The sequence below is a fragment of the Balaenoptera borealis genome (genome assembly GCF_965194805.1).
Source record: "Balaenoptera borealis genome assembly, chromosome: X".
In the NCBI taxonomy this organism is placed as follows: domain Eukaryota; kingdom Metazoa; phylum Chordata; class Mammalia; order Artiodactyla; family Balaenopteridae; genus Balaenoptera; species Balaenoptera borealis.
The window spans coordinates 112,435,907-112,504,118 of record NC_138881.1 but is presented as its reverse complement, the minus strand read 5'-3'; the positions used below and the strand labels follow the sequence as shown (position 1 = coordinate 112,504,118).

At 37.1% G+C, this 68,212-nt stretch overlaps 1 protein-coding gene across 7 annotated transcripts; it reads right to left on the bottom strand.

Annotated features, from left to right (window-relative positions):
• Positions 1-13,388: 13,388 nt before the first annotated feature.
• On the bottom strand, positions 13,389-67,783 carry PHF6 (PHD finger protein 6). 7 transcript variants are annotated; one of them, XM_082377945.1, is made up of 11 exons: positions 67,589-67,777; positions 63,457-63,640; positions 63,119-63,220; positions 49,799-49,932; positions 49,481-49,524; positions 29,747-29,916; positions 29,432-29,575; positions 27,962-28,066; positions 25,334-25,467; positions 16,849-16,978; positions 13,389-16,519 (listed from the first exon to the last, which is right to left on the bottom strand). In XM_082377945.1, the coding sequence occupies exons 2-10, from the start codon at positions 63,592-63,594 to the stop codon at positions 16,849-16,851; spliced, it is 1,101 nt and encodes a 366-aa protein (XP_082234071.1). In that variant the 5' UTR covers positions 63,595-63,640; positions 67,589-67,777; the 3' UTR covers positions 13,389-16,519. The 7 variants fall into 7 exon arrangements, with proteins under 7 accessions (XP_082234071.1, XP_082234072.1, XP_082234073.1 ...); XM_082377946.1 differs by having other exon boundaries at positions 13,389-15,838; XM_082377947.1 differs by having other exon boundaries at positions 13,389-14,018.
• Positions 67,784-68,212: the final 429 nt, after the last annotated feature.

The following is a 68,212-nucleotide window of genomic DNA, read 5'->3' as shown; positions in this document are numbered from 1 at the left end:
CTAGAATGAAGACTCAACCCATTAACTTATGAAGAGAGGGAAGGAATCAGGCCTGAATCACATCAGTTCCTTCCACCCACATCTACACTGCTTCTTCCCCTTTATCCTCCAGGCCCAGAGGTGATGAGTCTCTCCATATTTGCTCTACTTTCTCACTTCCCATCTCCTCTCAACAAACTTTCATTGTCCTCTGTCTTCTGCACCCATCATTGGACTGAAACAGCTTTGACAAAGAACACCATTGACTGCTATCTTGCCAAATCCAATGGACACTATCTTTGGCCTTGTATAACTGTCCTTTACATTGCATTTGATACTATTTATCACTTTGTTCTTGAATGTCTCTGCCATCTCTTTGGCTTCTGGAACACCACCTTCCTGATTCTCCTGCTGCCCTATTTCTTCTTGCTTTCTCTCTCAAAGTTTCCAGTATACCCTTCCCGTGTTAACATCCAATACAACCACACCCAGTACAATGATCAAAATCAGGAAACTCACATTGCTACAACAGTGTTAACTAATCTAGAACCCTTATTTAAATTTCACCAATTGTCTCATTAATATCCCTTTCCTGGACCAGGGCTGAATCCAGGAATGCATGTTGCATATCCTTAAGTCTCCTTCATTCTGGAACAGTTCCTCAGTCTTTGTGATCTTGACTTTTTTTTTTTTAATTGGAGTATAGTTGCTTTACAATGTTGTGTTAGTTTCTACTGTACAGCAAAGTGAATCAGCTATGTGTATACATATATCCCCTCTTTTTTGGATTTCCTTCCCATTTAGGTCACCGCAGACCACTGAGTAGAGTTTCCTGTGCTATACAGTAGATTCTCATTAGTTATGTATTTTATACATAGGATCAATAGTGTATATACGATCTTGACAATTTTGAAGGGCACTGGCGAGTTATTATTCTGTACAATTTCCCTCAATTTGGGTTTGTCCAATGGTACGACCTCATTAAATTTCAGGCATTCCATTTTGGGTCAGAGATACAACAGTTGTGATGGTGTGTCCTTCACAGTGCTTCGTATTTGGAGGCACATGCTACCAATCTGTCCCATTACTGATGTTCATTTGCATCACTCAGTTAAGGCAGTGTCTGCCAGGTTTCTTCACTATAAAGATACTATTTTCCCCTTTGTAACTAATAAAGGTTATGAGGAATGATACTGAGACTATGTAAATATTGTTCCTCATCAAACTTTCACCAATTTTAGCATCCACTGATGATTCTTGCCTGAAGTAATTATTACTGGGGTGTTTGTCAAATGTTGATTTTCCTATTAACATCATTCCTTCTTAGTTTATTAGCTGAAATGCTATTATAATGGAGAGCGTTCCCTTCTCCCCAGTCATTATTTATTAAATTATTTATATCATCATGGACTCACGGGTTCCAATTTTATCTTATAGGTAATGATCCATTAATAGCATTACTTTGTTGCCCAAATTGCCCAAGATCTGGCTGTTGGGAGTCCCTCTATGTTGGCTCCTGTGTCTTGATATTTCCCCACCATTCTTTGACCACTTTTTTTTTTTTTTTTTTTGCCGCGCCATGCGGCATGCGGGATCCTTAGTTCCCCCTACCAGGGGATCAAACCCGTGTCCCCTGCATTGGGAGCATGGAGTCTTAACCACTGGACTGCCAGGGAAGTCCTGGGCACTTTCTTAATTTCTGGCACCGCATGATATTCTAGGCTCATCTTGTACTTTCCCTGCCCTAGCCTTGGAATCAGCCATTTCCCCCAAAAGCCCTGGTTCCTTTCATTGGAGAGTGGCATTAGAAACCAAGCTCTGGGCACTAGGTTATAATTTAAGTCATGATGATAAAAACCAAGAGTCTTATAATAAGCTTTTAAAGAGTAATTTATATTTATTTATTTGTTTGTTTGTTTGTTTTGGCCGTGCCACGCGGCTCACAGGGTCTTAGTTCCCCGACCAGGGATTGAACCCAGGCCCTCGTCAGTGAGAGCGTGGAGTCCTAACCACTGGACCACCCGGGAAGTCCCAAGAGTAATTATATTTTAACAACTAAGGTTTAAAATGTAATGCCATCTATCAGTATTTAGTATGTGTATGTATACTTAAATTTGTATATTTAAATATTGAAATATGTACATTTTGAGGTATGTTAAATTCTTTTTTGAAAAGAGAACCTTATATAAAATAGAATTAGTAGCTCACAAAAATAAAAAGGACTACCCATTGAGTATACAGTTTGTTCTCAAGGTGAGGCAATAAAAGAATTACTTTAAAAAGAAAATATTTATTTATTTGGCTGCACCAGGTCTTAGTTGTAGCATGTGGGATCTAGTTCCCTGACCAGGGATCGAACCCAGGCCCCCTGCATTGGGAGCGTGGAGTCTTAACCACTGGACCACCAGGGAAGTCCCAAGAATTACTTTCTAAATGAAGGCAGAGTTGTTGCCTCACCCAACATAAATGTGTACTCTTAAAAGGCCTACCTTCATGCTTATGTGCTGCATTTGAGTGTTTCTGCTATCGACAATTGTAGAAAAATCAGCAAATAAGACAGAAAGAATAATAAAGGGTTCCTTACTTCTAGAGAAGTTAAAATCCCTAAGGTTATGTTACCTGCTATTGTGGTTTTCAGAAAGCACTGTTGCTCCGGTTATTAATACAGCTAAGGCTGTGGCTTCTTGGGGTTCTCAGGTATCTGTATGCTGACATGACATCTCTTTCTAATGCTGCTCTTTTCCAGGACCGGGTCCAAAATTCAGAATACTCAAATGGACAGGGTATTGTACACCAAACCATCTTTAGCACCCTCCTAGGTGGCTGCTAGCACCAAAGGCTTACTCCCTCATCTCCTGACCCGTGGTATCAGGATGGAGGGGTGTGTGTTAGAAATAATTAGGTATAATAGATATGCTTCATATATTTTTAATGAGCTCAACAGTAAACTGTCTTATATAGTTCAGGCTTCCAACACAGGGAAAGTTGTAAGTCAAAGACAGAAGCTCAGGTTACTTTAGGTTAATTTTGTATAGGCCAAATACTACTATAGGAAATTGTGTACCTTTTCAAGCTGGGTAGTAACAAGGTGACAGATAACAAACTGACTTCTGAAGAAGATTTTGTGGCTGAGTTTAAAATAGCTCTGTTGTTTGAAAGTGGTTATATAGCACACACTGTACTGGGACAGATTTTAAAACCCTGAAGAGTTATCAAGGCCTTCTCTGTTCATAATGTTTTTGCCTCAGGGTTATCATACACTAAGTTAATAAAAAGTTACAAGTAGGTCCATTCACTTGTGTACTATTCTCTAATAAGGCACTCCAGTTTCCTCCATTCTGATACTGTTGGTTACTCTAAAAAATGAAACAGAACCATTCCATCTTTCAGCACTTGGTTTCTGCTCTCCCTTCACGCTTACTTAAAGGGCCCTGCTATAAATTCGATAGAGCTGTGCCATCTGATAGAGCAGCCACTAACCACATGTGGCTATTTAAATCTAAGTTTAAATGAATTAAAATTAAATAAAGTAAATAATTTGGTTCCTCAGTCCTACTTAGCCACATTTCAAATGTTCAACAGCCAGACACAGAACGTTTCTACCACTGTAGAAAGTTCTGTAGGACAGCTCTGGGCTAGAGTGAGTCTCCTGGAAGGAATGATAAAGAACAGTCTCAGAGCCTCGGGAGGAAGGAAGCAGGCTTCTCAGTGTAAGCTGATACTGCTACCAGGTGCATAAAACTGACAGACTGTTCCAGTGCACCTAAGACTCAGGATTCCCAGGACTATTTTGGTGCAAGGGCATTTGACTTCACAAAAGTAGACGACTACTCCAAGTGGAAATCCAAACAGGACTGAGTAAAACTGATGAGAAATCTAGTTGCGGTTGTCTTAGAATCTTATCAGAATTGCTTTTAATGCTCTATTTTCCGACAGGCATAGACAAAGGCCCCATTCTTTCTTTTTTGCTCCACTTCCAACCCTCAGTTTAGCAGGCTGTGTCAATGCCCTTGGAATGAACACATTTGCTTAAAAATTCACTATCAGTGGACTTGCAACTGAAACTTATATTTCTAAAAGAAAAGCATAACTCTTTCCCTGACTGATAACGTTATTTCAATTCTCTGATTTGTGGAGGGGGCGCTCTTAAAGAAAAACTCACAAGGGAGGAATCGATGCAGGAGAGGGAGAGAGGTGAGCAAGGACACAGAGCCCTGGACTGACCTGCTGCAGTAGTCCTGCCTTCAGGCCCGGGGGACAAGGATTTTGTATCCTAGTATCATTGACTACCTGGGAAGAGGGGGAGTGTAGCCTCCCAGGCTCCCACCAGGCAAGGGCAAGAAACCATAGGTCCCAGGTAAGGTGCACTCGAAGCTAATGTGGGATGGGGGCACAGCTGGTAAAGGGACCTGGCCAGGGCACCAACAGCAACTACCACATCTGGAGGAAAGAGTATAAACTGTATTTGGATCAGGTGGCCTAGAGAGGACTCCTCTCCTTTCCCATTCAGGAATCAGGGAATTGGGAATCAGGGTGATTCCCAACCTTTTCTACTGAAGTACACCCAAAATAGAGGAAATTGGTCTTTTGAGCTGTTTTCACCCTTCAGCTGGTCCACAGGCTATGCGAAATAGCTACCAGTGGAAATGACATATCATGGGATTTTCTTTGGAAACACCTTCCTAATACAGGAAACTAGTTTAAAGGAATAGTATCAGCATGGATAAAAAATAATGCTAATAATGACTTTGTTACTACATAATTAAGACTATGCCAAATTTCCACCATTTATTAGAAATTTAAAAAGCAATTGACTAGGCAACAAATTCATTGTTGCCTAATCGATTGCTTTTTTAAATAACTCATTTTCACTGGCAGCTATTTCATAATAATTTGCTTAGCTGAATCCAGGTAAAATTCTGCAATTTACATGAATATATAAAAATGTTTCTACTCAACTTTGTGTGTGGACTTTTAAAGGCATGCTATCCGACAAATGGTTGTAATAATTATTTAGCAATTGTATTTTATCTGTACTATTTTGATCGTATATCCTAATATTCTTAAGTGTGTTTGGAGAGTTTAAATTAGCATTAAACTAGATTAATAAGCATCTGATTTTATACAGTCTACCAGAATTGCCTGTAATATATACCTGTATAACATATAATATAGAGATAATTATATATAAAGTGAACTATGACCTTTAAGATGATTTCAAACAAAACCTCAAGAACTTCTGTTTGCTTCTCCCTCCTCAAATCTGTGGAAATTTAGATAAGAATAACAAACACTTAGCACTTACCACTGGAGAAATTTAAACACTGGAGGGGTTCAATAATAGTACTGTGATTGTTATTTCTTAAAAGTCTTTGTTTTTTAGAGAAATATATATATTTCTGTGGGAGAGGAATAGGTAGGGGTATATATGAAACAAGATTGGAAATCAGTTAATAATTGTTGAAACTGGCTAATGTGTTCACAGTAAAAGCCTTCTGCAGGGCATTTAGTAATATGAATTAATGGACTTTTAAAAATGTGCACAGAACTTTGACTTGGGAATTTGTTTAGAAATTTATCTTAAGGAGATAATCAGACAAAGGCAGAAAGCTATATGTTTAAGAATGTTCATCTCAGCATTATTTTTAAATACTTGTTACTTTGTATCCTATAAGAAAAAAAGAAATACTACTTCAACAAAATGAAAAAGGAATCTAAGATAGATGAAGAAATGAGATACAAAGCACAACAGTTGCAGCTGAAGGGTGAAAACAGCTCAAAAGACCAATTTCCTCTATTTTGGGTGTACTTCAGTAGAAAAGGTTGGGAATCACCCTGATTCCCAATTCCCTGATTCCTGAATGGGAAAGGAGAGGGGTCCTCTCTAGGCCACCTGATCCAAATACAGTTTATACTCTTTCCTCCAGATGTGGTTCCCTAGTGAAATATCCTGATGGCTCACCAAGGCTTACTACTATTTCCTTCTTCAGGCTCCCTTAACAAGAGCTGCTGTTTCTGCTGGTGTGTTTAACTTTAAAAAAAAATTCAAAATTACAGATAAGTCACAAGAATAATACAAAGAACTCCTGTATATCCTTCACCAAGATTTACCAACTTGTGACATTTTACCCTATTTGCTTTATGTCTTTTTATACATACACATAGGTACACACACACACACACACACAATTTTTTTGAACCAGTTAAAATGCAGACATGACACACCTTTACTCCTAAGCATTTCAGTATGTATTTTCTAAGAACAAGGATATTCTCTTATATAACAACAATGATCACAATCAGGAAATTAACATTGATACAGTATCATCTAATATTCAGTCCATATTTACATTTAGTTAAAAGTCCCCAAAATGTCCTTCATAGCACGAATTCTTTTTCTGAACCAGGATCCAACTCAAGATCGCACGTTACTTTTAGTTGTCATGTCTCTTTGGTCACATTTAATTTGGAACAGCTCCTCTGCCTTTGTTTTTCAAGACGTTGACTTTTTTGAAGAGTGTGGGCCAGCTGTTCTGTAGAACATTCTTCAATCTGGAGTTCTCTGCTGTTTCTTCATGATTAGATCAGCACTGTTTGCACTAGCAAAATAATGGCCACAAAAAAACCTGCAAACAACTTAACTGTCTGATGATAGGGAAATGGTTAAATAAGCTGTGATCCAGCCACAAAATGTACTATTATGCAACCAGTAAGAATGATAGAGTGTATTTACTGACCTGTGAAGAAATTTCCCATTTTTAAATGAAAAAAGCAGAATACAACTCAGTAGGTATAATATGAGCCCATTTTATAAAATTACATATATGCATAGAAACATTGAAGATTTTACAAAAAATATAATGGTGACCTATGGTCCACAAGATTATGAGGGATTAAACATTTTTTTTTTTAGTTATCTGTATTTTCTAATTTAGGCATGATGAGCATCAGGTGAATAGTGAAAGTTTTTTTTTTTAAACTTTAAAAAGTAATGGGATAGCTTCACTTTTATATCTGAAGGATCACTGTGTGGAAAGGGAATAGCTATTACTTTTCTGTACTGTTATCTACCATGAACCAGCTGATTTCACTTAAAATCACTTTATCTTATTTGCTCTTTAAGACAACCCAGTGGTTTAAGGGATATATGTATATACATAAATAACAGGGATACTATTTTGACAGATGGGGTGGGGCTGAGGCTGAGAGAAGGGGAGGGTACCTTGCTCAGAGTTACCGCTTACTAGTGGTAAAACTAGGACTCAAACCCAGGTCTTCAGACCATAAAGCTCTTAATTTATCCACCTCCCTCTGCTCCTGTGTGGCCCCTTTTCAGGTGTCTGCTGCCTGATTCTATCTGCATAACAGGCTTAGAATTTTCACAGTTCCCCAGCTTTTGTCTCACCATTGTACCTCTGGTGATTTTCATAGGTTTTATAAGTAGGCAAATACCTTAACTTTGATTTTTTCTACTAAACAAGAATTATATATGTGTATCTATGAACATAAATGCATTTTGCTTTCTGATGTGCTTCAAGCTTTGAGTTGCCTTTACCACGTGGCATTTTTCACAAGCAAGTTGGCTAATCAACTTCATTACCTCTTGATACCCATGGCCTCAACATCTTCCTTCTCTCAACTTTCCCTTCTACCCTTTTACCTCCCAGGTGCCTACAGTTCACCCCACTCTGTATGTGTAGGTCCTTTGCCAAGGAAAGACCAGATTGTGATTTTGCATAGGTACCTATTAAATCTCCGCTAGTGGGGAGGGGCTAGGTAGACAGTCCATGTACAGTCCCAGCCACTGGAAGGCCTTTTCAATCTTGCTCCTGTCATCTTATGAGTTACTCTTATCTTTGGGTCATCTGCAAAAGCAGACTGGCAGAGAACCATGTGATGGTGCTTGGACTGTCAGGGACATTAAACAGAGTCAAGAAGTCAAGTAAGGTAAGAACTCAAAAGCGCCCGCTGGCTTTAGCAACAGTCACTGGTGAACTTTGCTTGAGTGGTTTTAGTGTAGCTGAGAGAAATGGAGATGTGTAGACAGAAGCGAGTACAGTGAGCTAAGGAATGGATAATAAAGATATGGAAGTGGAGACATCAAGTGGGGACTTGACTTTCAAGAAAATTATATGAGAAGAGGAGAGAAATAGGGCAAAACTAGAAGGGAGCACAGGGATGGAGATCTTCAGTCTGGGTTCCCTCCTTTAATCCTCACAGGTCTATGCATGGAGTAGTATTTTCACCTGCATTTAAAAGATGAGATAATGGAGGTACAGAGAGAGTCAGCAACCTAGTCAAGGTTACACGGGATCTGAGCCAAGGCCACCAAAATGTAGAGTCCATATGTAAGTAAAAAGGATTGCAGACTGATATGGAGAATTTGAGACTAAACACCAAAATTGTGGTGGCATCGGTCTGCATTGTGATGTCCTCTAGCAGATCATCTTCCCCGGATGTAAGACTGGGGTGAACTCTAGGCAGAGGGGAGGCAAAAAGGTGGAAGAGAATTACAAGAAGTGGGAAGTTGAGGCCAGTGGTGTCAAAGGGTAATGGAGGTGATTAAACATCTTATCCAAACTGAGTAGTTAAGGAAGCAAGACCAAAAACTGCCCAATAAAGAAAACCAAGGAACTAAGAGTCTGGTGAGCACGGGCACAGAGTGGAAGAAGTTAGGAGTCTTGGCAAAAAGTTAAAAAGAAAAACATACAAACAAAACCCAGCAGAATCCAAACTAGTTTATCAGCAGTAAGAATAGAGAGGATGGATCCAAAAGACAGAATGACAGATTCTAAGGAAGTAGATGTGGAAATCAAAGTAGATGAACTGTAGCACTATCAGGACAACTTGGTTTGAGACTCATGCTTGAGTAGCCAGCAGATTGAGTAAAAGTGTCCAGGAGAATAGCACAGAGGCTCATCTGAGACTCAGCACGGAGCTTCCGCGGGTGGAGCAGACTGTGGCTAGGGACTGGAGGTCATCGGCACAACACACACAGGTGACAGCTGGAGCAGCAGACTGTGGTGACAAGCGAGAACAGCACAAGAGGGCAAAGACCAGGACACCAGGGAACACTTAGATCAGGGTAGGGAAAAGAGTCAGGAAAGGAGTGGTCTCAAAGGGGTGGTATAGATCATGGAAATTAAGGTAAGAGAGTTTCCAGGAGGGCATCAAAGGAAAAAAAGAATAAAGATATGAATGTTCTAAATGTTTTGTGTCAATCTTTCTAGGAAGTGGCCTACAAATAGTTGGCTGCATTTCCAAGTTTCATGGAATGGAGTGACCTCAGTTATTAAATGCAGTAAAGGCTACCTAAATCTCCTACCTTGCCTCTTTCCCAGGGAGAAAGAAAACCTGTCAAGCCTTTTTCCTAAGCGACATACGTTTTCTTTAACCCCTCTTCCTGTACCCCCACCCCCAGCATACTGGATAGCTGCCCTAGGCTGTTTGGGCACATGGGATGAGCTGAAGTGCTTAAGAACAGCTCTTCTAAGGGAGGTCCGGAAAGACTGTTGTATTTGAGGATAATGCCAAAATTCCAGCTCTCTGATCTTCAAACTTTCAGACACTGCTTATCTTTTGTGCTTGCTCTCTAACCAAGAACATATGAGACCAGGGTCCAAAGAATTATTGTTTCCTGGTAATACTAAATCAATACTAAATATAGAACATAAGCCTATTGGGCTTAAGGATCAGGAACATTTGAAACTAAGCCTTTGTGTTAAGTTGTCTGGCTAACCTCTGAAGTGAAAGTAACACCAGTCTCCATGATTGCTGCAGTTCAAAGTTACAGAAAGAACTCTCTAGTGTAGTCATCCTGTTTTGTCGCCCCTCCTTAAAGACTTAATTATTTTATAAGCATATGAAAAAAAAAAGGAGGAGGAAGGAAACATGACCAAAGGTCAGGTTATTGGTAAAATATTTAAAAATTATTTTTGTGATATTATACATCTGACTTAAATCTTTTTAAGTAAAATAGTTGTTTGGCTAATGTCATAAATACCCAGTTAGCACAAAATGTGATTTTGAGAATTAGAAAAAAACTAACGGCATCATATGGCATCAATTCATCCTGACTACATTCAATTTATTCTTTATTTAGGAACTTTCTTGATAACCAAATATTCATGTTATTTTTACTCTTATTTCTTACTTTATTTTCAGACATGCAGGTAACTAACTGTTGCTTGAAATTCTTAAATGAAAAAAACGATTTTCTAGCAAATAAGCTAAAAGCATGATATGAATATCAAGTCAGTTTTTCTAGTTAGTCTTCGATTTTATTCATACAAGGACAAAACAACTAGTTGAAAAGGTCAAGTGATTCTATCTTATTTTTACATAATTGACCAGTTGTTAGAGTCATGATTTGGGGAGTAGGAACCATCAAGACAGATAAAGGTCATAGGAATTCTTCAACCAAACAGTACACAACCCCTTCAAGTACACTAAACTGAGCCATATTCGACCCTGGACACAAAGAGAAGCAGATCCATCTGGCAACAATGAACAGCTACGAGCAAGCTGTTACTTTTCAGAAAGCAGAAGGAAGAAAAATGATTCACCAATTACTACTGTTAATAATACATACAAAACAAAACCTTTTGACTTAATCTTTTCACAAATGAAATATAGTGTCCAGTTTCCCAAAGATAATTCATATTCCGCTTTGAGATATAGTCTATCTGGTCTTTACAACAAAATCAAAACCCCATAGAATTTTCTGTACAGCATGTATGATTTTATTTTATTTTTTAAAAAAGGTACCACACCTCTTCTCATTAAAAAGCACTTCTTTGGAGTAGCAGAGCAAGGAAGCTTAATCCCTACAGGTGGACTTTTAAATTGGTACAAATTTTCTGGATGGCAATTTTTATCAAAACTCTAAATGTACATACCCTTAACTTAGCAGTTCCACTTCTGGAAATTTAGCCTAAGAAATTACTTGCTTAAGAACATGAAGATGCACGTGAGACTGGACAGAACCATACTCTACAATGCCATGGAGCTGCTAAACAGCATGTGAGAAATCTAGTTGTGCTGGCACCTTGTAATGTTGTTCAAGTGAAAAAGACAAGGTGCAGAACTGTAGGTACAGCATGAGCCTATTTATGCTAAAAAAAAAAAAAAAGCATCTAAGTTGTATCTGTACACAAGCATTCGGCAGAATACACATCAAATACTGGGGAGTAGGCTTGTGGAAAAGGGGGGATTTTCACATTTGGCTTGATATATCTTATATTTTAATTTTGTACAATGACTACGTATGTTTTTAATTGAGGTAAAGTTCACATAACATAAAATTCACCTTTTTTTTTGGCCGCGCGGTGTGGCATGCAGTGGCAGCGCGGAACCTTAACCACTGGACCACCAGGGGATTCCCTAAAATTCACGCTTTTAAAGCATATAATTTATGGTTTTTAGTATAGTCACAAAGTTATATAACCATCACCACTATCTAATTTTCATCACCCCCAAAAGAAATTCCATGCCAGTTACTCTCATCCTCCCCTCCCCCCAGCTCCTGGCACCCACTAATCTGTATTCTGTCTCTTATGAATCTGCCTCTCCTGGACATTTCATATAAATGGAATCCTACAATATGTGACACTTTGTGCTGCCTTCTTAGCCCCTTCTTAGCTAGCTTCATCCATGTTGTAGCATGTATCAGTACTTCATTTCTTTTTATGGGTATATATATATGACTTTTATAAATAAAAAAATCTGGTGGTGGGGTGGTGGTGGTGGGATGAATTGGGAGATTGGGATTGACATGTATACACTAATATGTATAAAACAGATAACTAATGAGAACCTGCTGTATAAAAAATAAAATAAAATTCAAAAAAAATCTGTAAATAGCTGTGATTTTAAAGCTACTCAAACAGAAAAACCTTACCCTTTTGTACAAATGACTTTATAGAAAATCAACAGTCTAAATCCAATGTCCACATTAAAGTACAGTTTATTTCTATCTCCCTGCTCCTAACACTCCCTTGAATATCTACTCTCTAGGTCCCATTTAAAAGGTTGCCCCTTCATTCACACAGCAGATCTAGTTAGCTCTTTGCCCAGCTGTACCTTCCCTATCTCCCCACCGCTACCCTCACCCCCAACATAAAAACACATTTATAGCCTATAGAGGTATAGGCAAAGGTAGAATTTGGATGTTTATGGATCTGCTATCTTTTGACAAGGACCCAGGGCTGGTTGACTAACTTCAGTACACTGACCCCACGGACAACATGTCTGCTACAGTTTAACAAGGTAAAATACTGTCATTAACTTTCATGGTAACTGGTATTTTATAGCTTTCATCTTCTGAATAAAAATCAAGAATGCATTTTTGCCTTGTCCTTAATGTCCCAGTTACCTCATTATCTGAACAAGGCAAAATTATGTAACACTGGTTGATACATAAAGCAGCACTGTCTCAGGGACTGGGTTTTTCCCTTAAAAACATGGACTGGCCATTTGCTGGCCATAGAATTTTCATAGGAAATTCTAGCACGTTTATGCTTTGGAATGACCTCAGCAACTGCTGATGACTGCAGCTGAAAAAAGAAAACAAACAAAAAAACGCCCCAACCCCAAACCCCAGCTGTCAACGTTTCAATTAGGTAAAGAAAACCACATAATTCTCTTTATATTTTTAGGGGGTAATTAAAATGAAACTAAGTAATGGATTTTCAACACACACACACACACACACACACACACACACACACACATACACACACTCGCCAAGCATGTGTGTAGCAGTTGCAATAAAGCACACTCTCCTATAGTTCCAGCATTAATCAGAACCTCTTACTTGATTTCTTTTTCCTTTTGAGTAGGAATGCAGGAACCCAGGTTAGGAATTGTATGTATGGAATGAGCAAATTCTACCAATTAAAACTTTGATTTCTGCCCTGGATAGGACGACCTCAATGCATGAGCACTACTGCTAGAAGTAAGCTGTCCAGAGTAAAGGGAGTACATTTAAATCTTTAAGGTGGAATCCCTTTATGACAAGGATATTAATCCTGCACCCTTATTAGCAAGCAGATAAATTGTACTAGGAGTTTTGGTTTATTTTTAAAATCACCTTCTAACTAGGTTCCAGAGGACCCGATTTAAGTTGTAGGTATCTTTATCATGGAATGATAAAAGAACCAAGACGTAGTGCAGTTCTATCATACTTTTGCAAGATTGCTGATTCTCTCCCTGATAAAGCCTTATGTGTGAAACTTTGAACCAAACTCAAATTCACATTTTTCTCTCTCATACTTGTTTAACGACAAATTTATTAAACAAACTAGGTATTTCACCTTGAAATAAAAGCAAGACTAAAAGGAACACAGTACTACTGCTGTTACAAATAAGCTTCATCATACCCTTCCACAAAAAAGACATAAATACAAACATGAAAGTCATAATTCATTTATTGAATGAATAGTATATGCAAGAATACCAATAAAAGGAAACTAATACTACAAACTACAATTCTGAAAATAAAGCCAATATAACAGGAACAAAATATACATAACATGAGAGGAATGTTTGATTTTGACCCATAATGCATTCCTTATCTTTACAATTAATCTAAATGTCTGTTAGAACAAAACTGTATACCTTGGTCTAACTTTAGTGCTTTTTAAAAAAGCAACAACATTCTAGAACACTTTTCTTTTGCTTTGAGATATTTGAGTCACACATTTGTTCAAGTACATAGATTCTGATTCAACAGTAGATCTACATATCTTGTTATTCTCTTAATATCTTGAGTAGCATGTACTCCTGAGCAAGTACTATCTGAAATTCTAAAATTCATGATCCTTGAAATAAAATGTATTTCAGTTGTGGGTATTTAATAAACTGAGATGAAAGTAAAACTCACCCCTCCCATCCCCCCTCCCCCCAGGAACAAAGAGCTCTTATTAAAGTATAGAAACTCAAGTCTATCTTTCTACTCTAAAGAACATTTCTTACTAACATTTCTGGTAAGGCAATAAATGCTCCAGAATAATCTTCAATATACGCTTGCAAAGATTACACTGTTTAATATCGATAACGAAAACAAAACAAAAAAGGGAAAAAAGAAAAAAGGAGAAAAGACGCTTCAAAATTTCAAGCTAAAATACGCATAAAAGACAGTATTTTTTGAAATGATGTAAATGTTATATACTTATCAAATAATGTCATGCTTATTAAAACTACAGTTAAGGACTTAGGAGATGAACAGTAAATACACTGCTGAGGTCCATTTTTCTAAATAGTCATACCACGATGTAATTACTACCCAGAACATGATGATGCTACTCGGGAACATAAGTACTGTACAATTTTTACATTGTAAGGCACTTTTACTCAGCATGTGACGAAAACATGATAGAGAATCAAAATATTGGAGGTTTACAACCAAAGGTGATTTTTCATGTGACTTCAATTTACATTTCAATTTTTAATGAAAGACTATTTAGCCAATCACACCACAGTGAGAAAAATAGGTAGCCAGCCACTTATCTAGCCAACCAAATGGTAAAGTGCTATTCTGGTTGCTAGTGGCAGAGAAAGGGTTGAAGAAACCCACACAGTTTATTACATAACAAATTCATTAACTGACAGCTATTGTATTTGAAGTCCATTACATGATTATTGACTGGCCATTATTACCCCCGGCACCTTCCATTTTTCCTAAAAACATCATTACAGTAGTTGTCCAAAAATGAAGGTGCTCTATTATTCCATGGGTAAGTCTATGGCACACAATGTAAAAATGATCTAGACACAGTGATTCAAAGATTTAACATAATGGGTTTCAAGCTGCTGTAAGGAAATAAAGTACAGATCCTTTGGGAAAAGTCACATAGCTTGGTAAACAAACATCTAGATCTGTCGTTGCACTTCAAGTCATGGTGAATTTTGAAAATTCATCACATACACACACACAAAATCCAATGGTATATTTAGAGCAAAAGGAGAAAAACATATAGGGCAATCCACTACTAAAGCTAGTTTCCTTCTAAAAATAATAAAAGATGGTTAAAATAAAGCAATCATCGAGTCCCTTGATTTAAGTAAATGTGTGAATACACACTTGACAAATGTGACTTTAAGGGACTAGCAGTTAAAAAAAATCAGTCGTTAAGCACAGTGTAATTTTCCACCTGTTACATTTTTAAAATGCTTTTCCATAAGCTGAAGAATATCTCAATGTACAGTCAAGTTAACATGTTATTTCTTGTTGGCTAATTTGCTTTAATGTGGTAGGTTAACTAATAATTCAGAAATCAGAATCCCTACCCTTGATATTGAGGTGCTATGGTAATATTCGGCAGAACACAACTAAAATTTTTTGGTTTTGCCATAAAGAAATATATAAATGTGCTTCAGCAGGTAAGTGGAAGAAAATATCACTAGCTAGAAATGCCAGTGTGAAAATCCTTTCTAAAAAGCTGGGTTCTTAGGCTTTGAGGAACAATTCTGATGATCAATAAAACAACACTGAACCCTACCAGAAGAAAAATAGGGCACAGAAGCCTATTTTATAGATAAGCAAAGCAATGAATGAAAACATTAAAAATATTAAATAAAGTTTCTAAAATAGTGGTCACAAAATTAAAAATAAATACTGTTTTATGCAAAGACTGTTTTTTTTTTTTTTTTACTTCTACAGCACATGAGATCTCCTTACGTACTTTGGGCCAATATATGAAGTGTTCCACAACAACACGGCACTTGAGAGGAACGGGTTTCAGACACGGTGGCTGAAGTCCTTAGTAAATGGTAACGCTTTAAAGGTTAAAGAGGCTTAATTTGCTGTTGCCAAATGTTAGTTTAAACTTGAAAGGATCCAATCATTTTGCTAGAAGCTCTTTGTATGACATGAAAAGAGAAGAGGGTTACTGTCAAGAGAATTTTGCCATAAGCACTGGAGCTCAGAGCTTATAATCACCGGTTGCCTGAGTCCATGCTGGTCAGTGAGAACAACTTTAACAGGAACCAAATGAAAAGCTTTAGCACACTTCTTGGAAGAGATTTTTAGCATGTGCTGTCGAAGCCAAGAGAAAAAGAAGGTTCTCTTCATTTCTAGCCTCCATTACTTGAGTGTGGAAAAAAAATTCACAAATTCCCATGTGCTGCCACCAGAGGCGTGTTTGCACTGTAAAGTGAAATTTGCTTATGCTTTCCCTTGAGTATGAATCCACTAAACAAACTTAGACACTCTAAACAGTAGAACTTTGTTCAGTCCAGAAATATAGCTTACTTCATTTCAATGTCTGCTTTAACTGTTGACACTATACACAGGGTTAATAGTGTTTCAATTGCTTCCCAGAAACTGCAAACTACAGCTACGTAATATCAACATGTCAAACTCTGCCATCTAGTGAAGGCTCATAAAACAAACATGATGTTTTTAGGCAGTTCAATGAAGGATCTAAGAGTTGGGCAGTAAAAAGTTACAAACCCTTTTTGATTTTAGAAAACAGTGAAAAAAGAATAGTAGTTATGGATGTCTTATTCATTCCCAGTTTTCTAACTCTGTCCCATGAACCTGTTTAAAAGATGATAAAAAAATGTAAAATATGATGCTTGAGGGGAACACAATAATATAATGTTATTGAGGAGCAAGAATATCTTATTGGTTTGACATTACAACTACATTTATTGATAAAGTGGATAGCTTGTGTTTACTGTTACGAAATCAGCTAGTTAAAAGAAAAAAAACTATGCAAGCCTACACATCCTCAGCATTCTAGTAGCATGCTTAACTAAACATAATAGCATTAAAAAAAATCATACTGCACATTATTACCTCAATACGTATTTATCAGTGTGTATACTGTATCCTGACAACAGAGCCAACATAATTAACTTTCATACCTAGTTTCCATTAAGTTGCTGCTGAGTTAGTTGTTGCTGATCAATTTCTACTTTTCCCCGGCTTTTACTCTCTCGTTCCTCATCTTCTTCATCTCTCTCATCATTTCCACTATGATTTTTACAATATAGTCTACAATGATGAAAGATAAAAATCTCAAAATGTTTTGTCATTGTTGATGAGAATATATTTATGTCATTAGTGGATGAGGTCCATGCCCATTTAAAATCTGGGTTTCCTCATCCACACTAAAAAAACACCCCACAATTAGCTATAGGTCCATGTCTGTCTAAAAGATAGAAAGGAAAGCACTCTATTAATGAAATAATAAAAGTTCATCTGAAATAAAACCACATATGTCCAAATATAAGGCAATTCCTCACTTTGCCCAATGAGACTAAAAAAAGTTTTTGGCTAACATGAAAATATCAACTTTTAGGTATATATATGAAATAATGAAATTCTATAATGTTTCATATACATAATTTCAAAGCACATTTTAGGAAATAATATAAATTGTATATATGCTGCTGCTTTCTGCTCACATTTCATGAAACAATTTTACTCAAACTCCTCAAGTACCTTTCCATCATTAGTGTCCTGGCCTTTACTAGAACACCTTTATGAGTCACCTAACAGTTTTCCAGGTATTGCATTTAGCTATGTTTCTCATGATGTAGACTGGCTCCTTCAATTTCTTTTTTTTCCCATGACACTGACTTTCTGGGAAGAGTCAGACCATATGCCTCGTCAACTACACCACATTCTGGATTTATCTAACTGTGGTAATGTTTTCATTTTGTTTTTTTTTAAGAGTCTTTTTTACACTTTTTTTTTCATTTTTTGGCCGCTCTGCACGGCTTGTGCACGGCTTGCACGGCTTGTGGGATCTTAGTTCACTGACCAGGGACTGAACCCAGGCCACGGCAGTGAAAGTGCCGAGATCTAACCACTGGACCGCCAGGGAAGTCCCTGCGGTAATGTTTTATTTGGTTTTCTCTCACCCTTTATTTCCTGTAAACTAGAAACAAGGTCTAAGGGCTTGGTTAAGTTTAGGTTCAACTTTCCTTTGTTAGTCCAGGATACTTTGTAGGTAATCCTGCATACCTCAGGATGCATGCAATTTCAGAATGTCCTGCTATGAGTGGGCTGTTTTCACTTGCTTAAGGTGGTAGAAATGGCCAGATTTCTCTATCCTAAGGGTAAGTATTCCCTCTTTGAAATTAACAAACCATCTCTGGAGGGATACTTTGACATCACACTGTTCCGACAACCTTTTACTTGGGTATATACACTATATACTTGAAATTCACTGTTTTTAATGAAAATAGCAATGCAGGAGATTTTGAACAAAGGTTTAGGCCACTTTACTGTATACACAACAATATATTTTTTATAGTTAACCACCCCTACAATAATCAAAGAAGGGTGGGAGCTGATCTGAGCTCAGTTTTAGGTCAATTATACACAAGATGACAAGATGGAACAATGCTTAAAAAATGTTCAGTGGATGCCCTCTTGTGGTCAGCAACGGATAAAAGATGATCACATAGGAATTCATCTGCCACAAATGATGTAAGACTAGGTTTAACATGAAAAGTTTCTGACAAGTGAGTAGAATAAACGGTAGGGGTGGGGCTGGGGGGGGCAGCAATAACAACTGACTTCTGACCTAGTTTTGCTCATCATTTTTTATTCTTAAAACATTTTCAAAGAACTATGGAGAATTTCTACTCTTCAAACACTGCATGTTAGGAATCAGTTTTTAAATCATGAGCTCAAGTATCAAATATCACTTCTATATAGTGCACCTATGAAGTATCTTCCCCCAAATATAACCTGGATCTAATTAAGCCTTTGAGCCAACTTATAAATTACAGGATATACAGAGGGGTAGAGAAATAAGGTAAATGACATCAGGAAAAAGCAAATTGGTAAATCTAGAATATGGGACTTTTACAGGACAACTTATCAGGGTTCTTTAACAGGTAGGAGGAAAAGGCAAGGGTGGAGTGGGGACTGCTCTATATTGAGAGAGACTTAAGAGACATCCATTAAATGCAATGTAAGGACCTTGCATGTATTGAGGTTTGAACAAATCAAGTCTAAAAAGACATCTTCAAGACAATTGGGGAAATGCGAAAGTGAACCGGGTATAAGATGATACTAAGAACTTACTGTTAATTTTATAAGATGTGATGATAGCATAGTGATATTAAAGTATGTAAGGATAAAATGACAGGAGATCTGGGATTCTGCTTTAACATACCTCAGAAAGAAAAAAAATGTAGATGAAACAACCGTGGCAATAAGTTGGTACCTGCTGAGACTGGGGTTGTTATACTCTTCTATTTTTGTGGACTTTTAGAAATTTTTATAACAGAGTTTTATCTAAAAGGATGAGCCCTTTCTTGTTAGAACAAATTTTAATCTTTTTATGGTATTATTTTTCACTCAAGGACTATTTCCCATAGGCCTATTATGTGTCTTTCACCTGTCTGGACACCAAAGCCGCAGGTGCTGACCAGTCAAACAAGATCTCTGCTGTCACAGAACTTACTGTTTTATGGTAAAACAGAAATACAATAAAGACAATAAAACAGGATAAACAGATCACTATATAATCTTCCCTCGCCTTTTTAATATGAATATATTCAGGATCCAGAAAGGGCTGGTAAAGAAAGAAAGCAAGTCACATGTAGGAGGGAAGGAAGCCACTTCATTCAGAAATATTCCTCCTTGCATTTCCTCCCATTTGTCCATTCTTCTCTCCCCAAACTGCCTGCTTACGGACTCGTTTGAACTCCATGGTCTCTATGAAAAAATCTGGAATCCACTTCTAAGCAGATTTAAGAAACAAATTTCAATGTGAAAAAGTAAAAAGAGCATTTCAAATCATCATGGATCCCAGTCCAAATACTTTTGTTTAGAGATGATCACTGCAACATGGTTTTCTAACAGCTAAATAATAAAAGCCATCTAAATGTCTAAAAAGGGAACTGATTAAACAAACTAATACACCCATAACACTGGAATACTATGCAACCATTAAAATGGTGATGTACAACTGTTTAACATCACAGAAAAAAAATGCCTCTACTAAAGATATAGTAAGTGGAAAACAGGTTATAAAAGAGTATATATAAGAAAGTTTTGTTTTTATAAATATACACATATACACAATCACACAAATGTCTAGAAGAAAATATTCCAAAAGATTTAAAGTTATTATCTCTGGTGGTAGAATTAAAGTTGACATTTAGTTTTATTTTTCTTATCTACATTTTCCATCTTTTCCTGAAATGAAAACGGATAACTATTGTGAAAAGAATATATAAATAAAGTCAAAATTTAAACACAATAATTCTCCACATATCTGATTCTAAATATTTTAAGTGGGCCTGTTATTTTAAAATATTATTGGCTACTTTTAAAATAATGGATTGCTCATGAACCATATAAAGGAGAATATAAAATTGCCTCTTCTCCACCCCTATGCAACGAATGAGAGATGACAACTATTAAGTTTGCTGACTATGCTCCTAGAAAATTTTCTATGTATAAAAAAATACACATATCTTGTACATGTGTGTACACATGTACTTTTTATATGCTAAAATAGAATTATGCAACTTTTTCCCCTGACTCAATCATTGAAATACCTCTCCACAACTCTACACATGGGTCTACTTTATTCTTTAATTTCTGCATAGTATTCCACTAGATGCATGTATGTACTAAAATTTATTTACTAAGTCTCCTGATAGAATTCTGATTTGATTATTTTCTTTCTTTCCTTCTTTCTCGCTCCCCTTCCTTCCTTCCTTCCTCCCTTCCTTTCTTTCTCCCTCCCTCCCTCCCTGCCTTCCTTCCTTTCTTTCTCTCTTTCTCCCTCCCTCCCTCCCTCTCTCCCTCTTTCTTTCTTTGCTATTGTGGGTGAAAAGTTAAAAATCTTTTCCCATTCCACATGAGAATTTCACCTTTGGTTAACTCTTTAGCTCTCTTCCTCTAGCAACTTAACAAAAATTAGTGTGTCAACTATTTTACTAAGCTATGTTACCCCCCAGTTGGTAGACTGTATCTGGACTGGGAAAAATATGCATATTCTGATAAGAAGTCTTACCTTTGGTCCTCTTTCAGTGTGATGTAACCTGAAAATTATGTATGCCTATATGACTGTATTGTTAAGAGGTACTAACTCCAATGGGGTATGAGGCTTTTCCCCAATGTGGATCATATCTTATTGGACCTGAGCTGTACTGCTACAATGACTGCTGCAAGGACTCTCAGAGAAGACGAATATTTGATGCCACCCTGCTGGCAAGCTGTAGTTCCTGTCTATATCCTTCCTGAGTAGACTGATGCCATCTGGGGTAATCTTGTCAGTTTGAAGTATAGTTGAGTCTAAGAAGATGCCCTAGTGGGTGCTGCCACTATCACTAACGATAATGCGATGACACTTCTTGCACATATATCTCTGCACTGTTGTCTGCTCAATCCCTACAAGCAGACTAGTAGCAAAAGATATACATTATTTTAAGGTTTCCTTCTCCAATAATAAATTGCTCTCCTAAAAAGTTGTACCAATTTATTATATTCAACCTTAACATGGAATAAGAATGCCTGTGTCTCAAAAACCTAGCTAACAGTAGATAGTCTAAATCCTATTCATCTTTGCCAAAATTGGTAAGATCTTGTTTTAATTTGCATTTGCTTCATTACTAATAAGGTTGAACAGTTTTTCATGTGCTTATAACCCATGGCTATTTCTTCTATAAACTGCCTGTTCACATCCTTTACCCATTTTTTAAACTGGGTTGTGTTTTTCTTAATGATTTGGAGTTCTCTTTAGGTAGTCTAATTTTAATGTAGTCAAATAAAAGTTCTGAGTTCCCTATCATGCTTAGAAAGGCCACCTATACTCAAGATTGTTTTCTTTTCTTTTTCTTTGTTTTTAAATTTTTATTGGAGTATAGTTGACTTACAATGTTGTGTTAGTTTCAGGTGTACAGCAAAGTGAATCAGCTATACATACACATACGTATATCCAATCTTTTTTGGATTCTTTTCCCATATAGGTTATTAGAGAATACTGAGTAGAGTTCCCTGGGTCAAGACTGTTTTCTAAATGGAGAGCCAACTGTATAGATATCAGGTACTGAATTAATCCATTCTGTCTCCGCATATATAAAATGCTACCATAATTATTTATAAGATTCCAACAAAGGCACGGATCTATCGTCTGTGATCTTTAACACTGGGCCAGTATCACACTGTTTTAATTACTATATGATTGGCTTTGATATCTAACAGGGGATTTCTCCTCTCAACTGCATTAAAAATTTTCTTGGCTTCATGTGATAGACTAGTTGGCTACCCCAATATCTATCCCTCCCCACCCTCCGTAGTACTAAACCATATTTTGTTTGGGTAGCAATGTGTCCACTAAGAGTATATTTCCCAGCCTCCTTTGGACATGTGACTAAATTCTGGCAAATGAGATGCTGAGCAGACGCATGTATGGAACTTCCAGGAAGGCTGATTAAAGCCTGACTCAGCTGGAGCAACAGCTACTTTGTCCTTCCATCTTCCTTTGCCCCTGCTTCCTCCTGCTTCCTATGGAAGGAAGCCCAAGGAGGAGACAGCAGAAAGACGCCAATGGGGGCCAATGATAACACTGAAAAGCTGCCTACCACATCTGCACTGCTTTCCTCCGGACGTCTTTTAGGGGAGAAACAAACTTCTATCTTGTTTAAGCTTCTATTTCTTTTCCTGTTATGTAAGGTAACGATCATTACTAATAGACAATAATACCACATTTACTTTTTTAGATAAAAATGTCAAAAAGTTGGATTTCATTAAAATTGTATTAAGTATATAGATTAATTTGGGGGAGAATAGGTATCTTTCAAAGTTGAGTCTATCAAGGAACATAATATATTTCATCATTCATTGGGGTCCTATGTAAAATGCTATTTTTTAAAAAAGGTTCACCATTGGTGTATGTGTATGCACGTGTGTGTGCGTGTGTGTGTGTGTGTGTGTGTGTGTGTGTATGGTGGGATAGACATCTTTCCTTTACATTTTCTAAGTAGTTATTACTGGAATTGTTTTTAAAAATTCATCTCATATTCAGCAGCCTTACTGAGCTCTTATAAATTTTAATAAATTCAGAGTTGATTTCTTTGGATTTTCTTGGTAGACAGTAATATCAATAATATTGACAATTTTATTTTTCTCCTTCACAACATATACATTTTCCTTCCTTTTCTCGTTGCACAGGCTTAACCCTCCAGAAAAAGAGTGAAAGTAACGTTGGCAGTTGGCACCCTTGTCTTGTTCCTGATCTGAATGAAAGTGTATTGATATAGTGGTTCTCAATTAGAGATGAACCTGAGAATCACCTGCGGAGTCATCAAAATACATGGTCTGGGCCTCAACCCACTGAATTTAAATCTGAGGGTAGGGCCTAGGCATGAACATTTCTAAAGAGGGCCCTATCCACCTCCAGGCGATTCTGAGGCTCAGCTCTGGCTAAGAACCATGGTCCATTTACTTTAACACTAAATAAGCTGTTTGCCATTTCTGTCTCTCTTAACACTCTATTAAGACTCCTAGCTTACCACCAAGAGCACTCTTGCTACCTTACTTTATTTATTTATTTTTTTTTTTTTAAAAGGAATTCCTTTATTTTTATTATTTATTTATTTATTTATTTACTTTTGGCTGTGTTGGGTCTTCGTTTCTGTGCGAGGGCTTTCTCTAGTTGCGGCAAGTGGGGGCCACCCTTCATCGCACTGCGCGGGCCTCTCATTATCGCGGCCTCTCTTGTTGCAGAGCACAGGCTCCAGACGCGCAGGCTCAGTAGTTGTGGCTCACGGGCCTAGTTGCTCCGCGGCATGTGGGATCTTCCCAGACCAGGGCTCGAACCCGTGTCCCCTGCATTGGCAGGCAGATTCTCTGCCACTGCGCCACCAGGGAAGCCCTACCTTACTTTAAAATTCAGAAATGGATGTTGAATGGTATCAAATGTCTTTTCACTATCCACTAGGAAAGCACTAGGATTTTTCTTTATTAATTGTAACAGGTCTCATTTATATATTTCCTAATTTTGAATAATGTTTAAATTGTTAGACTACAGCCCTGGATTTGATTTTCTAATATTTTATTTCATATTTTGGTACATATATTTATAAAAGTTAAGACTGGTCTCTAGTTTTAAAATTTTTGTTGTTAAATGCTGTCTTTGTTAGGTTTGGTGTCACAGCTATGCACGTGCTACAGAACGAACCAAGAAGTTTTCCATTTTTTGCTATGTGCTGGACATCTTTAAATAACATTGGAATTATCTGTTCCTTCAAGGCTTGATAGAACTCACTTGAAAAACATGTGCCTTTATTATTAAGCAAAGTTTGGCCAATTTTATAATACAGCATTAGCACCTCATGCAATCACCCAAATGACTTGGTGACTGCTTACACAAACTGCTTTGTCCATGGAATAGTAGACCCTGACTGCTTACACAAACTGCTTTGTCCATGGAATAGTAGACCCTGAGTCACCGGTTTATTGCACGCTGGGAATGTGAGAGCAAGGAAGTGCTTTACAACTTGCAAAGGCAAACCAAATAAATATTCAGGGATCTCTACCAACTTATTCTCCATTCTATTAAACAAAGGGAACCATTGTAGATTCACATTGATAACACTAGCCCAACGCAGCACTGGTAAGTGGAGGGCCATAAAAAAGAGGGTAACATGTAATCCCAAATCTCCAAACTTTACTCTTTCATCAGTCTTCCAAGTGTATCTTTCAACTTCTGCCTTCACAACTACATCCTATTCTAAGTTACCCACAATTCTCACCTGGACCCTCAGCAGTAGCCTCCTACCACCCACCCCCTCATTTGCACCCTTGTTTCTCTCCCATCTTAGGGCCTTGCACACGCTGTTCTCTCTGCCTAGAACGCCTTCCCAATGCCCACATTCATTTCGCCCTTCATTTCTCTGCTCAAGCACTATTTCCTTGAGGAAATTCCTAAACACTGCCCCACTACAGACTAGTAGGTTAGCTCCTCCTTGTTACATGATCTCACAGCGCTTTGTAACAGATCTTTTATAGCACTTACGAAGTTTATGATTGTATATTTATGTGACCATTTAATTGATATATCTCTCTCCCACTAAACTGTAAGCTTTCATGAGGACACTGTCTCTGTCTGTTTTGATCACTATTGTATGCCCAGCTCCTAGCACAATGCCAGGCACATAGGAAGCATAAAAACACTGATTGAATGAATGCTAATCCAGGGATGTGTAGGCAGAGGAAAATGTCAATTGCAGTACTCATTTCTTATACAGAGTCCTTAGTATTCTACACTTGGCTAAACACCACCTAAGAAGAGTGAGCAAGTAAACTAACGTCATCTATTTAAGGGCAGTTACTTACTGACAAGTTTAGGAAAATGAACAATTGTTGTTCTCTTACTTGTAAATTCCTCGTGACATATTTTCAATGTATTTAGCTTTGTCTTGTACTCCACAGTGGTAATGGTAAGTCTTAACACAGGCTTTTATTTCACATCCAATAGTAGCACCGGGCTGACTGCAAAGTGTACATTTCTGTTTAAGGGAAGAGAAAGAATAATCATAAGCAGTATTTCAAAGTTTATGCAATCTTACTTCTTCTATTTTAGCTATTTCAGCCAAACAGTCCACGTTACAAAGAAAACAGCCAGTTTTTCTATTGAAAAAGAGTGCACTGAACTTATTGTATAGCATATATATTAAATAACGCTGCAATTTAAATCATACTTTGATAGACTTTGTAATATGTAGTCACCCCTGATGTTTCCATTATTTAACTCTACTAACCATCAGAGAGCTGACATCGAAACATAAAGGGAACACTCCTTAATACTGCCAAACACACACACACAAATATATTCTATATTTTAGTGGTTGGCTTCTTTTCCTCCCTGAGATCAGTTCCTTTCCTGTTATGACTGGGGGGAAGAATGAGAAGATAGGAAAGCAATGCCCCTCAGAGAGGGATTGCTACCAAGTAGGCAAAAGGGCACAAACAGACTAAAGGGGCTGACATCTTTTTAAGACTTAAGGTGATTGTTGGCAGAAGGGTTTGAGAGTCAAAGAAGTTTGAGAAATGCTAGTTTTCAACAGATTACTTGATTGCAGAACTTCTGACAGCCTTCCTCCGGGAAGGAGGGTATAGTAAACAGTTCCCAAGTTTATTGAACTCCAGATGCCCTTTTAACTTTGGAGCAGTGGGAGAGCATCCCGATGGACTGATTTCCTTTGGAGCACACTTGGGGAAATGCTAGGTTAGTGCTGACACTAAGATTCAACAGTGCAGAGGTAAATAAGTTGATCAAGAGAATGTGAATTGTTATCCTAGTCACCTATTTGACTTCAGCTGTATGACACAACATTGCGCTACATACGATGAAGTGATTTTTTCCCCTTTATTTTTTTTTAGTACTCCACATTCTGTTTTAAAGGAGTTTCATTTTTAGAAGAGTAATCAAAGTATCAAAAAACTGAACTGGATTTAAATGGAACAAATGACATCAATAATCTTTATACCTTCAAAAATGCAGTTCCACAAAAAAAAAGTCATTTCTAATGGATTCAGACAAAGATCAACAATGCCTGAAACCACTAGATGAAAGATCGAAGGGGAGCTTCACAACGGAGGGATCAACTCACCACCTGAATCCAAGGTCAGACATTATGACTTGTCTGATGTGATAAAAATATGGATGATATAGTCCCACCTGTGAAGTGTTCTTACCCCCCAAAATGTTGAAAATGAATCTAATCAAGCCTTTACATCTAACTTCCACTTTAAAAGAAAATCTGGCGGATCGGGGGACAAGTTAAATAGCATTGTGAAAAAGCAAACAGACAAATAAAACATGTGGGATATTCTACAGGACAATTAATTTGTTTTCTTCAACAAGTCAATGGCATACAACAAAACAAAAACAGAAACAACAAAGACAGGGAGGAGGGAGTGCCCTAGATTACTTAAGGGAAATATAACAACCAAATGTAATATGTGAACCTCCTCTGATTCACACAAACCAACTTAAAAAAGATAGTTTTGAGACAATTGGGGAAATACGAACTAGGTATTAAATAACACTGAAGACTCATTGTTAATTTATAAGGTGTAATGACATTGTGGTTAGGTAAGAAAATGTCCAACTTTTAAGAGATACATACTGAAATATGTAGAGGTGAAATGATATGAAGTCTCAGCTCTGCTTTAAAATACTTCAAGCAACAAGAATAAAAGGCATAGATGAAACGAGTGCCGCAAATTCTTGATAACTGATGAGTCAAGGTGATGGATAGACGTGTGTTACTAGTCTTTCTAATTTTGATGTTTGAAAATTTTCACAATAAAAAAATTTTTTAAATAAAGTCATTTCTAGAGACAACTGCTGTCTTAAAGAAAAGATTCTGCATTCCAATGACATTTTATAATATTCACAAACTGTAAAGGAGTAAGTCATCAAATAAAGATGCCATTATTTCTTAAAGCTATTTATTAGTAATTCAGTATGTTTAAAAACATGAGACTTAGGCACATTTTATAAAGGAAACTTTAAAGCTATGATAAACATATTAAGAGACATAACTATGTATGTGAACTTTAACAGAAGGCTCTGAAAAAATCTCCTTTTATTTAAAAAAAAAAGAACGAAATAACAGCATGGGGAGATTCTCAATGTTCTATTGGGGTCATGGAATTTTTCTTTAAGCGAGCTTAAACAATTTAACATTTTAAACTTAATAAGGTGTGTCATGTTCACATCTTCATTTATTTTACTAAAAGACTCTCAAATACCCTGAAATATAAATCTCAGTATAATTGTCTTAGGTAATGAAGTTACATAGAAAGAGGAATAACTTTCAGTAACATCAGCATCCTTCATTATATTACAAATAAGTCAAATATATACTTCACTTTAACATATGAACTACTTTATATTAAATTTTTTGATGACTGGATAAATTTGAGATGTGTTCTAAATTTAAAGCACAAAGTCAGAAGAGTAATGTTGCAAAGCATAAACATAAAAGCACAGACCATTCTTTTTCCTCGCTTAATCTCCTGAAGTACAGTTTTAATATCAAAATCTCCAAATTCTGCTCTTGATGTTGTTGTGAGCTGGACTGTGCCAGAAGAAAATAACTAGAAAAGAAAAATGCAGGAACATTTAATATTCAGAATCCTTGTGAGAAAAAGATTAAATAACATAAGAACAAATATGTTACATTATTTTAATATCCTGAGAAAGATGACTTTTCCTTAATAATCAAGTACTGACTCAAATATTTTTTAATCTATTCACGTCTGATTAAAATATAACCCAAAATAAGGACAATGGACTAAAACTAAGGTTGCCAGTGTGGAGCCAAGATTAAATGCTTCATTTAACAAGGAGAGTTCAGCAGTGTCACCCTGTCATCTCAACTATTTTACATTTCCACAGTTTCAAAAATAGTTTAAAATGACAAATTTCCATCATAGATGCAGATGAGAATCACCTAGAGATTTTTTTTTTCAAACTAGACATGTTTGGGATCTACTACAAGGGTACATATTATGGAAAAAGCTCCCCAGGTAAATTTGATATGCATCTCTGGTTAAGAACCTCTGATATGAATAATATAATTAAAAAAAATTTTTTTTTTGGCCATGCCACGTGGCTTGTGGGATCTTAGTTCCCCGACCAGGGATTGAACCCGGGCCCTCGGCAGTGAGAGCATGGACTCCTAACCACTGGACCACCAGGGAATTCCTTAAATAATATAATCTTTTAAAACCTAATCATAAATGGGATGAGTAATTCAATACAATCTAGTTCAAAAATGTTTACATATGCTATATGTCAGACCTGGATCTAAGGATGCAAAGATAAGATATAGTTCTTACCCTCAAGGAATTTAAGAGTCTATTGGGGAAAGAGGCTCATAAACGAATAACTGCAATATAGTATATGAAGTACAATAAGAAAGACTTTTACGAGGTTATAGTGGAGGCCAAACATAGCTTCCAAGACAAGTTTATAAAGCTGAAATTTTTACAGTTATGAAATCATTAATTATGGATTATCTGGAACATAGTAACTATAATTAGGATTACTTTAAATAGCACTAAATCATAAAGGCTGTATTTTTTAAAATCTAGAGTTTATGAAGATTTGGGATTATAGAACTTCCAGTGATAAAATAAATAAGTCATGGGGATATAATGTACAGCATAGGAAATAGAGTCAATAATATTGTAATAACTTTGTATGGTGACAGATGGTAAGTAGTCTTATCGTGGTGATCATTTTGTAATGTATAAAAATATCGAATCACTATGTTGTATACCTGAAACTAGTATAATATTGTAAGTCAATTATACTTTTAAAAAAAGATTTGAGATTATAGGACACACTATTCATAATTCTAAAACACTAATGCTGGGGAGGAAAGTTCTATATTTGGTTACTAGCTAAATGCTTTCCAAAACTTGAGTTTAAAAGCACATAAAAAGAACCATACTTACCATGCACTTATAATGTGCAGCTGCCTTCTTGGCATTAAATATATGCAGTTTTCCTCTTGCTTCATTTTCTTCCTCCCCTACATGACAAAATCCACATTTAGGCCTGGTGTCACTAGGGCTGCTTCTGTGTGGAGACCTATCTCTCTGCAAATGTAAAAGAAAATGAAAAACTTGAAAAAAAAAATCCATGAAAATATGCTATCAGTACCTCAAGCTTAGTTAACACTTCAAATGATTAACTTTACCTATCAACACAGTTCAGATGAAATATTCATGGTGCAACAAAAAGTAAGAATCCAACATTTTTCTACTTACATAGGAACTACTCTCCATTTCATCTGTTCCATGGGAGGATGTGGACCTGGTATCTTCTGACAGTCCTTTAAAATTAGTTTTCCGCGGCCTTCCTTTGCGACTTTTCTTTTTACTTTTAGGTGATGAGGGCTCCAGTTCGTGTTCGTTAAAACTTTCTTCTAGATCAGCTGCTTAAAAATGAACAAAAGCTTTACACGGACCAATCTTAAAATGAGCATTAGTTCATGGGTCCTTAGAACATATGTTTCTCCTTAGAATAAAATCACCTCAAGATATGGGGAGAAATGATCTGTGGTATGTTTGATATAGTGGCCTAACATTTCATATAAATGCAACAAAAATCAAGTACAAAGAAATAGTTTTACTATAATCACTGTAAAATTAATTATTTCCATCAAAGTTATAATTCTATGAAAATGAGTTTTGTGATCTTAACTGTGCACATAATTCAATAAGCATTTCCAAACTCTAATAAGGGAATTTTTTAGAATTAGATCTTGTATAATTTTTTTTTTACCATAGGTTTCAAAGAGGTTTACCTCACACTGTTGGTGAAATCAGAACAATTACCCAGAAAATAAACTTGCTATAACTTGGAAAGCTAAATGAAAATAAAGTAGGTGTATCTGTGCTGTCCAATATAGTAGCCACTGGCAACATGTGGCTTTTTAAAATTTAAGTCATTTATAATTAAATAAAATTAAACCTTCAGTTTCTCAGTCGCACTGACCACATTTCACGTGTTTATTAGTCACATGTGGCAAGCTGAGTCTCTACTGGACATCACAGATATAGAATGTTTCTATCATTACAGACAAGTTCTATTGGATAGCACTGCTCTAGATAGCTCTTTAAACTATCATGAAAATCAAAAGATCAAATTCAACAAGGAAGATATCTACAAATGAACTAACCAACTGATCAAGTAATTAAACAAATATTAAGTATAAAAGGAATTTCTAACATAAGTGGTAGAAAAGCTATGGTGCAGGTTGTCTGTGTATACGTTAATGGATTAAACAAAATTTATGTAGAAGTTTTAGAACTGTGCTTCCCAGTAATTTGAAAAGTATTTCTACCATTAATAGAGGTGCTTCATTTGGTTATTCACTAAAAATATTTATTGAGGGCCTACTGTATATAAGACAATGTACCTAGTGTTCCAAAAGGTATAAAAACCAAATATTCACTTGTCTTAGTGTCAAACTATAGAAAGTTTTAGGCATAGCTCTAATACCTACATTGTTTTTTCTTTTACCATAAATTATCGACTATAATTCCACAGACTAATTTCTCCATGAGAAAGCATATCAACTCCTCTTCTCAGATGCTGATCTTTCCTAATAAATACTTTAAAGGGTTTTTTTAAGCAATAAAGCACATTCATTATGATAAGGAAAGGGTAATTTAATCAGTATACTTGAATATATAAACTCCAGGAACTGAGAGCATTAGACCGCTTGCAAAACAGTTAATAAAAATTTATATCAATGTAACTTCACCTAACTGTGGTAGGATTTAAGGGAAGAAGCGGGGCGGGGGGAAGATAAAAGTGGATAGTGTTTTATAGGCAATAAGACAAATTCATGTGAATAACTCTCCCTGTGAAGACAGACAAGTCAATTAAAGATATATTCTGATCTTAACACTATAGCAAATTTCACATCAGAACATGCCACCTACTTTAAACATTCAATCTGACAATTTTTAAGACACAGAATTTCATTAAAGCTATTAGAATTACTTGCATGTGCCAAAAATTAAAATGAAAAATCATAACCAAATGTTCCAATCATCCTGATATATACTACAGCATATACATGATATACATAATATTCTGTTATTTACAATGAAAACAAACAATCACTAACACTATAACAACACTACACTGTTAAACACCTATAAAGAAATTACTTAACTGATTCCATTATCAGGCCAACATGGCTAGTTTTCCAGATGGCGTATTTGTCTATCCTAAATATGGAATCGTTCAGTATAAAATTTTAGGGGACTTTAACAGCAATAGTAAAAAAAAAAAAATCACAAAAGATTGACAGATTTAACTATATTAGACTTTTAAACTTCTGAAAGTAAAAAAAAAGTGATAAAATTAGAAGGCAAACAAACTGGAAGAATATCTGCTGTACTTATGACAAAGGATTAGTATCTTTATGATCTGATAAGCTCATAAAAGACTAAGACCCCAACAGAAAAATGGGTGAAGCATATGATCAAATAATTCGTAGAACATAAGTAGTTAAATATACTTTTACGGACTTCCCTGGTGGCGCAGTGGTTAAGAATCCCCCTGCCAATGCAGGGGACACGGGTTCAATCCCTGGTCCAGGAGGATCCCACATGCCGTGGAGCAACTAAGCCTGTGCGCCACAACTACTGAGCCTGCGCCCTAGAGCCTGTGAGCCACAACTACGGAGCCCACGCGCTGCAACTACTAAAGCCCACGCGTCCAGAGCCCATGCTCCGCAACAAGAGAAGCCACCGCAATGAGAAGCCTGCGCACCGCAATGAAGAGTAGCCCCCGCTCGCCGCGACTAGAGAAAGCCCGTGCACAGCAACAAAGACCCAACAGAGCCAAAGTAAATAAACTTTAAAATAAATAAATAAATACACTTTTAGAAAATTTGACATCTCTAAGTCAAAGAAGTGTAAATTAAGTGATACATCATTTTCACCTATCAAAATAGCAGTCTTTAAATAGTTGTAAAAAACTACAATAAACCCAACAAAAAATGTGTTAGAAATACAAATATATTGGGCTTCCCTGGTGGCGCAGTGGTTGAGAATCCGCCTGCTAATGCAGGGGACACGGGTTCGAGCCCTGGTCTGGGAAGATCCCACATGCCACGGAGCAGCTGGGCCCGTGAGCCACAACTACTGAGCCTGCGCGTCTGGAGCCTGTGCCCCGCGACGGGAGGGGCCGCGATAGTGAAAGGCCTGCGCACCGCGATGAAGAGTGGTCCCCGCACCGCGATGAAGAGTGGCCCCCACTTGCCTCAACTAGAGAAAGCCCTCGCATGAACCGAAGACCCAACACAAAACAAAAATAAAATAAAATAAATAAATAAAGTAGCTATAAAAAAAAAAACAACTTTAAAAAAAAAAAAAAAAAAAAAAAAAAAAAAAAAAAAAAAAGAAATACAAATATAAAAGAAGCCCCACAGGGCTTCCCTGGTGGCGCAGTGGTTGAGAGTCTGCCTGCCAATGCAGGGGACGCGGGTTCGAGCCCTGGTCTGGGAAGATCCCACATGCCGCGGAGCAACTGGGCCCGTGAGCCACAATTACTGAGCCTGCGCGTCTGGAGCCTGTGCTCCGCAACAAGAGAGGCCGCGATAGTGAGAGGCCCGCGCACGGCGATGAAGAGTGGCCCCCACTTGCCACAACTAGAGAAAGCCCTCGCACAGAAACGAAGACCCAACACAGCCATAAATATAAAATAAATAAATAAACTCAAAAGTTAAAAAAAAAAAAAAAAAAAGAAGCCCCACAAAAATGTTGAGATAAGCCATGTTTCTGGATGAATAGGATCAACATTAGAATGGTATCAGTTCTTGCTAACCTAATTTAATGAAATGCTGATAAAACAGAATTGAAAGTTGATTCCACAGTTTTCTGGAAGAGTAAATGTATAATACACAAGACTATCTTTTTTTAAAAAAGATATCAAACTATACCATAAAGCAACAGTAGTTAAAACACTGGCATAGGAATAGACACATGTCAGCAGAAGAGAAAGCCAGGTTGAAAAGAGACCCAAATGCATATGGGAAATCAGAGTATGATAATGGTAGCATTTCAAATGAGTGGCGGAGAGACATAATGGCACAACTGCGTACCCATTTTCTAAAAATTCAGATTCCTTTTCTCATACCATATGAAAAAATTAGAGACGGATCCAAAAAATCTAATAAAATAACAAACCAGAAATGTAACAGAAGAAAATGGAAGAGAATTTTTCTTATAATCTTGGTGTTAGGACACCTAAGAAGCCATTTAGTGGCAGGGAATTAATATCTATATTTTACAGACAGCACTTCACATCAATTTTAAAAAGACGAACCTTGAAAGAAAAACGTTCAAAGGATAGGACTGACAATTCACAGAAGAAATATAAATGACTGAAAAAACATGGGCAGAAGCACAACCTTACTAATGATAAGAGAAATGGAAATTAAATGAGATAATCAGATTCGTAAAAATTATAAGACTGATAATATCCAGCACAGTTGTAGGGAACTGGACACTCTCATACACTGTTGGTACATGTGACAGTACTTATTCCCAATGTTTAATGCACAGAGTCTCTCCTGGCATCCCCATTTCTAGGACTTTATCCTATAGAATCACTTGCATAAGTACATAAGCACATACGTATAAGGAAGATCAATGCAGTTTTATTTGTATGTGAAAAAAATAGATATAACTGATTTTTATTAAGATAAATCCTTAAATAAACTATGGTTCTATTTACTCTATGGGATGTAACACAACTGTTAAAAAGAATGAGGTTGATCTGTATGCACAGACAGAGGAGGGTGTCTGATACATCACGGAATGAAAAAAACAAGTTGCAGGCTTCCCTGGTGGCGCAGTGGTTGAGAGTCTGCCTGCCAATGCAGGGGACGCGGGTTCGTGCCCCAGTCCGGGAGGATCCCACATGCCGCGGGGCGGCTGGGCCCGTGAGCCACGGCTGCTGGGCCTGCGCGTCTGGAGCCTGTGCTCCGCAGCGGGAGGGGCCGCGGCGGTGAGAGGCCAGCGCGCCGCGGTGGGGAGTGGCCCCCGCTTGCCGCAATTGGAAAGGGCCATCGCACAGAAACGAGGACCCAACGCAGCCAAAAATAAATAAATAAATAAATTTATTAAAAAAAAAAAAGTTGCATAACATTATCTCTGTATACTATAACGCCATTGTATTACAAATAGTGCGCATATGCATATATATGTAAGATTGTACGTATGTAAGAAAGGTTCTAGGAAGATATACGAACTGTTAGTAGTAGGAACTCTACTACTACTGAGAGTGGGATTTTGGGGTGAATAGAGGGCTTTCTGAATTACTTTAATTTTAATAGTACTTTTGTACTATTTTAATTTTTTTAACAATGGGCTATGTACTACGTTTGTATTTAAAAGAATTTATAACATCCAATGTGGTGAAAGGAGGGGGTAAAGTCAGCCACTGCTGGCAGGAACATTATCTAGTACAATCTTTCTAGAAAGTAATATGGCAATGCGTATTGAGAACCTTAAAAAGATTAAACCCTTTGACCCAGTGATTTTATCTTTGGGAATTTATCCTAGAAAATATTTGAAAATTATTTGCACATGAAAATGTGAGTATGAAGCTAGTCACAGCACCTTTGTTTAAATTTTTCATGGTTACTTATTATTTTTCCAATTCAAAACTGTGAAAATGTTTTAACATTCTCAAAAGTTATTTTTAATAATAATTATAAAAGAACTATCTGCATAAAAGTAGGGAAAACCTTCCTTTCCACCTTCCAATTCCATCAGCTCTGCACTCCCAGCTGGTGCCCTAGCTTCCTTGCTTCCCTTTCTGCATACTCACTCCCTCCCTCTCAAGGTACCCTTAACGCTTCTTTTCTCAATCTCAAGGGTAGAGAGCCTGGTTTTGAATCCTGGATCTGTCACAGACTGTGTGTCCTTGGACCTGAGACTTACCTCAGAGGGTTCTTGAATTAAATGAGTTAGTTCCTGTAAAGTACTTAATCTAGAACAGGGCCTGGCACATAAGACACTCTCAATAAATGTCAGCTATTATTTTCTATGCATATGCAAATCTGTTTTAAAAGAATATACAAACAAATGGCATTCTAAGCATACTATTCTGCATCTTGCCCTTTTCCATTTAATATGCAAATGCAAATACCCAAAATATAAGAGCTAACATTTGAGCTTTTTGAGTTTTGACTATACCAGATGTGCTATGCAGTTTACATGCATTATCTCATTCGACCTCAAAACAGCCCCATGAGGATGTATCAGTCACCATCCCCATCCCCCATTTTATAGATAAGTAAATTCATAAAAGTTAAATAATTTTGCCTAAGATCACAAAGCTAGGGAGTAGCAGAGCTGGGACAAACACATGTCAGTGAGTCATTATATGCTTTGGAAGTAGTAATACCCACTATCATGGAAATAAACATCTTCATATGCTCCTGCAAGTTAGAAAAAGGGTAGCTATACATATGCTTATGTATGCATTGCCCTGGAAGGACACAAAAGAAACTGACAGTAGATGTTGCTTTTAGCAAAAAACTCTGGAAACTGAGATACAAGGACAAGGATGAGGGGAAAGCTTGCTTACAGTCTACACTCTTTTGTACTGCTGATTTTTGTACAATGTTCATATACCTATTCAAACAAAAGAATATGGGAGAAAATAAAACCTTACCCTTGTATTCACAACTACAATTTCTAAAAATCCAGACTTGATAAGGTAGGTAGCAAAATAAGGTTGTCATCCTTTCCTGTGCCACCAAGTGTTCCCCACCTTTATGAGTACAGATGTCCATGTCACCTTAGAATGGCCAGGCCCTTCTCTGTTACCCTTCTGATTGCCCCTATGCGACAGGGGGGTGACCAACTTACCAGGAAACCAACTCTCCCCTCCTCCTAGTATTGTATAAGCCCTATCTGTCCCTTTACCAATTCTCTTCTCCCTCCTAATCAATGTTTTCCTCATCTTATATCTTCCTGGTTTAAGCCCCATTTCCTTCCTTCTCCTAAATTCTCACATCACTTAACAGTATGAAGTAGAAAGGGCCCCTGGACAGAAAGTCTGAAGTCTGCCACTTTCTAGGCCTTAACTTAGTGAAGTTACTTAACACTCACAAGTCTCCTGGTATATCAAATGGGACTAATAAGAACACCTTCCTGAAAAGGCTGCTGTAAGAAAATGTTTGAGAAAAGCGCTTTGTAGACTATGAAATTCTATTCAATTGTTATTACTCTTGTCATACCTTGTGTAGACTGTAAGCTCTTTGTCCACAAGGGGCTTCTTTTCTAAACTCCCCAATGTGCCCACACCCAGCAGGCACTCAATAAACATTTGTCGGAATTTTTTTTTTTAAGAAAAAGGCCAAGCATTAAAGTTGGGGTAAGCATTACCACATCTGTTTTGAATCTTTAGGGCAGCTACAAAAGCAAGACTGGAAGTCATCTGCCCTGCCGTCTCCAACGGGAACGTGGTGAGCATTTGCTCTGCATGCCCCTGGTCACAAGCAAACTCTGCTTTTCCAGTAAAGTTATCAGATAAATGATTTCTTTTAGGCATATGCATATATAAACATGTAACATACATAAAATATATTATTCTTAATTAAGTGTGCTAAAATGAAATATGATAGCTGGGATTTAGTTTAAAATAATCCAGGTGGAGGAAGTGGGTAACGGTATAGATGAAACAAGACTGGCCAGGAGCTGATGGTTGCTAAAGCTGGGTGATGGGGCTTTTTTTTTTTTTTTAATGCTCTCCTCATATCCCTACATTTTAAAAAAAATTTTTTAACTTAATTTTATTTTTTATACAGCAGGCCCTTATAGTCAACAATTTTATACACATCAGTGTATATATGTCAATCCCAATCGCCCAGTTCATCACACCACCACCCCCACACCCCCTGCCGCTTTCCCACCTTGGTGTCCATATGTTTCTTCTCTACATCTGTGTCTCAATTTCTGCCCTGCAAACTGGTTCATCTGTACCATTTTTCTAGGTTCCACATATATGCGTTAATATACGATATTTGTTTTTCTCTTTCTAACTTACTTCACTCTGTATGACAGTCTCTAGATCCATCCACGTCTCAACAAATGACCCAATTTCGTTCCTTTTTATGGCTGAGTAATATTCCATTGTATATATGTACCACATCTTCTTTATCCATTCGTCTGTTGATGGGCATTTAGGTTGCTTCCATGACCTGGCTATTGTAAATACTGCTGCAATGAACATTCGGGTGCATGTGTCTTTTTGAATTATGGTTTTCTCTGGGTATATGCCCAGTAGTGGGATTGCTGGATCATATGGTAATTCTATTTTTAGTTTTTTAAGGAACCTCCATACTGTTCTCCATAGTGGAGAACACTATGTATCAATTCACATTCAATTTACATCAATTTACATTCCCACCAACAGTGCAAGAGGGTTCCCTTTTCTCCACACCCTCTCCAGCATTTGTTGTTTGTAGATTTTCTGATGATGCCCATTCTAACAGGTGTGAGGTGATACCTCATTGTACTTTTGATTTGCATTTCTCTAATCATTAGTGGTGTTGAACAGCTTTTCATGTGCTTCTTGGCCATCTGTGTGTCCTCTTTGGAGAAATGTCTATTTAGGTCTTCTGCCCATTTTTGGATTGGGTTGTTTGTTTTTTTAATATTGAGCTGCATGAGCTGTTTATATATTTTGGAGATTAATCCTTTGTCCGTTGATTCATTTGCAAATATTATTTCCCATTCTGAGGGTTGTCTTTTCGTCTTGGTTATGGTTTCCTTTGCTGTGCAAAAGCTTTGCAGTTTCATTAGGTCCCTTTTGTTTTTATTTCCATTACTCTAGGAGGTGGGTCAAAAAAGATCTTGCTGTGATTTATGTCAAAGAGTGTTCTTCCTATGTTTTCCTCTAAGAGTTTTATAGTGTCTGGTCTTACATTTAGGTCTCTAATCTATTTTGAGGTTATTTTTGTGTATGGTGTTAAGGAGTGTTCTAATTTCATTCTTTTACATGTAGCTGTCCAGTTTTCCCAGCACCACTTATTGAAGAGACTGTCTTTTCTCCATTGTATATCCTTGCCTCCTTTGTCATAGATTAGTTGACCATAGGTGCGTGGGTTTATCTCTGGGCTTTCTATCTTGTTCCATTGATCTGTGTTTCTGTTTTTGTGCCAGTACCATATTGTCTTGATTACTGTAGCTTTGTAGTATAGTCTGAAGTCAGGGAGTCTGATTCCTCCAGCTCCGTTTTTTTCCCTCAAGACTGCTTTGGTTATTCAGGGTCTTTTGTGTCTCCATACAAATTTTAAGACTTTTTGTTCTAGTTCCGTAAAAAATGCCATTGGTAATTTGATAGGGATTGCACTGAATCTGTAGATTGCTTTGGGTAGTATAGTCATTTTCACAATGTTGAGTCTTCCAATCCAAGAACATGGTATATCTCTCCATCTGTTGGTATCATCTTTAATTTCTTTCATCAGTGTCTTATAGTTTTCTGCATACAGGTCTTTTGTCTCCCTAGGTAGGTTTATTCCAAGGTATTTTATTCCTTTTGTTGCAGTGGTAAATGGGAGTGTTTCCTTAATTTCTCTTTCAGATTTTTCATCCTTAGTGTATAGGAATGCAAGAGATTTCTGTGCATTAATCCTATACCCTGCAACTTTACCAAATTCACTAATTAGCTCTAGTAGTTTTCTAGTGGCACCTTTAGGATTCTCTATGTATAGTATCATGTCATCTGCAAACAGTGACAGTTTTACTTCTTCTTTTCCAATTTGGATTCCTTTTATTTCTTTTTCTTCTCTGATTGCCGTGGCTAGGACTTCCAAAACCATGTTGAATAATAGTGGTGAGAGTGGACATCCCTGTCTTGTTCCTCATCTTAGAGGAAATGGTTTCAGTTTTTCACCATTGAGAATGATGTTTGCTGTGGGTTTGTCGTATATGGCCTTTATTATGTTGAGGTAGGTTCCCTCTATGCCCACTTTCTGGAGAGTTTTTATCAGAAATGGGTGTTGAATTTTGTCAAAAGCTTTTTCTGCATCTATTGAGATGATCATATGGTTTTTCTGCTTCAATTTGTTAATATGGTGTATCACGTTGATTGATCTGCGTATACTGAAGAATCCTTGCATCCCTGGGATAAATCCCACTTGATCATGGTGTATGATCCTTTTAATGTGTTGTTGGATTCTGTTTGCTAGTATTTTGTTGAGGATTTTTGCATCTATATTCATCAGTGATATTGGTCTGTAATTTTCTTTTTTTGTAGTATCTTTGTCTGGTTTTGGTATCAGGGTGATGGTGGCCTCATAGAATGAGTTTGGGAGTGTTCCTTCCTCTGCAACTTTTTGGAAGAGTTTGAGAAGGATGGGGGTTAGCTCTTCTCTAAATGTTTGATAGAATTCACCTGTGAAGCCATCTGGTCCTGGACTTTTGTTTGTTGGAAGATTTTTAATCACAGTTTCAATTTCATTACTTGCGACTGGTCCGTTCATATTTTCTATTTCTTCCTGGTTCAGTCTTGGCAGGTTATACCTTTCTAAGAATTTGTCCATTTCTTCCAAGTTGTCCATTTTATTGGCATAGAGTTGCCTGTAGTAGTCTCTTAGGATGCTTTGTATTTCTGCGGTGTCTGTTGTAACTTCTCCATTTTCATTTTTAATTCTACTGATTTGAGTCCTCTCCCTCTTTTCCTTGATGAGTCTGGCTAATGGTTTATCAATTTTGTTTATCTTCTCAAAGAACCAGCTTTTAGTTTTACTGATCTTTTTTGTTTGTTTTGTTTTTTGTTGTTTTTTTAAAATTTTATTTATTTATTTTTGGCTGTGTTGTGTCTTCATTTCTGTGCGAGGACTTTCTCTAGTTGCGGCAAGTGGGGGCCACTCTTCATTGCGGTGCACGGGCCTCTCACTATTGCGGCCTCTCTTGTTGCGGAGCACAGGCTCCAGACGCGCAGGCTCAGTAATTGTGGCTCATGGGCCTAGATGCTCCGTGGCACATGGGATCTTCCCAAACCAGGGCTTGAACCCGTGTCCCCTGCATTGGCAGGCAGATTCTCAACCACTGCGCCACCAGGGAAGCCCAGTTTTATTGATCTTTGCTATTGTTTTCTTTGTTTCTATTTCATTTATTTCTGCTCTGATCTTTATGGTTTCTTTCCTTCTACTAACTTTGGGTTTTGTTTGTTCTTCTCTAGTTCCTTTAGGTGTAAGGTTAGATTGTTTATTTGAGATTTTTCTTGTTTCTTGAGGTAGGTTTGTATAGCTATAAACTTCCCTCTTAGAACTGCTTTTGCTGCATCCCATAGGTTTTGGATCATCGTGTTTTCATTGTCATTTGTCTCCAGGTATTTTCTGATTTCCTCTTTGATTTAGTCAGTGACCTCTTGGTTATTTAGTAACGTATTGTTTAGCCTCCATGTGTTTGTGTTTTTTACGTTTTTTTCCCCTGTAATTCATTTCTAATCTCATAGCGTTGTGGTCAGAAAAGATGCTTGATATGATTTCAATTTTCTTAAATTTACTGAGGCTTGATTTGTGACCCAAGATGTGATCTACCCTGGAGAATGTTCTGTGCGCACTTGAGAAGAAAGTGTAATCTGTTTTTGGATGGAATGTCCTATAAATATCAATTAAATCTATCTGGTCTAGTGTGTCATTTAAAGCTTGTGTTTCCTTATTAATTTTCTGTTTGGATGATCTGTCCATTGGTGTAAGTGAGGTGTTGAAGTCCCCCACTATTATTGTGTTACTGTCGATTTCCTCTTTTATAGCTGTTAGCAGTTGCCTTATGTATTGAGGTGCTCCTATGTTGGGTGCATATATATTTATAATTGTTATATCTTCTTCTTGGATTGATCCCTTGATCATTATGTAGTGTCCTTCCTTGTCTCTTGTAACGTTCTTTATTTTAAAGTCTATTTTATCTGATGTGAGTATTGCTACTCTAGCTTTCTTTTGATTTCCATTTGCATGGAATATCTTTTTCCATCCCCTCACTTTCAGTCTGTATGTGTCCCTAGATCTGAACTGGGTCTCTTGTAGACAGTGTATAGGTGGGTCTTGTTTTTGTATCCATTCAGCGAGCCTGTGTCTTTTGGTTGGAGCATTTAATCCATTCACGTTTAAGGTAATTATCGATATGTATGTTCCTATGACCATTTTCTTAATTGTTTTGGGTCTGTTTTTGTAGGTCCTTTTCTTCTCTTGTGTTTCTCACTTAGAGAAGTTCCTTTAGCATTCGTTGTAGAGCTGGTTTGGTGGTGGTGAATTCTCTTAGCTTTTGCTTGTCTGTAAAGCTTTTGATTTCTCCATCAAATCTGAATGAGGTCCTTGCCGGGTAGCGTAATCTTGGTTGTAGGTTCTTCCCTTTCATCACTTTAAGTATATCATGCCACTCCCTTCTAGCTTGTAGAGTTTCTGCTGAAAGATCAGCTGTTAACCTTATGGGAGTTCCCTTGTATGTTATTTGTCGTTTTCCCCTTGCTGCTTTCAATAATATTTCTTTGTCTTTAATTTTTGTCAATTTGATTACTATGTGTCTCGGTGTGTTTCTCCTTGGGTTTATCCTGTATGGGACTCTCTCTGCTTCCTGGACTTGGGTGGCTATTTCCTTTCCCATGTTAGGGAAGTTTTCGACTATAATCTCTTCAAATATTTTCTCAGGTCCTTTCTCTCTCTCTTCTCCTTCTGGGACCCCTATAATGTGAATGTTGTTGTGTTTAATGTTGTCCCAGAGGTCTCTTAGGCTGTTTTCATTTCTTTTCATTCTTTATTCTGTTCCACAGCAGTGAATTCCACCATTCTGTCTTCCAGGTCACTTATTCGTTCTTCTGCCTCAGTTATTCTGCTACTGACTCCTTCTAGTGTAGTTTTCATTTCAGTTATTGTATTGTTCATCTCTGTTTGTTTGTTCTTTAATTCTTCTAGGTCTTTGTTAAACATTTCTTGCACCTTCTCGATCTTTGCCTCCATTCTTTTTCCGAGGTCCTGGATCATCTTCACTATCATTATTCTGAATCCTTTTTCTGGAAGGTTGCCTATCTCCACTTCATTTAGTTGTTTTTCTGGGGTCTTATCTTGTTCCTTCATCTGGTACATAGCCCTCTGCGTTTTCATCTTGTCTATCTTTCTGTGAATTGGGGCTTTTTTTCAAACATACTTTTGCGTATGTTTCAAACTTCCTATAATGAAAGTTTGTAAAGTGCGCTAAAACAATGATGAGTGTAAATAGTGCCTAGCACAGCACTTTGCACATGGGTAGTCAACAAATCTGGTGAATCAAGGAGAGAATATGGAGTCAATTGTAGCAAAGAGCACAGTATGAATACATTACTAAAATTTTCCAAGTTAAATCACACAGTTTAAATTCTATTATCTTCCAAGGAAGAGCACATGAAAAGATGAGTGGTAAGAGAGGTAGGTAGAGTTTTCAAGGAATAATGGTTACAACCATAATGATACAGAATGTAGTATTTACTGAGCAACTTACTATGTGCCAGGCACATTTCTAAGAGCTTCACATGCATCATTTCATTTAATTCTTACAATAATCCTACAAGGTGGGGTTTTTTTAATCCCCATTTTACAGATGCAGTATTAAGGTTCTAAGAGATACTAAATAACTTGCCCAAGATCACGTGACTAGTAAGTGGCAGAGCTAAGATTCAAATATACATCTGAATTCAAAGCCCATATTCAACCAGTGTACAAAACTGCCTGTCCAGTACCTAATAAATCTATTCAATGCACCTAAACTTAAAAGGTTTTTTAACACTTTGATACCACATTAAAATCTCCCTAAACTTCCATTTAATAAAAGTAATGAAGATTGGAAACTGCAACATAATCTAGAGAAAAAGAACAATGGAAAGAAAAAATTAAGGGACTATTAAACCAGGCAAAGGCTTGAATCTACATAAATGACAACACACTTTCAACACACTTCCAATATAATTATTTCCTGAAACATAAACTGAGTTATATGATTTGAGAAGCACCTCTAATAAAGCTCCCAAACTGTCCATTAGGGGCTCCACCAAGTCCCTGATTTGTTTACACTGTCTCAGAACACCTGGGATTTTATGGTCACTGTAATTGTGGCACTTATCACTAATTTCAGACTTATAAAAATGTGTAAAAAAAATTCCTATATACCCTTCACCCAAATGTTAATATCTTACCACATATGCTTTATCATTCATTCTCTCTATCCATACACCTTTTTCTGAAAGGTTAAAGAGTAGATGCAAACATGATGCCCCTTTATCTCTAAGTACTTCCATGTATCACCACTGTATTTTAATCAGTTAGTCACATATCTGCCGCTAAATTGTGTAACTCACCCCAGAGTGAAACCCTGTTTTATTAATTCATCTTTCTCTACTGACACCCGGCACAAGAGAAGCTACAGGACAAGAACTGTCACCCAAAAACAAGTGACACGCTAAATACGGTTCTTAGTTTCAAGCCAAAGAAAATGAAGAAGTTACAAACATTTCTTGAATACCCATCCCATGCAAAACATTCTATATTGGGTAATTTAAGAAATATAATAAACCACAAGTTTGGCTCCTTACAATTAAGAATTTAAACTGAGCTGAGGTTATGTTTGTGATGATGACTTACATTCTACACATTCTTACTGTGAATATCTAGCACCCAGCATCTACTCTAGATACTGTTTTCTATCTCTTCACAGATTACTTTGCTCCATATAAATTATTAAATGCAAAGACCTTAATACCTTGGGCTTCCCTGGTGGCACAGTGGTTAAGAACCCGCCTGCCAATGCAGGGGACACGGGTTCGAGCCCTGGTCCGGGAAGATCCCACATGCTGCAGAGCAACTAAGCCCGTGTGCCACAACTGCTGAGCCTGTGCTCTGGAGCCCGCGAGCCACAACTACTGAGCCCGCATGCCACAATTACTGAAGCCCGCATACCTAGAGCCTGTGCTTCGCAACAAGAGAAGCCACCGCAATGAGAAGCCAGCGCACTGCAATGAAGAGTAGCCCCCGCTCGCCACAACTGGAGAAAGCCCGCGTGCAGCACCGAAGACCCAACGCAGCCAAAAATAAAATAAATAAAAGTTAAAAAAAAAAAAGACCTTAATACCCTTAATAAAAATGATTTTAAAAGAACCACCATTCATTTGTAATCACAGTTCCTTATAAGTAGTCATATGTTTAGTGATGACAAATTATCATATTAAAGTACTTCTACAAAATACAGACTGGTATCTGTTACAAGCTAAAGCTATTTGCTATTGCCAACATTTGACATTTTTGAAATATTGCTTTAAAAAAAGGTAAAAGGGCTTCCCTGGTGGCGCAGTGGTTAAGAATCCGCCTGCCAATGCAGGGGACACAGGTTCGAGCCCTGGTCCAGGAAGATCCCACATGCTGCAGAACAACTAAGCCCGTGAGCCACAACTACTGAGCCTGTGCTCTAGAGCCTGCGAGCCACAACTACTGAAGCCCGTGCGCCTAGGGCCCGTGCTATGCAACAAAAGAAGCCACTGTCATGAGAAGCCGGCACACCGCAACGAAGAGTAGCCCCCGCTCACCGCAACTAGAGAAATCCCGCACTCAGCAACAAAGACCCAACGCAGCCAAAAATAAATAAATAAAATAAATTAAGTTATTTAAAAAAAAAAGTAAAGGATATACCTATTATCTAAACACAGGCCAACGGGGGGGAAACATAAGATGTAGGATTTAATTCTGGCTACTCCTGTCCATTTCTAACATATAGGAGGGCACTACACCATTTTAAGCACTCAATCACCACATGTGGCTAGTGGCTACCATATTGGGCAGTGCAAATATAGAACATTTCCATCATCGCAGAAAGTTCTGCTAGACAGCATTGTTGAGCCATTAATTCTCCATTCCCTTGTAAAAAGCTCTGCACCTTTGAGGTCCATGTCATTCAACTAAACTACTGCTTCCCAAATTTTTTTTTTTTTTAAAGATTTATTTATTGATTGATTGATTTATTGCTATGTTGGGTCTTCGTTTCTGTGCAAGGGCTTTCTCTAGTTGTGGCAAGCGGGGGCCACTCCTCATCGCAGTGCGCGGGCCTCTCACCGTCGCAGCCTCTCCCGTTGCGGAGCACAGGCTCCAGACGCACAGGCTCAGCAGTTGTGGCTCACGGGCCTAGCTGCTCCGCGGCATGTGGGATCCTCCCAGACCAGGGCTCGAACCCGCGTCCCCTGCATTAGCAGGCAGACTCTCAACCACTGCGCCACCAGGGAAGCCCCCAAATTTAATATGCATACAAACCACCTGGGATCTTGTTTAAATTCCTATTAAGTAGGTCAGGGGTGGGGCTTCAGATCAGGCATTTCTAACAAACTCCCAGATGACGTCCATTCTGCTGGTCCACAGACTATGCTACCTTCTTCCTCTCCTCCTTGCTAATAATTGCCAACTCCCAATCATTCCACTCACACATCACTTTCTTTAGCACACGGCTCACAGCCCTTTTCTCCACCCCTGACCCTTGCCATCATGCTGGGTGATTTCACTATCCACATGGACAATCCAAGCAACACCTAGCCATTCAGTTCCTTAATCTTCACTGATGTCCTCCATCGACCACCTAATCCCTATAATCATACCCAGATACCTCATATAATCACCTAAAAGGATTCTACCTCTGAAATCACTATATCATACTTTGGGACCACAGATGATTGCTTTCCCAAGTACTTCCATTCTCATTGTTCTTCAATCTTACCAGGACCTCCAGTCTATTAATTCCTTTCAGTTTCTTTACTCTCGCAAATATTCTAAACTCCCTTATCCCTTTACTCCTTTGTTGAACCCACTTGGAAAAATTCCGATTCTGAATGAACCAACTAGATACCTTCTCTATTCTACACCCAGGATCCTGTACTGCTGTAGGAAATGTCACACAACCTGACAGATGGCATGACTTTACAAATTCATGGTTACCAACCTCAACTGATCCAATTCAGTCCGGAAACTTTACATTTCTCTAGGCAAACTTCCTCCCCTGGTCTTCACAACTATTCTTTCAAAACAACTTCTCTCTCCTTCAACTTCCAACCCTCACCCCTCTCCCTACATTCTCCCTCACAGAGAAAACAGACCTGATAGGAACCACTTACCCTCTTCCTTCTCTCCTATTACAGTGGAAAGGTCCTCCTTATCACAGGGCAATCGTTCCACTTGTGCACTGAATCCTCCTTCTTGTACCTTCAATCTCTTCTTGTCCATTGGATCCTTTCTTGTAAGCATTAACAACTAATCCCCCCCCACCAAAAAAAAGGCCAACGAAGTGAAAGAAACCAATCTGAAAAGGCTACATACTGTATGATTCCAACTGTATGACATTTTGGAAAAGGCAAAAGTATGGAGATGGTAAAGAGATTCTCAAATTTAATATTTCAAAGCACAGTTCATGTTATATCAAGCTAACATGACAGACTGAATTACATAGTATTTATCATTTTAAGTATTAGCAAAGTAGGTACTGAGCCACAAATGGCAAAAACGATCAAGAAATCGCCAAAGGTATCAATTCCTCTTTGCTCTATAGATTAGTGCCGTACAATTCTCAAAGACAGTCCCTGAAATACAACCCTATAAACCCCCACCATAAATTACAATCATAAAGTAGAATATATGTTCCCCATTAGAATAATGAAATAATTGGAAGTTCTGTTTCTGACAAAGCACTCAATATCTAATAAATTCAAGCTTGATGAATGTGATAAAAGTCAAAATTCAATAAATAGAAACTCTGTCATACTTTTAAACTGTAATATTATGCTTTCAAGTTCTACAAGATGAGTATAAACATACTACATGTGTCAATAATACAGGGAACCCAAATGTGCTACCAAACTATACACTGAACCCAAAATTCAAATCAATCGTATCACAAATTTGAATTGTAGTATTCCTGCCAGTTATATTAAAAGAAAAGTCCTCTTGGGACTTCCCTGGCAGTCCAGTGGTTAAGATTTCACCTTCCAATGCAGGGGGTGCGGGTTCGATCCCTGGTCGGGGAGCTAAGATCCCACATGCCTTGGGGCCAAAAAACCAAAACAGAAAACAGAAGCAATATTGTAAAAAATTCCATAAAGACTTTAAAAATGGTCCACATGAAAAAATCTTAAAAAAAAAAAGGAAAGTCCTCCTGAAAAGTATGAATTTAGATCTTCCTCATTAAAAAGTTTCTCAAAGCAAAAAGGTGGTCAAAATTATTGTTTTATGTAGTCTGCACTGACTTATCTCTACCACTAGATGGTACTATCAGCTTCAGAAACTGAGGGAATAAAAGGGGAGATGACTATATTAATCATTGTTGCCACCCTCAAATATCCTGCCCCAGTATGCTGACACACTTGTATTCGTCAGATTATTAAGTCTCAATCCTTGCCTTACCATATATGCTCACTACAATTGTGAAGAGAATCAAATAAATCCGCTGTTAAAACCTGAAGCAATGAAAGGTGGGAAAGCTTACTCTTAACCTTTCACGAAAGGTTTTTCCATTCAATTACAGAATTAAGTGAGGAAAAAACTGTAGGAAAACATTATAAAGTTTATCAGTTGCACTTTATCACCTCAAAAACATTCTGTTCTTATTATTTGTCCAATATGTTTACCTTAATGACAAGTTTTTGCTAAACACTGAATTTTTAACCAGCACTTCTGAAGTATTTAGACTAATCTGGTCCTGAAGGGGAAACAATACTATTTTGTATTATAAAACCAAGATCTAAGAGATCAAAAAGGGCCACAAATTTTAATATGCTAACACTGATAACTAGGTAAGTCTTTATAAAAGCAACAACTTCCTAAAACAACAGGCTCAAACCATTCTTAATTCTAAGCAACACGTTCTCAGAAGCTAACAAAAACTTTAAAGATCTCTAATCTAAATGGAAGGATAGAACTATCTCAGATTAAATCTAAGCCTTTTTATATTGCTAGTAAAAGTATCAAAACCATCTGTTTGAAAAGGTTTGAAACAAGTCAGAATTCAATTTGAGAACTTTCCCGTACCTTTTAAAGACCACCTACAGCTTGGCTAACTATACATAAACATGACTATCCTGGTTTTGTATAAATTTAAGTGGAAATAAACCATAAAACAATTTTAAAACTTTGTATTTTAAAATTGATTACCTCTTATGAACATGTCTGTATTAAGAAAAAAAAGTACTACAATGTGATTAAAAATTTAACAGAAAGCCTGTTTATCACAAAATGCACTAGTATCCCCAGTTCACGTTTTCTTTATCTGACAGTAGCAAGGTTTCTAATTATTACCTTTACAATCTACTAATATACTTACCTGAACACAGAAATCCGTAACCACTAGCATCATTTCTCCCTAAAGATAAATACATTCTCAACATACTCTTCATAAGAATTTTGAGGTAAAAGTTTTCTTAAAAATTCAGATCTTTTTCACTATGTACATTAGTTTATCTGAATGCTTCTCTCTCTCTTTTTTCCCCCTCATTATGGTTGATTCATAACTTGAATAATTTTTATAGTGCTTAAACTTAAAAGCGAACAGAAAGTGTTCTCTATACTTAACTATCTTAGTTATAAATCTTAATAATAGGAATAAAAAGAGAATTAATTTACAGATATAATAAAACTGCTCTCAAAAGGCTTTGAATCTCTGTAGGGACTGGGTTAAGCATTCTTTTTTTTTTTAATTGAAGTACAGATGATTTACAGTGTTGTGAAAAATATGGAACGCTTCACGAATTTGCGTGTCATCCTTGCACAGGGGCCATGCTAATCTTCTCTGTATCGTTCCAATATTAGTATACGTGCTACTGAAGAAAGCACCCGAATGCTTTTCTTAATTCTTCAAAATGTATTCAATATTGAGATACGCCTTGTGGTAAAAGTTAATATAGTATATAATTCACTCATATTTTACTCAAATTTCCTCTTGAAATTGAAAAGTGGCTGAATAACGTACCTTCAGAGTTATGTGCAGTTTTCTTGTGTTTTCGGCAATAAACCCTACAAAAAATGAAGAAATTAAAAATTACCAAGTAAACAAACTAAATTCATTTTTCAAATTAAGAATGAGCAGTACACTTCACCCCATTCACAAGCTGGATTCCACAAACCTTATCATTAAACTTTCTATGCCATTTCTCTAAGCATTAAATTCCCTACCAAAAACACCCTTTACGATGATGATGAAATGCTTTGAAATGGGAAAAAATTTTTACAAAGGCCTAAAGAAAGTATGACTGTTTAAAAAAACCTAAAAGAGAAGTTAAATCATTACATGTAAATTCCTTGTGAAGGTTTCTCTCGTATCTGAGCTTTATCATGCAATGCACAGTGGTAGTGGTATGTCCTGTGACATGTTTTCACATCACAACCAATTGTAGCTCCAGGACAATGGCACAAAGAACACATCTACAGGAAAACAATAAAATAATATTATTAGTGTGTGATTTTGCTATGGCTATGAAATCAGGTTAGAGGCATATCAAATCTCTGTCAAGGAAAACAAATTGGTTATTGAAAAGATCTGTAACTAATAATGCTACCTTTCTTGTTTTCTCACCTAGAAATAATTCAAATCAAATTCTACTGGGAGTATTTTTTCCCATGTTAAACAATGACAAAATTAATGGACTATTATTAATATCTATTGGTTCATTGTGGTTAAGAGAAAATCTGAAATGTTGCAAATCAGGAATGTAAGCTGTAGACCTTTTCACGATCCAGATCTTCCTGGAAATGAGTAACTGGAGAAAATGGCTCATTCCAGAAAAAAATTTCCTTCACATTTCCGCTTATCAATGAGAATTTGTAGAAAAAAACTCACATACTATTTGGGAACCTGGTAAAATCAATTTCAAGTGAGGGAGGGAGAGAAGATAAAAGAATCAGGTAGATTTTCAAATACCCCGAGCCCTAAAAATATTCTGTGATGTCAAATTGATTGTGAAAACATGCTCATCTATTTTAATTTAATCTGTTACTTACCTCTCACATTATGAATTCACGGAAATAGATAAAACAGATCCTTTCAACATATTTTAATATACCTTACCTTCTGACTTTACTGGATAATTCGTACTGTTTAACTAGCTCATGTCTAAGTTTAGAAAAAAATTCTTTAAGAAAAGTACATAACAATGACTGTTAGTGGTTTTGATTAACATACCATAGTATACTGTACTGAGTGGACTTTTAATCAGGCTGTCTCCTAAGCTATAAATGCCGTGCAAAAATAAATACACAGTAAGGTAAATCTTAAAATCTGTTCATTTGTTTCTTGGTTGCTAGATGCCTCATTTGGAACTGTTCTCATTCCTCTTGATTAATTTTAACATAAAAAACATCCTTATTTTTGGATTACTTGCCCCCTAAGCAATTTTAGTATACCAAGAGGCTAATGTAAATTCTAATAAAATGCCTTACATTTCTCTAAGCAAGTCAAACACTCAACCTCTCATTCAAGCTATCGTTTAAAAAAGACTCCTATGTAAGTCAGAAACAAACATTCTCAATACAGGTACTTCCCAGAAAACATGATGGCCAGTCCCCATTATTAATGCGAAAGAAATACGCCACTTCCTTAAATAAATACAGAAACTTCAAAGCAATACTGTAAAAAGAAACACCGTGCCAAATTATCAAGCAGGGAAAGTTGTTAAATACTTTTGGGTGGCTTATAAATTCTTGAGGAGGTGGAGCATTTGCACTGCAACTTATTTATTAGGTTCTATTATTTTAGTAAATTATACTTCTAATCAAAAAAATCATAGACTTATAGAAACTGTGGAAAACACGAAAGAGCACAACGAAAATTAAAAGATCACTCATACTCACCAAGTGTAGACACCATTACAGTGTTGCTATGCGTACGTGAAAGTATTTTTCTATGTAATTCTGTACATACTGTCACTTGGTTTTTAACTTAATAAATTTAACATTACCACTACTTCATTAAGAACTGTATACTGCAAGTAGCTCATTTCGAAATTACATCAAAAATGTGTTTGCATAGGTACATTCTGAAAACAATTATTGAGTTCAATGAGCAAGCAAAAATAAAAGGAGAGGTACTGTTAAAAATCCTGTAGAGGCTCAGCACTGGCAAACACAGTGAGATGGGCACTCTCAGATGCTGCTGGAAATTGGTATACTCTCTGGACAGCAACTTGCCTTATTTATCTTAGAACTTATTAAAAGTCTATACTCTCTGATCCAGTAATTTTCCTTGAATTAATCTAGTCTACAAAATAAATCATACTTAAACGATTTATATGCAATCATGTTCACTGCAGAGTTGGAATAGCCCAAAATGTAAAACCACCTGTGGAAAACCACTGAAAAATGTTTAAATAAATTACAGTACAACCATATGTAGGAATGTTCTTTACTCTTTTCAAAAACATTTTAATGGCATGGGAAAAGGTTTATGTATAACATTAAGTAAAAAAATAAAGCAGGATACAAAGTTAGGTATGCTAATTATGTTTACAACATATATTCTTTGAAAATAGGTGAAAGTAAACATAGCAAAATGCTGAGTGACTATCTCTGTGTGATTGGTTTTCTTCTTCATCATTTCCTATATTTTCTGATTTTTCGACAATGGGGAAATTACAAAAAATTATTTTAAAACCATTGGAAATACTCTAGCAAATGATTTCAATACCCATCTCTCAGTTTACTGAGAATAAGAAGGAAACCAAATGCCCAAAATATATCAAAATGTGTTTTGGCTGGTTATAAATTCAAATCTGCCCAAAGTATAACCAGTTAACTACAGCAACTCAGGACAAATAAAACATTTTTAAGTGAGAAAAAGTTTATTCTCACATTTATTTTGTCAGTTTATCTCAAGGAAGAAAAGAAAGAGGACGATATCCCAATAAAAATGTTTTCAGAGAGTGGAAGATTCTTCTCAAGGCTAGGAGTAGGAATTTTTCTTAATTAGAATTCACAGGATCTATTTTATGCAGCATTCATATACAAGCAGGTATTTCTGCTTGTATATGAAATTCTGGCAAAGTACTAAGAAAATACCAAAAAAGTGTCCATAATAAAACTAAATATAAAATGTATATCTGCTTGTGTACCTATGAATACAGAATGCGAACACTACTATGTTCAAGATATCACTACTATACTGCAACACCTGAAATAATTCTTTTTACTTGAATGTCTATGGGACTTAAGATAGAGTATTCATTTTGGCTCTTACCATTTTACTTCCTTGTATGACTAATTATCTTTATAAATGTATAATTTTATCCATCAAGTGCTTCTAGAACGAGTTTTTTGGAAGACAAACACTGTGTCTTACCACGTAGTACTCAATTATCGAGAATGAGAAGGAAACCAAATGCCCAAAATATATCAAAATGTGTTTTGGCTGGTTATAAATTCAAATCTGCCCAAAGTATAACCAGTTAACTACAGCAACTCAGGTTACTCTGTTATTGAAGATTTTAATATCATATGGCATATTTTTTTCTCATTCACGTTTCTAATACCTGCAGACTTGACGTAATTATCTTAAAGTACATCTAAAAATATTTTAAAAGTCTGATTTGGAAAGGTGAAATTGAGGAGAACAATCCAATTGAAGGGACACAGAATGAGCAGAGAGAATCAAGAAGAGAGAAAAAGAAAATTAAAGAAGTTGAGAAACTAGATAGGTGGCTAGTATGCTTTTCTTTAAAAAACAAAATATTATGGAAAGTAAAACAAAGAGGACTTCTATCGAAAAAAAAAGTAGAATAATAGGAAAACGGGCCCCCCCCCCCGACACAGCAAGGCACCAGTTGGTTGGACCTGAGTGATGTTACCCTGTATCCCTCTTCACACAAAACATTTACTTGCCCTCCAGTCTGTCACAGGCTGCTCTCCATGTGGGCAAATCAAAGTTAATCTGACAGGAACACATTTCTCAAGGACAATGGTGGACTTCTTCCTCCCTGAAAAAAGGTCCGTCCCACATATCAAATATTCCGTTGAAGGCCAACTTCCTGTCTTCAATACAGGTATAAATGTCAATTCTCAGCTTATCCTGCCTATACCCTGATTTCAAGTTCTTTAAATAGAGGTGAAAATTTCTTTGTTGTTAATGATTTTTCTTTTACTTTTATTCCTCTATTCAGTTTGCTACCTAGTAGACCTAATAAATTTCAATAATCAATTACTTTTTCCAAAATGGGGAGATTAGAAAAAGAGACTCTTATAGATGTTTGCATATCATACTATCTTTTTAAAAAATGTTAATAAAAATTATATATATTTAGGATGTACACCATGTTTTAATATACATATCCATAGTGAAATGATTACTAGAGTTGAGCTAATTAACATATCCATCTCTTCATATAATTACCATTTTTTTAGTGCATGTGGTACAAGCACCAGAAATCCACTCTCAACAAATTTCCAGGATACCATAGGGTATTATTAACTACGGTCATCATGCTGTACAGGAGATCTCTAGACTTATTTATCCTACATAACTGCAACTTTGTACCTTTTGACAAACATCTCCCATTTCCCCCACCCCTCCTGCCCCTGGTAACCAGGGTTCTACTGTCTGTGAAGCTTTACTATGTTAAGATTAAGTTGTGCCACACAGGCAGAGTCTCAAGGAGCTGATCCACAGACGAAAGAGGAACTAAGTCACGCATGAGAGGAGACAAACGGAACTGAAAGGACTATGACTTAGCTAAAGTCCCGCAGAAGACAGAGGCTGGGGCATACCTGCTCCTCAGTCAACTGAAATAGGCCAGGACTGAAATTCACTTTGCAAAAGGAAGAAGTCTTAAGTAATAAAAGGAAAAATACTGCTTTCTTAGTAGCTATGGGGGAAGCTCAGGGAAAACTCAACTAGGACCACAGACAGAGACAAGGCAAAACAAATGAGATTGCCAACTTCTAGGACAGGCAGAAAGAGAAGGCTCTTGGGGAAAAGATCTCAGTCTTAGCTTGCTCAGCTTAACTGCTGTATATCTACTATGCATGTCAGTAACTGACCACCAGTGCACAGATATAAATTCTCACAGCCAAGTACTTACTACTCTCAAGATACCTGCTGCAAGAAAACTGCTACAAATATACAGAGAATGAAAGAGGTTTCCAAAAAAAAAAGTCTGTAGGAAAAAAAAACAAAAGCAAAACAAAGAAAAATCAGAGGGACTTCCCTGGTGGTCCAGTGGTTAAGACTTCGCCTTCCAATGCAGGGGGTGCGGATTCCATCCCTGGTTGGGGAGCTAAGATCCCACATGCCTTGGGGCCAAAAAACCAAAACATAAAACAGAAGCAATATTGTAGCAAATTCAATAAAGACTTTAAAATTGGTCCACGTCAAAAACATCTTTTTAAAAAAAGCACTTGGAGTTGGGAATAGGGTACCTAGCATATTTTCACAGGAGAAACGAGACAAAAATAAAGTGAGAGTAGTTCACCTTACACTGGTGTTTGTTATTCTGTGTTATTTTTAATAACAGAAAACACTACCTCCAGTTAAAACTAGAACGGAGGACAGTGCGGTTGCGGCAAGTTTTCAGAGCTGCCTAAAAAATGCTCCTAACTCCAGGTTCATTACTTTATATAGAGTAATACCTCACATATCCAACACAGTCAGAAAACAGAGTAATCTCTGAATTATCTGGTTAGCAGATGCTGTCCACTTGATTTGTTAAAAACTCCTAAAAAAAAATTACCACTGCCCGGAAAGGTGGAACATGAACTCATAACTGTTTCTGGTTTATCCTATAGCTACAATTAAAATATATATATATATATACAGCATTTTGAAGAAGGTCTCAAAAAAAACACAAACTTAATAAAATATTCTTAATAAGGGTTATATAATAAAATAATTAGGTCTAAGTAGAAAGCTAGAAAGCAAAAATGAAATCTGAAAGCTGTCAAAGTCACTGAAAAGTGACTTGATAGATTAGGACCTTAAATTCCAAGTGCTTCTAAAAAACAGGGCTACTGAAAAGCACTTGTTTTTTACTAAAGTAACAGATAAATCTAAGCAGTTACCGAATAAATAATTTCAGAAGTCTTTTGGAAATCAGAGGGCAAGTAAGCCTATCAAGCTCTGACTTAACCTAGTCTCCTGACCTAGCTCTCAATATCACATACTCCAACTCCATCCAACTTTATGAATCATCATTATGAGGAATATAAGATTATCTTATGGAAGCTTTTGAAGTTTGTTTTATTCATCTGAAAGATTCAGAGTTTTTCTGAGCTCAGATCTTTATGTTTAAGCTCTTCTAAGATGTAGGTCTTTCAGGCTGAGGGTACCCTCAAGTGCCACGCTGCTTACTTTACTTAATCTGTGAAGAACACCAACTACAATCCATGTTCAAATAAGTACCAAGACATCCCCCCAAAACCAGACATAGATTATTTTATACTACTGGTTTGGGTTCTCTTCCATTAGCACAAATAAGTGAGAAGTGATTATATAATGACATAAATTTACAGTATTCTCAATTACAAAGAAGTATCAATATTCAATGAAGGCAAAGGAAAAAAATTTGTGAATTTTTAAAAAATTAATTTATTCAGTAATAGTCAAAGACCTGATTTTCTCCATCATTAGATCTGAAGTTTCTCTTTGGCCTCACATTCATTCTCCTTAATCACCTCCAAAGTAAAACAAAGTTCATTTTATATAAATGACAGGTAAAATATCTGCGCACATTTAAATTAATCTGCATGCCATAATCTGAGCTTTCAAAAACATTCACATTTATACGAATACATTCATGACGCATGTACACTTAGTTACACAGATGACAATGAGGCCAGTGAACAAATCTTCAGGAAAAAATTTACCTGTTTTTCCCCCAAAATACTGTAAGGCAAGGATCCTGCAAGCCCAATTCGGCCCATCACCCTGTTTTCATAAATAAAGTTTTACTGGCACACAGACACGTTCACTTCTTTGTGTATTGTCTGTGACCGCAACTGAAACAATATGGCTAGCAAAGCCTTAAATATTTATTATCTGATCCTTTACACAAAGCGTGCCGACCCCTGTCCTAAGGCAATGGTCCGTAACGGAGAGTGTTCATCAAAACTCACTTGGGAATCTTTTTCAAAAAATACCTATCTGCAACCCAGCCACACCCCTTTCTGATTTAATAGTTGGTTAAGTACCACTGCTCTAAGGATTTGGTAGCACCATTAATTACCTGGCATCTTCTGCATCTTTGTATGTAGTAAGCAATGGTTGCATTCTATACACTTTGGGTGCTCCATTTTACCCTTACTGAATGCCAAATAAGCCACACACACTCTACTTTAAATAGCACTGGCATTTAATATTCATTTAATACTTGTCAAAAGTACTTCCTCCTCCTTGAAACTCTTCCCCCTTTGAGTTCTACAGCATCATTTTCCCAGTGGAACACACTTCAAATGTCACTTTCTATGAAGTCTTTTGACTTCTCAGGTAAAATTAATTATGGTCCTCTCTCCCAGCTCCCCTGTGGCATTCTTTACATACTTCTAAGGCTAAAGTACATTTATTCATGATTGCATACAAAGTGTCTAGCATTGTGCTTGGTACAAAGTAGGCACCCAATTAAGTGTCTGATAAATGGACAGATGATTTCTAGACTCTAGATGGAGGCCTTGATGAATACAATGCCTGAGGAAAACAATAAAAATTTAACACCCTACTGGTAGAGTGAAGGTTGAAGAAACATGAAAACACCCTTGTTTGAGGCATACACAGCTCTCCACCATCCTGAACAAATAACCAACCTGATTTTTCCCTCTAGATTTCTCTCCTTCCTCTTCAAACCGCTAGAGCTGCAAACAACACTGAAACACTGATTAACCAAAACACAGGAATTTTATGCTTACACTATTACTTCCGTAGTCAATTTACACCTAGCCCATTACTTAAGCTTCACACTATTATCCAATTGAAGCCCTTCCCTCCTTCAAATTCAGCCAACAGTTAATGAGTGCCCACTTACTAGAGTATAACTGAGCACAAATGAGACGTCAAGCACCGTGCTAAGTGTTTTCCATGCATTTCCCCCACTTAATCCTATGCTGGGCAAAGAAAATACAGTCTCTGCTCTCCCAGAGTTCACAACACAGTGGAGAAGAATGGCTTGCGCACGTGTAACAAGTACAATGCATAGTGTTAAACTCTATGACAGAGGTGAAGGTTGAGTTGGACTCAAAAACAGACAGAAGTTCTGAGAGGCATCTAGGAGATGAATAACATCTGTACATGCACAGATGTGGGGACAAGCAGAGGATACTTGGGAAACCGAGAGGAGAGGGGATGACATAAGGAATGGAAAACGTGGGTTAAGGTATGACTTCTGAAGGGCAGATATTATTTTGTAGGCAGTAAGGAATCAGTAAAGGTTTAGAGTCAGGAAGTGAGTGATATTAGGTTATAAAAGTAGAGATCAAGTAAATACCAGCAGTATGTTGGAAGGATGGGAAGAGGAAGACTGGATACAGGGTCGCAATAAGAAAGGCAAGAGGGCTGAGACATCCCAGAAATAGAATCGATGTGACTGCTGTGGAAGAAGGAAGAACTGAAGGTAAATGATTCAGAAAGAGAATCGGGTTTCAGGGTAGGGAGATGATGAATACTGGTTGAGTTTAAGATGCCTGCAGGACATCTATGTACAGCAGACAAATATGCTGCCATTATTACACTTTATTCTTCACAATGACTACTATGTATCACCTGTCTCCTGAAAAATCCTGCTTTGCCCCTCCTAAGTTGAAATTCCTGTCTAATGTTTGAAGACCCTGTAATCATCCCACCTTTCTCAATTCTAATCCATTACTGCCAGTCTCAATGACCCATTCAGTTATAGTTAACCTATTTCATGGACTCATCCATTTTTTTTTTAAACTTACCATCTCTAGGAAGTAGTCTTAACCACCTAAATTGGCAAGACCCCTCCTGCACAGAATAAAAAGGTGTATCTATAAATTGCCATATATGCAGATTCATGGCATGCCCAATATCTAGATCATGAACTCTCAAAATCAGACACCCTGTTTCTCTGGGGTGCCAAGCACTCTACTGGTACTGAGTAAATAAACTAAACACTATGTAAAATTTGTCTTTTTTATTTTCAGAGGCTACAAAAAGTATCTTGAGGGTAACAGAGACTTGGAATATTCTTACATAGTATGTATGTAGGATTTTTGTCCTAAAAACAATGCTATAACAGAATATATTAATAGGAGTCTGATTATGTCCTAAATTCAGTACTACTTCCATCTTTATTAGAAAACTTCTAAGCTCTAATCATTACATTTTTTAAAATGTGATTTTTGGTTAGGTAGCTTAAAAGGCAGTCTAGTATAACCTAGAGATTAAGAGTTCTGGCTTTGGAGTTAACTGGCCCTGGATTCAAATTCCAGCTCTGCCACTTACTAGCTATATGACCATAGTCAGGTTACTTCTCTGAGCCTCAGTTTCCTAATCTGTAAAGTGAGAATGAATACCTTCCTATCTCACAATATGACTGTAAGGATTAAAAAGGTTCATGTATTTAAAGTACTTAGCCCAGTTCCTAGCACATATTAAGTGTTCAATAAATGTTAGCTATTTCTGCTACTGAAAAAAGCAGGAAAAATGTTCCAAGGATTTCTTAAGACATGTGAGTAAAATTTAGTTTGAAAAAGGGAAAGTTTAGGAATGACCTGAGGATAGTCATCAAGTATATGAAGGACTTTTCATTTTTAATATAGGAAAAACCAAATATTTCCTTTAATGGAAAGAGGCAGACCTAGAATAAATGACTAACTTAAGTGAGATACTTGAGTTATACAGAAGGATGAATTTCGCAACTGTGAAGAGTGTCATATAATACTGGTCCTGTTTCAGGTTGCTTGGGTAGAATCACAATTTCTTGATATATTTAAAATAAGATAGACAAAAAAATCTATGTTACATGGCTTTTAGGTAATCTTGCCTAAGGGGAAGGAAAGTGAACTAAATGGCCTCTCAACTCCTTCTGTTCCTAGAGTCTGTGATATATGTGACACAGGTACCAATTTGAACAGTAACTATCTGATGTGGATACTCTTTTTCTTTTCTTTTCCTTTTTTTTTGGTGGGATCTTAGTTCCCTGACCAGGGATCGAACCCCGGCCCCAGCAGTGAAAGTGCCGAGTCCTAACCACTGGACTGCCAGGGAATTCCCCCGATGTAGATACTCTTAATGATCTCACCACCTAGCTTCATCCAGCAAGAGTATGTTCTTCAAATATACTCAACTGTCTCCTAAAACAAAATGAAAACAGCAACGACAACTCATAATCTTACTTGGAAATTTGCATTTCTTGGCTAGATGGCTGGAGAATAAGAGTAGATGGTACAGATGTGGTGTCTCCACATATGGATTCAAGAGGAACTAGAAACCATTCTGGAAAAAAAAATCTGTCTCAATTGCAAAAACAGAGTCTCAAATTATAAAAACCTTAGTAGGCTGGCAAATGTCTCCTGGTCCATCTTGGTGCTTAAAGGTGAGGTAAAAGAGATGAATATGGTCGTGCAGAATGGCTTTCCTCCCCGATCCTTGTGGCTGACATGAAGATCTTGGAAAATGGCCTATGGCAGCAGGAACACACTTGCCACCCGTACCTCCTGCTCTACTGTGACTTCCCATCCTCTCAAGACTCTGACCCATCTGGCCGCCTATATACTTTCACCTCAAACCCCAGACTCTTCTCTTTATACTTTTCTTTGGGGCAAGTGAGAACCTCTGGAGCCAGCACGAGATACAGACTGGAACCTGTCTTAAAAGCACCCATGGACCAGCACTCCTGTTTTTCATTATTTTCAACGGGAATTCATGACCCACTTTTCACCTAAAATCTAGATGAACAGCAGCCAGGGCAGACTCACAGGATAAAATGCCTTAAAAAGTCAATTAGGGAAACTGATTATCTAGTTTACATGTAGCTTACCTACTTACAGGAAACTCTTCACTTTTTTTCTCGCTTTCTATTTGATTTATGGCCCTTTTATTGCTTAGACAAATCTACACAGGGAAAAGAAAATAAGAAAACCAAAATCTGGAATTTTGGTTACTTGATAGTACTTCACGTAAAGATGATGTAATGGAAGGGACAAAACTAAAGGTTAAAATATATATATTTTATATATATATATAATATATAATATATATAATATATAAATTATTTAAATTCTGACATTTTAAGAGAGGGAAAGGGAGCAAAATTATATACCTGGCTCAAAAGTTCTCTCCTTCTGCCACTATTCCTCAATGCTGGATGCCCACAGCCTCAAAATGGCTACAAAACACCTTTCCTAAGGGAACTCCCTGGCGGTCCGCTGGCTAAAACTCCACGCTTTCACTGCCAAGGGCGCAGGTTCAATCCCTGGTCGGGGAACTAAGATCCCACAAGTCGTGTGGCACGGCCAAAAAAGAAAAGAAAAAAGAAAAAACCCACACCTTTCTTAAGGTAACTCTTTATATCTCTTATAGCACTCTTTAGTTATGCAACATCACTGTTTAGTAAGCAGTGATACAGCATTATCCGTTTACTGTTGGTGACTTGTTCTAAGTTATATAATGTGTCAGTGGCAGTTATTAAAAAAACAGGCCTCATGAATTCCCAGCCCAGCATCCTTTTCATTAGCCTACAACAATATTAGCAGATCTTATCATTACTTACGAACAATAACTACAACAGGGGCTACCATTTATCAAGTCGTAACCATGTACCAGGTACCATGCTAAATCCTGTATAGTCTCTCTTTTGATTCTCACAATATCCCTGGAAGGCAAGTACTACCATTATCTCCTTTTGTCAGGTGAAGAAAACATGGTGTAGAGAAGTAAATCAACTTGCCCAGGGTCACCCAGCTAGTTAGTTACTAAAGCTTGTGGTCTTAACCTCCAATACTGTTCTACTCCCTAGATCAAGGAACAAGCTTAGTTATTTATAACTCACTACACTTGGGCAAAAAAATTAACTCCCTACACCATACCATTAAAAATTAATCAAAACAATTTATAATAGTGAAATCTGTACAAAGTTCTGATGCTTTCTGCACAAACAGGTACAAATAAATTAAATCTCCATTGAATTTAGCAATACTGCCAGATGTATGCTGCCGCTTCATGTAAAACTAGGCACTGCATTTGTTAATAACACAGTAACGTCAGGGACCAAAACTGCTCCTGTTCTGACTAGAGCAGCCATGTCAAATAACAAAAATGCTAACAAGTCAGGATGTAGATGCATTTTCCAGGAATATTCATAATGCCAAGGAATAAATAATGGGGTGATAAGGGTTACAGTACAACTAGCTTCAAGTAAATAGTATTCTTTCTTTGTACCCAAAGTTGTTTTTAAGGACTAGGAAATAAAAACATAACTGCTCTGGTTCTCAAAACTCAGCAAGCCACAGTAACATGAAGAAATCTAAAACCACCAAATAAAAAAAAAAACGCATTTTTAAAAAAATGCAGCATTCTATTGCTATCTATAGTTTTGGGGGTGGGGAAGATAAACATTTTCACAGTTAAGGTCTCACTACAACAAAAACTGTCTGACCTCTGAATTCCCATTTGCGCCAATACTGATTCTAGGGTTTGAGACTATTTATCCTTAAAACAAATCTCAAATGTTATCTTTGAACTTCTTCATATTGCTTTTCCTTTTTTTTTCACTAATACTAGAAAACTGACTACTTTTCAAAATAGATTATTCCTGACATCAAAATGATAGCCCCCCCGTTCCCATTAGATTCTTTAGGAAATATGAGATTACTTAGTGCCTAAGAACATAGATATATGTTCTGCCAAACCCATCTTTAAAATAATGAAACACTTGATAGTGGAGCTACTGAAGGTACATTTACAGATGTAATTTCAATAAAGAGCTCAGAGGAGAAAAATAACCAAATGAGAAGACACTGTCTCAATGTAAACCATAATGTATTAAATAGCAACAGAGACGACACTACCTCTCCAACAGAGCAATACAGTATCTTGCCAAACTGGTTACTTGGTAGTGAAGACAACTGCAGGAACATTACGCTTAGCACAGCTTCAGAAAAACTGTAAGATTCAACAAAAGTTATCCAAAGTCAGAAATGCTGTGTTGTATAGCTGAACCACGGTAAAATACGTTGTGCAGCAACTACTAACATTTTTCTGTTGAAAGGGTTCTGTCATCTTCATTTGTAATGATCACAATTACTTTATTAATGGAAAATGAAAACATTTCAGAATTTTAATTATCAAAATATATGTGAATGAAGACTTTAACACATGAAACATTCAAATTAAGCAAACTGCTTGTTTTGTAAGTCAACATGGCCTCCAAGAAGATTTTAATTCTTTTTGAAAAGAAAAAAAATGTATAATATACATATTGATTCACTCCTTTTTTGTTGATTGGCAAATAAGTTAAACCTAGCCTTGCAATTTGCCGATTTGGGGGAAAAAAAAATAAGACTGCAATTTTAAAAAATTACACTCAGTTAATAACACGATACACTCTAAAATAAGCAATTTTCTCCTTAATGAGCTTAAAGTAAGTTTTATTCTCAAGAGGCAGAAATACCAACTTACCAGCTTCGTGCCTCTTTTAATTTCCTTTTGGACATCTTCAATAGAAAATCCACCAAGACTTTCGTTATCAGAGTGTGATGATACCAAAGCAGATGAAAAGAGCTATAAATTACATTTAAAAAAAATTAAGGTTCATATATAAAGAAATTACAGTGAAACAGTGAATAAGATGTTAAATTTAAAAGGAAATATTCAAGTAAAAATGGCATAGCATTAGTGAGAAACCACTTCTTAGAAGTTTAACTGGTTTTGTTGTTTTGTTTTGTTCAGTAATCAGGAATATTCATTATTAAGATTCTCATGGTTTCAGGTCTCTTGGTTGCTGCGGGCATACTTACCATGCACTTATGGTGTGCTGCCACCTTCTGGTTTTCAGATATTAGTAACTGTCCACATTCCTTGTCTCTATTTGACTTACAAAAGCCACATTTGCGCTGTCTTGTAGGCCCTTTTTTCTGTTCAACTGAGCTTGACATGATTTTTAAATTGCCTTTAGAATGCCACTTTATGTCTCAAGAAATGCTACAGAGAATAAGAAGGGCAACAAAATGGTTAATTTTGTTTTAAAAATCAGTTTACACCGTAATATAAATTGCTTAATATTTGACCTAGGTCTTAATATATGCATTTAAAAATAGCTATTTAGTATAGACAAATTAATATTCAAACCTCTGTAATTTTAAAAAATGTACAGCGTATGCATAAAGATAAGTTAATGAAGTACTGAGAAAAATCAAACTGCTCTCAAATTAAGGGACATGTGAAATAATTAGAACTATTTCTGCATGGATAAATAAAACACGAACAGTGTATGATATTAAAATAGTCATCTGCTGACATAATTAATGAAAAACATTTTTCATGTATAGCTACCTAGGTGCCCCTTCAAGGAGACAAAGAATTATACATCTAAAAGCAGAGCAAAAACTAATAAGAGAACTACACAATATCCAGGGTGAACAGAATTCTATAACTGCACAACTCCTTAAAGTTCACATATTGATAATCCAACAAATGAGAAATGAATTTACATAACCATGACTTTGGAACACTTATTTTTAAAAGTTGAATTATTTTCAAGTTAAAAAAAAAATCATGTATACATCTTTATTAGTTTTTGCTATTGTATTCCTTTTGCAAGTAAGGAAAACATTAAGCCTTACACCAGTCTATTCAAAAACGCAGACTTTAGGAACCAATCATTTATAAAAACAACTGTATTATCTGACTCTGAGATTTACTCCAAAAGTCTGCTTATTAAATTAAAGTTACAAACTGACAGTCGTGTTCTAAATGTAGTAACTTTCATACTTTAATTAGTAATACTGTATAAAGAAAGGGAAACTTTTCTGAATGAGCCTAAATTTAGTCAAATTATAATTATAGGTAGTATAGTCAAACAAAAAAAGGGAAGAAAAGCTCTAACATGGAAGGTTTCTGATTTAGATCATCAATCTCAACATGGATTCTTCAGAAGACTATAAACAAATGTAAAATCAGTTATTTGAATTGTGTAGGTTTCCCAAATCAACATAACTAAGCAGTTCAGGACCCAGGTTACCACAACACACATTACAGTCAATAAAATCTCAAATTTTTGTCTTAAAATTTACTAAATTCTTTCCATTCCTCCATATATTTGAACATTTTCAAAATATGTTGAAAAAATGGACTCACTAACACTACATCGTTTCTTTCTGAGAAGCACTTGTTCACCAACAAGAACAGGAGCAGTTGGAAGCCAGCAAGGTGGTAGATGCAAACCATTCAGTGCTTTACAATATAACAATGCAAATACTTAAAACTGAACACGAAGTCACAAAGAAACAGGTCTTCTCATCAATTTATTTCTAGGTTTTTCTCTTTAATGAAACTTCAAAGGCCCTGACAGTCTCTGCACCGATGGGTTTAACAAACTCTTAATGCTATCTACAATTTTAAATACTTCACTCTTCCAAATGGCATCGGATACTTTACAACAGTACTGTATTCATAGCACTGGCTATAAACCGTGAAACTGATTGAAAACAGGCAGCAAATACTTTTAGGATTAAAGAAAAAAAAAAAAAAGAACATAACAGAGAAACAAAAGAAACAAAAGGGGAAGTGTGTTTGCATTTGCTCAGGCAAATATGTGTTCAGTTGCTTTATCAAGAATGTAGCTGCCAACATCTTTAGAATTAAATATGCAAAACATCAAAATTCATAAATAGCACCAGAATTTGCTACTTGAGTTCTAAATTAGCTTTCTTTACTACTGTGCAATGAACAGTAAGCACTCTGAAAGCACTGTAATGTATTCAGCATTTCTCCTGGTCATCCTTGGCCAGCTGAAAGGATGGCACATTATGAATCCAATCTATACAGACGTCTTAATGTGTAATTTCTGTACAACCTTAGCATAAGCTATAAAAACAGCTTAAGACAAAGTAAATTCCTAGATTAGAACATCACTTTTTATTCTTAAAATTAATTCTGAAAATGGTGTCCCCAAAATTCTACCCATATTGAATCCTGCCTCTTTCCATTTATAAACAGGTAAATTTCTCATCCTAATTTTGAGAACCTACTTTTCTAGGTATCAAAGACCCCAAAATCTAAAAGAGAAAAAAAGGTACACTTTATTTTGCATTCAAAAATACTCTAGTGTATTTTTTCTGTAATCAGTTTAAATATAATTTGTAAAGTGAACAGAAACGCACACAAAAGTGCACCAAACCAATTAAAAACTTTCCCTAACGTGCAATGAGTAAATGGATTTTTCCACTAAAATTCAAATAATGCATCTGTGCATATCTTGCTAATTTTTTTTTACAGCCTCCTTGTAAAACATGAAGTGGAGAACATCATGGAAACAATGACTCCTAGTAAAAGTGTCTTTATCATAAAAATGCAGATTTTTGTCTAATGCTGTCACATTTGTGGTCTCTACTTGAGGAGAATAAGGGCATTCCAAGGACCAATATTAAGGGGTTCATAATGATCCATACAGTATATGGCATTTTAATTTTAGTCTAAAAGGTTTTTCAGGGCATGCAGAGATCAAACTTTGATGCTTTCACCCAACAATGAAACCTTTTCTTTCAAAGAAACATAGCATTATGGATAATGTTATAAAGCAGAAATAAAGAGGCAAAGATAACAGCGTGAGAAACATAATTTAAATGTCCGAAAAAATATAAAAACCCGATTAGTTAGGCTGAAGCAATCAGTGCATTTCAGATTTTCCAAGATGCTTTAAAGCACCAAGGTGGAAATAACCTGAAACATCAAGGAGAGCATTCAAGAACCAACTCGAGAGCTCATTCAGTGTCTGATATCTGAAAGACCATTTTCACAGAAAAACAAAACAAAACAAAAACTGCAGTTCCGGAAGATCAAACAATTCCACACGCAAGGAAGTTGAAATATACAGATCAAAATATATAAACATCATCCAAGAAGCAGTATTTCTGTCAGGAAAGTTACACTGGAGAGAAAGAAACGAATAAGAGATGAACCGGAAGGGCACCTGAATTTGGTTGCACGATATTATTACATGCTTCGCACTGCTTTTTGCGGTTATTCAAAAGGAAACTAAAGGAATTTTCCAGTTGTTTCAAACCCAAGGGTAGAGAAAGAATTTGAACTGTGTGAATAAGACCTGATATTACGTAGTAAGCCGATAAAAAGAAAAGGTTTTTCAAAATTAAAGGATTTTTCAACTTCCACGCAGAATATCGAAACGAAGAAATTTCAAAAGAATGCCGTGCTGCTCGTCCATATAATAAGGGATGGTACACATAACGTACCGGAGCCTCTCCGTTATTTATTCCTCAATACACACTAGACTCCAAGATCTCCCTCTAATCAAGCGCTAGATAAACTCTCAAAACTATCTTCCAATAAAACACTTTAGCAGGTTCCTTTCGGTCGTAAAGTCAGGGTCCCCTAATTGTCCTTTTCCAATCCTCCTGGATCCAGGAAAATATCACCCTACCACTTTCTTTAACCCTCCTCCCGCCAAGAGTTCGCCCTCTAATAGTCTTCGTTTCCTATCTCAGTTTCACCCCTAATTCCCCCCACCCCGGAGTTTTTCCTCATTCCGTAAGGCTACCCTTCTTGCCATCCTAACAATTCTTCCTCTCACTCTTCCCAAACTGGGAGTCTCCCTCCTTCCCAAATATGTCCTAAGCGATGGCAAAGACTAAAAATTCCCGGTATTTTGTCCTCCTCAAATGTTGCGCCCCCTCCCCCGAAGTCTAGGCTTAAGCCTAACCTCTCCCTTGGCTCCTCCGAAGCACTTTTCTCAGCAGCCTCTCTGCCAAGCGCCTTCAATGAGCGGCGCTTCTGGGGTCCCTGACAATAAAGCGAGACCACCAAGAGTCCCCCTTAACAACGGGCAGGGGCGGCGGCCTGGCCACCGCCATCCTCCTTGTCTTCTCCCGCCGGGCAGAGAATGGGGGGCCCCAGGGTACCGTGGGGACTCACCGGCGGGGCCCAGAGGCGAACGGCAGGGGAGAAGCGCCAATGAGGGGAAAGAGAACGAACTCGGTCTTGGTTCTCCGGCAGCGCCTGGGAGCGGGGTTCTGTCGCCGGAGGTTGTTTCCTTTCATTCGAGAAGAGACGGGCTCGCTGAGCGCCCTTACGTCGCCCCCCTCGCACGCAACGACTCACATAGCGTTAATACGTCTCGAGCGCGCCGCGGGTCCTGATTGGCTGCAGCGAGGAGGCAGCTGAAGCCGCAGAGCCACGACGCATGTGCAGAAGCCACCCCCGGTACGGATCGGGGCGGCAGGCTCCGCCTCCTGCTCGCGCGCGTACCTTCTATTCTCCGGTCCGCCGCTCCGCCAAGTGTTTGGGGGCAGGATCCGAGGAGATAGAGAAAGAGATTCAAAGATATCGCTGTGGGTTGGGCGGAGAAGGGGCTGGGTTGGGACTAGAAACCGTTGGCCAGGGGCCCCGGGTAACCAGTTTTCAACAGTGATTCAAGTGGGTAGGCCTTATCCCTTGCACTTGTTCACCGAGGCCTTTTCATATCCATTATTTCATTGTACTCTCGTGGCATCCCTTTGAGGTCCCCCGTTCTCTCGTTTTACTGCCAGGGAAGACTGA

Excerpts from the sequence above, each read along its gene's own strand:
- PHF6 (XM_082377945.1), bottom strand. The coding sequence starts at position 63,594 with ATGTCAAGCTCAGTTGAACAGAAAAAAGGGCCTACAAGACAGCGCAAA. Across the intron at positions 29,917-49,480 it reads AACTGCACATAACTCTGAAG|CAGCTGATCTAGAAGAAAGT; the intron begins GTACGTTATTCA and ends TTCATTTTTAAG. Across the intron at positions 28,067-29,431 it reads CTGCACATTATAAGTGCATG|TTATTTTCTTCTGGCACAGT; the intron begins GTAAGTATGGTT and ends TTTCTTTTCTAG.